The 72,089-nt window shown below is 50.5% G+C and overlaps 1 protein-coding gene across 6 annotated transcripts; it reads right to left on the reverse strand.

Annotated features, from left to right (window-relative positions):
• Positions 1 to 30,267: 30,267 nt before the first annotated feature.
• Positions 30,268 to 44,686, reverse strand: BCKDK (branched chain keto acid dehydrogenase kinase). 6 transcript variants are annotated; one of them, XM_073648843.1, is made up of 14 exons: positions 44,509 to 44,676; positions 37,975 to 38,030; positions 37,734 to 37,780; positions 37,430 to 37,641; positions 34,077 to 34,145; positions 33,881 to 33,991; positions 33,759 to 33,806; positions 33,567 to 33,686; positions 33,384 to 33,482; positions 33,007 to 33,080; positions 32,805 to 32,933; positions 32,264 to 32,353; positions 32,030 to 32,191; positions 30,268 to 31,612 (listed from the first exon to the last, which is right to left on the reverse strand). In XM_073648843.1, the coding sequence occupies exons 4-14, from the start codon at positions 37,619 to 37,621 to the stop codon at positions 31,468 to 31,470; spliced, it is 1,239 nt and encodes a 412-aa protein (XP_073504944.1). In that variant the 5' UTR covers positions 37,622 to 37,641; positions 37,734 to 37,780; positions 37,975 to 38,030; positions 44,509 to 44,676; the 3' UTR covers positions 30,268 to 31,467. The 6 variants fall into 6 exon arrangements, with proteins under 6 accessions (XP_073504944.1, XP_073504945.1, XP_073504946.1 ...); XM_073648844.1 differs by having other exon boundaries at positions 44,546 to 44,649; XM_073648845.1 differs by lacking the exon at positions 44,509 to 44,676 and adding an exon at positions 38,817 to 39,051.
• Positions 44,687 to 72,089: the final 27,403 nt, after the last annotated feature.

A 72,089-nucleotide genomic window follows, 5' to 3' on the forward strand; every position in this document is an offset into this window, starting at 1 on the left:
GAAGAACTTCCCCTATATAAACCCGGGGCTGAAGCAGGGTTAGGAGTCAAGGAGAGTAGAGACAAGAGACAGTCATAGGAAGAAACAGCTGGAGCTCAGTGGGAGCAATACTACTACGAGTCAGGGGCTGGCAGGTGCAGAGCTCGCCCTGACTGAGAAGCTTTCTTACCGGACCCGGAGTCCGAGGCTGTGGGGACTAACTCTTACCCAGCAGCAGAAGCCGACCGGCAGGGGATTTCAGGTCCTCAGGCCCAGAAACCCGAAGGCACGGTCACACGAGTGGGACCAGCACCGCCATCGTGGAGCGGAAGCCAATAGAAGGCCCCGAGTCACCGGCCATACGGGTGAGCACCACACGGTACACTCAGGGACGTGGGCTACTTATATCCGCTTCTAGCAAGGTAGCCAGAAGAGTACAGTCAGTTTGGGAGGCCTACAACTCCGCCTGGCCAGGGGAGATCCCATCTGCTCAAGGACTGACCAGGCCCCGTTCGCTAGCAAGTACTCCGGGAGGGTCTATCGTTGTTACCAGTAAAGACCCTGAATTACACCGCACCGTCTCTGAGTGGTTCCTGCTACCCCCATCTTCCACGTCGGCTGCCCTGAGGCCATACCCCTCCCGTTGGGGGTTATACTATCACGCTGCACAATTCTACACCGGCCTCAGCGGTCTGCCCTGCAGCGGCAGCTCCATAGCTGCAAATCAACGGGTGGCGTAGTCGACACTCAAATAACATCTATCAAGACTGCCACACACTGAGTCTGACCCCCTGGGCACGGACCGGGTCCCCGCCACTCGGAGACTACAACCCTCATCTGATCCGGTTCCGGGTAAGCCCCCGTGCGCGAGACGCTGCGCAACACAGCAGGCCCAGGGGCGCGTCAACTTTGGCGTAGTCGGCAGGATTTCGTGCCCGCAACCACCGGGTACTGCGTGCCTGAAAAGCAAAGACTGTTCAAACTTACCAGTGGTGAGGTTTCCCGCCATCCGGCGCCATCTTCTGCCTTCTTCCCGCCATCCGCGAAGTTTTCCCGCCATCCGGCGCCATCTTCGGCCTTCTTCCCGCCATCCGTGGAGTTTTCCCGCCGTTGGACGCCATCTTGAGGACGCCGCGTGGGAAGAAGAGGGGCGTGGACTTCGAAAGCGCGCGAGAACTGAAGCCCCGCCTCACGTCCGGACGTTGCGTAAGGTCCTGGAAGGAGCCCAGCAGACGCCGACGTCACCGGAGCGCGACGGAAGGTCCTCAACCCTGACGATCTACTGCGGAGCCGCGGCCTACGGAACAGGATCATCGCAAGGTAGGCCACGGTCCACTAGGGGGGAGGAAGATGTCGGATACGGAAGAGAGCTTCACTGCCTCAACCCCCGCCAGCGCCACCGCTGCTGCAGTTATGCCCTTCACCATGCCCTATATCCCGGGAGCAGCTTGGCTACCCCAGTACTCAGGGGAGTCACATACCCTGCATGACTTTAGAGAAAAGCTGGATAGCCTCTTCCAGGTGTACCCCCTCACAGAAGAGCAAAAAGTGAGCATCCTGGTGGCCCAACTAACCGGGGCAGCCCAAAGGGAGGTAAAGTCCTGGCCACCTGGGAGGAAGACTGTCGCAGGGATACTAACCCGGCTGAAGGATACCTTTGATACCCGCACCTCAGCCGAGATTAAGCTTAGATTCTACGGGTGCAAGCAGCGAGCGCATGAGAGTATATGGGCTATGCACTAAACCTACAAGAGGCCCTGAGGGCCATTAAGCAGACCGACCCTGATGGAGTGGGAAACGAGGACAGGCTGTTGACTGAACAATTTATAGAGGGACTGTATTGTAATGCCCACCGAACCCAGTTGCGGGCGATGGCCTTACAGGATCCCCATCTGGGCTTTGCACAGTTCAAGGACAGAGCCATCCGGGTGCTCCGAGAACCGGCACCGGGTGGCGTTATGACCCACAGGCGCCCAGCTATTACTTACCACCAGGAGGCGGTGCCCTTGTCGGCAGGGCCTGTGGGAGCTGATGCGCAGGCTTTGGACAATGACCCGGCTCCAGACCTACACCATCAGGTCCAAGAGCTAGCTAAGAGCGTTGCTGCGCTAACCCGAACTGTGCAGTCTTTACAGGTTTCCACCCCAGGGAAGATCCAGCTGGCATCCGGACCGGAGGACATCCCGTGGCGTCGACCAAGGAGGACCCCACCGGCCAGAGGAAGACCCAGTGACCGATACAGCGAGGACGGACGACCCATCTGCCGCCGCTGCAATCAACCCGGACATATGGCAAGGTACTGTTCTTTAAACGGGCACAACCTGGGGTAGAGGGCCAACCCCCAGGAAAAAGATCACCAGGCCCATCGAACTGGCGCGACAGATATGTGGGAGGACGTCCAGTCTTGCCGGTGGTACTGGATGGCATTCCCATGAGTGCCCTACTGGACACCGGGTCGCAGGTCACCACCATCCCGTACGTGCTCTTTAAGCAGTACTGGAATGACTCGGATATTACCCGCTACCCTGACGACGACTTGAGTATCATCGCCAGCAATGGCCAGCCCGTGCCACAGATCGGATTTAAAGAGGTGACCATCAAAATCGGTAGAGTCGAACTGGCAGCACAGGGACTGATCATTGTAGATATTGACAAACATGAGAGTCACCCAAAAATAACTCTAGGAACTAATGTAATTGAAAATTGTCTTGCAGAGGTGATTTTCCTTTTACAGCAGGTTGCCAAGAACGCCAGCTCCGGCGAGCAGCGGGTGCTCCAGAAAGAGATCCGGGCACTGATGCGACGGCAACAGGTGGAACTCTCCGGCGGTGAGATTGGTAGCGTAAGAATGTGTGACCCTTTTCCTATTGCCATGCCCCCAAAAAGTGAAATGATGATTTGGTGCCGGGCAGCTATTGGTCTGAGAGGTAGGGATTACCAGGCAATGGTAGAACCAGTTTACTCAGACAGTAGGCCCACCATTTTGACAGCACGGGGGGTGGTTGATGTACGCCATGGGAGGGTGCCCGTTCGCATAATAAATATCGGGGAGAGGGAAGTGTACCTGCCCCGGTATGCCACGCTAGCCAAATTATATACCATTAACCAAAATTCTATACAATCTGTGGAACCCTTGCCTCCATCTCACCCGGAGGAAGGTAACGGCTCTAAGAAAAACATGGAGGACTGGTGTCAGCAACTACATCTGGGTACTGACTCCACTCCCTCACACCAGAAACAAGGAGTCTATCGGGTGGTTCAGGAGTACGAGAGAGTGTTCAGTAAACACCCGTTAGACTTCGGGCGAGTCAAGGGGGTAGAACACCACATCCCCACGGGAGACCATCCTCCTATAAAAGAGAGGTATCGACCCGTACCCCCTGCCCACTACCAACACGCCAAGGGGATGCTTAGAGACATGAAGGAGGCTGGGGTGATCAGGGATAGCTGTAGCCCCTGGGCAGCTCCACTAGTCTTAGTCAGAAAAATAGACAACACCATGAGGATGTGTGTAGATTACCGGAAAATCAACCGTATCACACACAAGGATGCGTACCCCTTACCAAGGATAGAGGAGTCATTGACTGCTTTAAGATCTGCTAACTTCTTCTCTACCTTGGATCTCACTAGCGGGTACTGGCAGGTTCCTGTAGCAGAGGCGGACCGGGAGAAGACCGCATTCACCACCCCGATGGGACTTAGCGAGTTCACCTGCATGCCGTTCGGACTCTGCAACGCACCAGGAACCTTCCAACGACTAATGGAGTGTTGTCTGGGCCACAGAAACTTCGAGACGGTCTTGTTGTACCTGGACGATGTCATCGTATATTCCAAGACGTATGAGGACCACCTGAAACACCTGGCAGAAGTGTTCGAAGCTCTGGCGAGTTACGGCCTAAAGGTGAAACCCTCCAAGTGTCTCCTCCTGAAACCAAAGGTGCAGTACCTGGGACACGTGGTGAGCGCTGACGGAGTGGCTCCCGACCCTGATAAGATCACCGCAATTAAGGAATGGCCAAGCCCCTCCAGCGTAAAAGAAGTGCGGCAGTTCCTCGGGTTGGTAGGCTACTACCGAAGGTTTATTCCCGGTTTCACCAAAAAGGCAGCACCTATGCAGGACCTCCTGATAGGCCAGTCCCGGAAGGCCAAGAACCAGAAGCCGCCCTTCAAATGGGAGGAGTTGGAAGAAGAGTCCTTCCGCCAGCTGAAGATGGCCCTCACGGGGGACGAAATCCTGGCGTACCCAGATTATAGCCAGCCCTTTATCCTCTACACCGACGCCAGTAACATCGGGCTAGGAGCCGTACTGTCCCAGATCCAGCAGGGGAAGGAACGAGTAATCGCCTACGCCAGCCGAAAACTGCGACCCACCGAAAGGAACCCCGAGAATTACAGCTCATTTAAGCTAGAGTTCCTGGCCGTAGTATGGGCAGTCACCGAGCGCTTTAAGCATTACCTCGCTTCTTCCCGGTTCACCGTGTACACGGATAACAACCCGTTGACACACCTGGACACGGCAAGACTCGGTGCCCTGGAGCAGAGGTGGATGGCCCGTCTGTCCAACTACGAGTTCACAATCAAATACCGGGCTGGACGCTCCAATACCAACGCGGATGCCCTGTCCAGGATGCCCAACCTGCCGGACGAAGGAGAAGATCCGGAGGGACTGGAAGAAGTTGAACTCCCTGCGTTCCACCGTCATGGGACTATCCAGTATTCCCACCGGGTAAGGAGTAAGCAGGCTGCTACGTTGAACCCCTTACCTCACTACAACTGGGCGGAAACGCAAGACAGCGACCCTGCCGTCCGACTGGTGAAGGAGATGCTGACTCGCCCGGAGGCTTGCCTTGAACCAGACGCTCCGGAGGAAGCCAAACAACTATGGGCAGAGAAGAGTCGACTGTTCCTTTACAAGGGGAAGTTGTGCCGCAGAATGGTTAACTCCCGGACGCATGAACTACTCTGGCAAGTAGTGGTGCCACGAAGAGACGCAGCCATGGTGATGGAGGCATACCACGACGGAGCTGGACACTTCGGGTGGAAGAAGCTGGAGTTCCTGCTGCGCGAGCGATTCCACTGGGTAGGCATGAGGGGAACCATTGAGAAGTGGTGCAGAGACTGTGGCCCGTGCAACCTGAGAAGGAAGGACCGTGCCAGCCAGAAGACTCCCCTGCAGTCCATCGTCACCCGGCAACCGTTGGAACTGGTAGCCTTGGATCATGTAAAACTGACCCCAAGCAGAAGTGGCTACGTCTACGCGTTAACCATCGTGGATCATTACTCCCGGTTCTTGGTTGTCGTCCCCGTCAAGGACTTAACGGCTCAAACAGCAGCTAGAGCCTTCCAGCAGCACTTTTGCCGTCCACACGGGTACCCGGACCAAGTGCTGACGGACCAGGGACCTGCCTTTGAAGAGGAGGTCTTCCAGGAATTCTGCAATCTGTATGGCTGCCGGAAGATAAGGACGACACCCTACCATCCGCAAACTAATGGACTTTGTGAGAAAATGAACCAGGTGGTAATGGATCTTTTAAAAACGTTGCCCCTGGAAGAACGCAGTCTGTGGCCTGAGAAGTTGCCCGATCTGGTGGACCTATACAACCACATCCCGGTAGGTTCCACCAACTGTACCCCGGCTTACCTAATGAGGGCAAGACCTGGTAAGTTACCTGTTGACCTGGAAATGGGAGTCCTGACACCCGAGGACACTTCACCAGAAACAGACTGGGACACGGAGAGGCAGCAGCAGTACCGGAGAGTACAGGAGAGCGTGGAGCGAAGTCTCTGTCAGGCTAGGGAAAGACAAGAGAAAACTTACAACCAGTATGCTCCCGCTGTTCCCCTGGTACCCGGAGAGCAGGTCTTGAAGAGGAAGAGACGGCTCCACAAGTTGGACGACCAGTGGGAAAAGGACCCGTACACCGTACTGCCCTCAAGCCACGAGAACCCGAAGGTTTGTACCATCAGTAAAGACGGAGGGGAAACCACAGCTATTGTATCCCGGGACCACCTGAAGAAGTGTCCCGAACAACTGAGGAACCCTGAAGAGGAACAAGAAGACCATCGACCCGTAGAGGAAAGGGAAGATATGGTTAGTACTGTGCTCGGGGACTTCCCTCGGTCTTGGACTCAAGTCAATGGTGCAGTTGTGGTACCCGTACTCACCTTCCTCCAACCAGCATCCCAAGCACCTACGGAGCAACAGGTAGAGCTGGAAGAACAGCCGGTCCAGGAGGCAGAAGACCCCACACCCGCAGACCAGGAGGATCAACCCTCTGCTTGCAGTGAGCCTGCCATATCCCTAGTGAGCCAAAGAGCCGGTAGACAGCTGCCCAGTTTACCCTTGACAGCTCCTACACCCTGTAGTTCAGGGCTAGGCAGTCAGCTCCGTAGGTCCACTAGGGCCACTAGAGGCCAGTTACCCGCACGGTGGAGGATTTGAAGTGTATAAATTGTTTTATTTATGTTTACCTGTGTATTGTTGCTTGTGTATAATTTTGTGTTTCTAGTTATTTGTAGGAGTCCTTGGTGGATTTACCGGGAATCCTTGTACATAGTTGGAGCGTAACCCAGGACGGACTAAAGACTGTTAAGGACTCGGGGTAGGACAAACCCCTACCTGGTTACGTCTCCCTGTTTTGGTGAAATGGACACCTTGCTTTTCTTCAAAGACTGCACCCGGTTACGGACATGCCGTAACCATCTTTATATGTTTTTCTTATTGTATTATTATTGTTTTTATCTTGTTATGTTTTTCTAAAATATGTTTAGTCCCGGAGTACTAAATTTCACTAGGGGGGAATGTGACACCCCAGGGGTCTGGTTGCCACAGTGATAGAGATGTTATGTCTGAGAGCAGGTGGGAGGTCCTTTGGTCAGGGATCCTGTGCATGCCACACCTCCTGCCCAGTCTTGGGAGGGGAAGAACTTCCCCTATATAAACCCGGGGCTGAAGCAGGGTTAGGAGTCAAGGAGAGTAGAGACAAGAGACAGTCATAGGAAGAAACAGCTGGAGCTCAGTGGGAGCAATACTACTACGAGTCAGGGGCTGGCAGCTGCAGAGCTCGCCCTGACTGAGAAGCTTTCTTACCGGACCCGGCGTCCGAGGCTGTGGGGACTAACTCTTACCCAGCAGCAGAAGCCGACCGGCAGGGGATTTCAGGTCCTCAGGCCCAGAAACCCGAAGGCACGGTCACACGTGTGGGACCAGCACCGCCATCGTGGAGCGGAAGCCAATAGAAGGCCCCGAGTCACCGGCCATACGGGTGAGCACCACACGGTACACTCAGGGACCTGGGCTACTTATATCCGCTTCTAGCAAGGTAGCCAGAAGAGTACAGTCAGTTTGGGAGGCCTACAACTCCGCCTGGCCAGGGGAGATCCCATCTGCTCAAGGACTGACCAGGCCCTGTTCGCTAGCAAGTACTCCGGGAGGGTCTATCGTTGTTACCAGTAAAGACCCTGAATTACACCGCACCGTCTCTGAGTGGTTCCTGCTACCCCCATCTTCCACGTCGGCTGCCCTGAGGCCATACCCCTCCCGTTGGGGGTTATACTATCACGCTGCACAATTCTACACCGGCCTCAGCGGTCTGCCCTGCAGCGGCAGCTCCATAGCTGCAAATCAACGGGTGGCGTAGTCGACACTCAAATAACATCTATCAAGACTGCCACACACTGAGTCTGACCCCCTGGGCACGGACCGGGTCCCCGCCACTCGGAGACTACAACCCTCATCTGATCCGGTTCCGGGTAAGCCCCCGTGCGCGAGACGCTGCGCGACACAGCAGGCCCAGGGGCGCGTCACACACTTAGTATGCACTTGCACTTCATAGAAAGTTCAGCACTTATTTTAGTTCAAGAACGTGCACCCACCATAAGATTCTCATACACAAAAGAATGTGTCCATCCAGAAATCCTATAATGAAGTTACCTAGAAGAATTGATGAAGGGGGAGAATTAGGAGTCCTGCAGAACCAAAGCTACACACTTAGTATGCACTTGCACTTCATAGAAAGTTCAGCACTTATTTTAGTTCAAGAACGTGCACCAACCATAAGATTCTCATACACAAAGAATTATGTGTCCATCCAGAAATCCTATAATGAAGTTACCTAGCAGAATTAATGAGAAGGGGGAGAATTAGGAGTCCTGCAGAACCAAAGCTACACACTTAGTATGCACTTGCACTTCATAGAAAGTTCAGCACTTATTTTAGTTCAAGAACGTGCACCAACCATAAGATTCTCATACACAAAAGAATTATGTGTCCATCCAAAAATCCTATAATGAAGTTACTTAGCAGAATTGATGAGAAGGGGGAGAATTAGGAGTCCTGCAGAACCAAAGCTACACACTTAGTATGCACTTGCACTTCATAGAAAGTTCAGCACTTATTTTAGTTCAAGAACGTGCACCCACCATAAGATTCTCATACACAAAGAATTAATGTGTCCATCCAGAAATCCTATAATGAAGTTACCTAGCAGAATTGATGAGAAGGGGGAGAATTAGGAGTCCTGAAGAACCAAAGCTACACACTTAGGATGCAAAGATTCAGGACCTCCAGGTTCCAGGGAATTTCCATCCCTGGGTCATCAGCACCTGACCTGGCCAAGCTATGTCATATACTAGCTATGTGTAATCAGATGCGATGGTGTTGAAGGGATGGGGGGGGACAGTCCTGCGAACTGCAGACCCCTGGTCATGAAATCCAAAAAATGTAGCCATTTCTTTTATTGTTCATGTTCATGATTCTTCACTTCCTCCTCTGTCTCCTTTCATCATAACGATTCTTCCCATCCTCCTTTGATCCATTCGTCAGAAGAATTATTCTTCACATACTCTTCCGATCCCTTTCGCTAGAGTACTTCTTTGCATCCTCCTTCGACCCATTCATCAAGGTTTCTTCACATCCTTCTCCAGGATCCATTCGTCAGAAGTATTTTTTTTTTTTCACATCCTCCTCCGATCCCTTTTATTAGAGCGCTTCTTCGCATCCTCTTGACCCTTTCCTTAGAACGCTTCATCACACCCTCTACAGATCCTTCCATCAGAGTGTTTATTCCTATCCTCCTCTGATCTCTTTCATCAGATTGATTCCTCACATCCTCCTCTGACCCCTTTCATTGGAACATCTGTTCACAACAGCGCTTTTATTTCTTTTTCTAATTAAATTTTATTTTATACCGCGCCAACATTTCCCGCAGCACTTTACAATCTTTTAAACAGACAGATAATTCACATCTTCCTCCAGTCCTTTCATCTGATAGAGGAGGCTGTGAAGAATCTTTATGAGGAGGATCGATTATTCCTGACACTTTTATTAGATTGTTTGTTCACATCCATTTCATCAAAATAATAATTTCCATCCTCCTCCGAGCCGTTTAATTGGAATATTTGTTCAGCCCTCCTCAGATTTCTTTCATCAGATTGATTCCTCACGTCCTCCTTCGATACTTTAAATTTGACCAGTTATATCCATTCTCTACTAATTTCTTTCACTGGAACGAGTCATCCCCATCCTTTTATCAGAACAATTCCAGGCATCCTCCTCTGACCCCCTTTCTTAGGAACAATTCCTCACATTTTCCGCTGTCCCGTTTCACTGGAACGTTTGTTCACACCCTCCTCCGATTTCCTTCATCCGTTCGATTCTTCACATCCTCCTCTTATTCTCTGTTAAATAAGTTGTTTCTGTTACTTTTTCTGGATATTTTTTTCTCGATCACCATTCTTATATACTCTCCACACCGCAGCACCAAAAAAAACCACAAAACCCCACAAGGCCTCGTTACTCAGCTCGATTCTGCTATTCCAATGGATCAATGGAAAACTCCTCTCCGCCCATCAAATCTGATATAAAAACGTGAAAAAGACAATGTCTCTAATAAAAGGAGCCAGGTATGTATGTGTATATACACACACACGGTACTGCCGCACTTTTTATGTTTCCCTGTATTGTGCTGCTCTATGGCAATCCCATTATTATGAAACTTTTTGAACTTGCTACCGCCCCCTACAGATATATTATGTAACGGCGGCAGTGTCTCATAGTTTCCGTTTAATGCACCAGATCTTCAGTCTCTTGTTCCCGATTGGCTCCAGTCCAACGATAATACAGAAACCGCAGCTAAATATAGAGGCGATACTGGAGAGGACCTCACCGCAGCCACTCACACCCGTAACGCTAAAAGGGACTGAAGAATATTTTCCATGGTTGCCAAGCTGACATGAAACCGGCAAGGGCGTAAGGATTATTACATCACGCCCCCCCCCCCCCATAGTGCATTTTATCATAAATAATATCCTGCTGGCTTTAGAAGCCGCTGATTGGCATTGAGCTGTTATTTTAGTCTAATGTAAAATTACACCCAGATCCTTCTCTACAAGGGACTCTCCTAGTTTTTACTGCACATTCAACCTGATCCGCCAAAGTGTAGGACCCCCAATACTCAGCTTGTCCAAGTCCTCTTATAAACAGAGAAATAGAATATAAACTTAGAAATAGAGAATAAACCCGACCAGCACAGAATAGAATATGAACAAGTGTAAACCTATACACCAAGAGGTTGTCAAACATTCAACCGCGAAAGCAGAAAAATCCCGCTCACAGAAAGTCCAAAAAAGTGCATTTTATTTTCCAAGGTACATGAAGCAAAGATTAAAACTGCGTGTTCACAAAAAAAAAAAAAAAAGAGAATGCAGGCATCTTTTAACGCATTTCGAGCGGCAAGCGCTCATCAAGCAATGCTGTTAAACAATCGCCTATGAAGTGTAAACTCCTACACTGCTCACAACAATAAAGGAACAGTAAAATCCCCCCTCCTAGATCTGAATGGATGAAATCTTCTCATTGAATACTTTGTTCTGTACAAAGCTGAATGTGCTGACAACAAAATCACACAAAAATCATCAGTGGAAATCACATTTATTAACCAATGGAGGCCTGGATTTGGAGTCACCCCCAAAATTAAAGTGGAAAAACACACTACAGGCTGATCCAACTTTGATGTAATGTCCTTAAAACAAGTCACAATGAGGCTGAGTATTGTGTGCGGCCTCCACGTGCCTGTATGACCTCCCTACAATGCCTGGGCATGCTCCTGATGAGGCTGAGTATTGTGTGTGGCCTCCACGTGCCTGTATGACCTCCCTACAACGCCTGGGCATGCTCCTGATGAGGCTGAGTATTGTGTGTGGCCTCCACGTGCCTGTATGACCTCCCTACAACGCCTGGGCATGCTCCTGATGAGGCTGAGTATTGTGTGTGGCCTCCACGTGCCTGTATGACCTCCCTACAACGCCTCGGCATGCTCCTGATGAGGCTGAGTATTGTGTGTGGCCTCCACGTGCCTGTATGACCTCCCTACAACGCCTGGGCATGCTCCTGATGAGGCTGAGTATTGTGTGTGGCCTCCACGTGCCTGTATGACCTCCTTACAACGCCTGGGCATGCTCCTGATGAGGCTGAGTATTGTGTGTGGCCTCCACGTGCCTGTATGACCTCCCTACAACGCCTGGGCATGCTCCCGATGAGGCTGAGTATTGTGTGTGGCCTTCACGTGCCTGTATGACCTCCCTACAACGCCTGGGCATGCTCCAGATGAGGCTGAGTATTGTGTGTGGCCTCCACGTGCCTGTATAACCTCTCTACAACGCCTGGGCATGCTCCTGATGAGGCTGAGTATTGTGTGTGGCCTCCACGTGCCTGTATGACCTCCCTACAACGCCTGGGCATGCTCCCGATGAGGCTGAGTATTGTGTGTGGCCTCCACGTGCCTGTATGACCTCCCTACAACGCCTGGGCATGCTCCTGATGAGGCTGAGTATGGTGTGTGGCCTCCACGTGCCTGTATGACCTCCCTACAACGCCTGGGCATGCTCCTGATGAGGCTGAGTATTGTGTGTGGCCTCCACGTGCCTGTATGACCTCCCTACAACGCCTGGGCATGCTCCTGATGAGGCTGAGTATTGTGTGTGGCCTCCACGTGCCTGTATGACCTCCCTACAACACCTGGGCATGCTCCTGATGAGGCTCAGTATTGTGTGTGGCCTCCACGTGCCTGTATGATCTCCCTACAACGCCTGGGCATGCTACTGATGAGGCTCAGTATTGTGTGTGACCTCCACGTGCCTGTATGACCTCCCTACAACGCCTGGGCATTCTCCTGATGAGGCTGAGTATTGTGTGTGGCCTCCACGTGCCTGTATGACCTCCCTACAACGCCTGGGCATGCTCCTGATGAGGCTGAGTATTGTGTGTGGCCTCCACGTGCCTGTATGACCTCCCTACAACGCCTCGGCATGCTCCTGATGAGGCTGAGTATTGTGTGTGGCCTCCACGTGCCTGTATGACCTCCCTACAACGCCTGGGCATGCTCCTGATGAGGCTGAGTATTGTGTGTGGCCTCCACGTGCCTGTATGACCTCCTTACAACGCCTGGGCATGCTCCTGATGAGGCTGAGTATTGTGTGTGGCCTCCACGTGCCTGTATGACCTCCCTACAACGCCTGGGCATGCTCCCGATGAGGCTGAGTATTGTGTGTGGCCTCCACGTGCCTGTATGACCTCCCTACAACGCCTGGGCATGCTCCTGATGAGGCTGAGTATTGTGTGTGGCCTCCACGTGCCTGTATGACCTCCCTACAACACCTGGGCATGCTCCTGATGAGGCTCAGTATTGTGTGTGGCCTCCACGTGCCTGTATGATCTCCCTACAACGCCTGGGCATGCTACTGATGAGGCTCAGTATTGTGTGTGACCTCCACGTGCCTGTATGACCTCCCTACAACGCCTGGGCATTCTCCTGATGAGGCTGAGTATTGTGTGTGGCCTCCACGTGCCTGTATGACCTCCCTACAACGCCTGGGCATGCTCCTGATGAGGCTGAGTATTGTGTGTGGCCTCCACGTGCCTGTATGACCTCCCTACAACGCCTGGGCATGCTACTGATGAGGCTCAGTATTGTGTGTGACCTCCACGTGCCTGTATGACCTCCCTACAACGCCTGGGCATGCTCCTGATGAGGCTGAGTATTGTGTGTGGCCTCCACGTACCTGTATGACCTCCCTACAACGCCTGGGCATGCTCCTGATGAGGCTGATTATTGTGTGTGGCCTCCACGTGCCAGTATGACCTCCCTACAATGCCTGGACATGCTCCTGATGAGGCTGAGTATTGTGTGTGGCCTCCACGTGCCTGTATGACCTCCCTACAACGCCTGGGCATGCTCCTGATGAGGCTGAGTATTGTGTGTGGCCTCCACGTGCCTGTTTGACCTCCCTACAACGCCTGGCCATGCTCCTGATGAGGCTGAGTATTGTGTGTGGCCTCCACGTTCCTGTATGACCTCCCTACAACGCCTGGGCATGCTCCTGATGAGGCTGAGTATTGTGTGTGGCCTCCACGTGCCTGTATGACCTCCCTACAACGCCAGGGCATGCTCCTGATGAGGCTGAGTATTGTGTGTGGCCTCCACGTGCCTGTATGACCTCCCTACAACGCCTGGGCATGCTCCTGATGAGGCTGAGTATTGTGTGTCGCCTCCACGTGCCTGTATGACCTCCCTACAATGCCAGGGCATGCTCCTGATGAGGCTGAGTATTGTGTGCGGCCTCCACGTGCCTGTATGACCTCCCCACAACGCCTGGGCATGCTCCTGATGACGCTGAGTATTGTGTGTGGCCTCCACGTGCCTGTATGACCTCCCTACAACGCCTGGGCATGCTCCTGATGAGGCTGAGTATTGTGTGTGACCTCCACGTGCCTGTATGACCTCCCTAAAACGCCTGGGCATGCTCCTGATCAGGCTCAGTATTGTGTGTGGCCTCCACATGCCTGTATGACCTCCCTACAACGCCTGGGCATGCTACTGATGAGGCTGAGTATTGTGTGTGGCCTCCACGTGCCTGTATGACCTCCCTACAACGCCTGGGCATGCTCCTGATGACGCTGAGTATTGTGTGTGGCCTCCACGTGCCTGTATGACCTCCCTACAACGCCTGGGCATGCTCCTGATGAGGCTGAGTATTGTGTGTGACCTCCACGTGCCTGTATGACCTCCCTACAACGCCTGGGCATGCTCCTGATCAGGCTCAGTATTGTGTGTGGCCTCCACGTGCCTGTATGACCTCCCTACAACGCCTGGGCATGCTCCTGATGAGGCTGAGTATTGTGTGTGGCCTCCACGTGCCTGTATGACCTCCCTACAACGCCTGGGCATGATCCTGATGAGGCTGAGTATTGTGTGCGGCCTCCACGTGCCTGTATGACCTCGCTACAACGCCTGGGCATGCTCCTGATGAGGCTGAGTATTGTGTATGACCTCCCTACTACGCCTGGACATGCTCCTGATGAGGCTGAGTATTGTGTGTGGCCTTCACGTGCCTGTATGACCTCCCTACAATGCCTGGGCATGCTCCTGATGAGGCTGAGTATTGTGTGTGGCCTCCACGTGCCTGTATGACCTCCCTACAATGCCTGGGCATGCTCCTGATGAGGCTGAGTATTGTGTATGACCTCCCTACTACGCCTGGACATGCTCCTGATGAGGCTCAGTATTGTGTGTGGCCTCCACGTGTCTGTATGACCTACCTACAACGTCTGGGCATGCTCCTGATGAGGCTGAGTATTGTGTGCGGCCTCCACGTGCCTGTATGACCTCCCTACAACGCCTGGGCATGCTCCTGATGAGGCTGAGTATTGTGTGTGGCCTCCACGTGTCTGTATGACCTCCCTACAATGCCTGGGCATGCTCCTGATGAGGCTGAGTATTGTGTGTGGCCTCCACGTGCCTGTATGACCTACCTACAACGTCTGGGCATGCTCCTGATGAGGCTGAGTATTGTGTGTGGCCTCCACGCGCCTGTATGACCTCCCTACAATGCCTGGGCATGCTCCAGATGAGGCTGAGTATTGTGTATGACCTCCCTACAACGCCTGGGCATGCTCCTGATGAGGCTGAGTATTGTGTGTGGCCTCCACGTGCCTGTATGACCTCCCTACAACGCCTGGGCATGCTCCTGATGAGGTTGAGTATTGTGTGTGGCCTCCAAGTGCCTGTATGACCTCCCTACAACGCCTGGGCATGCTCCTGATGAGGCTGAGTATAGTGTGTGGCCTCCACGTACCTGTATGACCTCCCTACAACGCCTGGGCATGCTCCTGATGAGGCTGAGTATTGTGTGTGGCCTCCACGTGCCTGTATGACCTCCCTACAACGCCTGGGCATGCTCCTGATGAGGCTGAGTATTGTGTGTGGCCTCCACGTGCCTGTATGACCTCCCCACAACGCCTGGGCATGCTCCTGATGAGGCTGAGTATTGTGTGCGGCCTCCACGTGTCTTTATGACCTCCCTGCAACGCCTGGGCATGCTCCTGATGAGGCTGAGTATTGTGTGCGGCCTCCACGTGCCTGTTTGACCTCCCTACAACGCCTGGGCATGCTCCTGATGAGGCTGAGTATTGTGTGCGGCCTCCACGTGCCTGTATGACCTCTCTACAACGCCTGGGCATGCTCCTGATGAGGCTGAGTATTGTGTGCGGCCTCCACGTGCCTGTATGACCTCCCCACAACGCCTGGGCATGCTCCTGATGAGGCTGAGTATTGTGTGTGGCCTCCACGTGCCTGCATGACCTCCCCACAACGCCTGGGCATGCTCCTGATGAGGCTGAGTATTGTGTGTGGCCTCCACGTGCCTGTATGACCTCCCTACAATGCCTGGGCATGCTCCTGATGAGGCTCAGTATTGTGTGTGGCCTCCACGTGCCTGTATGACCTCCATACAACACCTGGGCATGCTCCTGATGAGGCTGAGTATTGTGTGTGGCCTCCACGTGCCTGTATGACCTCCCTACAACGCCTGGGCATGCTCCTGATGAGGCTGAGTATTGTGTGTGGCCTTCACGTGCCTGTATGACCTCCCTACAAAGCTTGGGCATGCTCCTGATGAGGCTGAGTATTGTGTGTGGCCTCCACGTGCCTGTATGACCTCCCTACAACGCCTGGGCATGCTCCTGATGAGGCTGAGTATTGTGTGCGGCCTCCACGTGTCTTTATGACATCCCTACAACGCCTGGGCATGCTCCTGATGAGGCTGAGTATTGTGTGCGGCCTCCACGTGCCTGTATGACCTCCCCACAACGCCTGGGCATGCTCCTGATGAGGCTGAGTATTGTGTGTGGCCTCCACGTGCCTGTATGACCTCCCTACAACACCTGGGCATCCTCCTGATGAGGCTGAGTATTGTGTGTGGCCTCCACGTGCCTGTATGACCTCCCCACAACGCCTGGGCATGCTCCTGATGAGGCTGAGTATTGTGTGTGGCCTCCACGTGCCTGTATGACCTCCCTACAATGCCTGGGCATGCTCCTGATGAGGCTGAGTATTGTGTGTGGCCTTCACGTGCCTGTATGACCTCCCTACAAAGCTTGGCCATGCTCCTGATGAGGCTGAGTATTGTGTGTGGCCTCCACGTGCCTGTATGACATCCCTACAATGCCTGGGCATGCTCCTGATGAGCCTGAGTATTGTGTGCGGCCTCCACGTGTCTTTATGACCTCCCTACAACGCCTGGGCATGCTCCTGATGAGGCTGAGTATTGTGTGTGGCCTCCACGTGCCTGTATGACCTCCCTACAACGCCTGGGCATGTGACGCACCCCCTGGGCCATATTCTTTAGGGGAATACCCGGAGCCGGATCAGATGGGGGTTGTAGTCTCCGAGTGGCTGTGACCCGGTCCGTGCCCAGGGTGTCAAGCTCAGAGTATGTGGCAGTCCTACAGATGTTACAAAGTTCTTTATGTCGACTACGCCACCCGTTGGATTGCGGTCACTACGGCCGCCGCTGCAGCAGGGTCCGCTGAGGCTGATGGTGTTGGTGCAGCTTTAGATAGTATAACCCCCAACGGGAGGGGTATGGCCTCAGGGGGTCAGGTGCAGAGGATGGGGGTTGTGGTGGTGCAGCGTAGATGATAATTAAAGACAGAGTCGGGTTGTGCAGTTCAGGGTGTTTACTTACTGCAGATATTCCGGTCACTCCGGCCTTGAGTGACCACCCGAGCCGTGCTGCGTCCACCAGGTCCTGGATTCAGCCAACCCCCAAGCAAGTCCGGAGCGTGTCCCTGAGCCCTCCTTCTTGTCCTTTCTTCTGGCCGTCCCCACCAGGGATCCACCTAGGTCCAGCTCCCTCGGGCCTTCTGTTGGGAGACCCTTGGCCTTGGGTTCCCTGACCCTACACGTGGTTTGCCTTCAGGGTGGATGTGGTGGGTGGCCGTGGCAGATCCTGCCCACGGCCTCCGGTCTCTGGCTGAGGTATGCTTTAGCCCCCACCAGTTTGGGATCCGGTACCCTGTTGCCAACTCTTCACCCTAGGGTTGTACTTGGGTTCTCAGAGTTCCTTCTGTCTCCCCCTCTGGGTCTTTCTTGCTCTCCTCTCTCACTCTTGCTCTGGGGCTGCTCTGCTCTTCTGCTCTCCTCCTCTGGCTTCTCACAGACTGACTGACCCTGATCTTAGATGGTGCCCACCTTAAATACTCCCTCTATGTGTGAGCTCAGGTGACCAGCACCCAATGAGCTCCTAACTTTACCCAGGCTGCTCCCCCTATCTGCCCCTACACTACTGGGATGATCCACCCCCCTCCCACTCCAGCCAGGAACAGACTCGGTCGTACCTGCACATTTCTAAGTGGGAGTACCGTTGGTCTATTCCTCGGAAATGGGATGTGTGTAGTGCATGCAGCTGACTGAGCTCAGTTCCACACTCCATCCTTACCCGGGAGTGGAATATCACACTTCTGGGTTGAGGTGCAATACCCCTGTAGCAGCCGAATCCTCAGGGTGCTACACATGCTCCTGATGAGGCTGAGTATTGTGTGTGGCCTTCACGTGCCTGTATGACCTCCCTACAACGCCTGGGCATGCTCCTGATGAGGCTGAGTATTGTGTGTGGCCTCCACGTGCCTGTATGACCTCCCCACAACGCCTGGGCATGCTCCTGATGAGGCTGAGTATTGTGTGCGGCCTCCACGTGTCTTTATGACCTCCCTGCAACGCCTGGGCATGCTCCTGATGAGGCTGAGTATTGTGTGTGGCCTCCACGTGCCTGTATGACCTCCCTGCAACGCCTGGGCATGCTCCTGATGAGGCTGAGTATTGTGTGCGGCCTCCACGTGCCTGTTTGACCTCCCTACAACGCCTGGGCATGCTCCTGATGAGGCTGAGTATTGTGTGCGGCCTCCACGTGCCTGTATGACCTCCCCACAACGCCTGGGCATGCTCCTGATGAGGCTGAGTATTTTGTGCGGACTCCACGTGCCTGTATGACCTCCCTACAACGCCTGGGCATGCTCCTGATGAGGCTGAGTATTGTGTGCGGCCTCCACGTGCCTGTATGACCTCCCCACAACGCCTGGGCATGCTCCTGATGAGGCTGAGTATTGTGTGTGGCCTCCACGTGCCTGTATGACCTCCCTACAACGCCTGGGCATGCTCCTGATGAGGCTGAGTATTTTGTGCGGACTCCACGTGCCTGTATGACCTCCCTACAACTCCTGGGCATGCTCCTGATGAGGCTGAGTATTGTGTGCGGCCTCCACGTGCCTGTATGATCTCCCCACAACGCCTGTGCATGCTCCTGATGAGGCTGAGTATTGTGTGTGGCCTCCACGTGCCTGTATGACCTCCCCACAACGCCTGGGCATGCTCCTGATGAGGCTGAGTATTGTGTGTGGCCTCCACGTGCCTGTATGACCTCCCTACAACGCCTGGGCATGCTCCTGATGAGGCTGAGTATTGTGTGCGGCCTCCACGTGCCTGTATGACCTCCCCACAACGCCTGGGCATGCTCCTGATGAGGCTGAGTATTGTGTGTGGCCTCCACGTGCCTGTATGACCTCCCTACAACGCCTGGGCATGCTCCTGATGAGGCTGAGTATTGTGTGTGGCCTCCACGTGCCTGTATGACCTCCCTACAACGCCTGGGCATGCTCCTGATGAGGCTGAGTATTGTGTGTGGCCTCCAGGTGCCTGTATGACCTCCCTACAACGCCTGGGCATGCTCCTGATGAGGCTGAGTATTGTGTGTGGCCTCCACGTGCCTGTATGACCTCCCTACAACGCCTGGGCATGCTCCTGATGAGGCTGAGTATTGTGTGTGGCCTCCACGTGCCTGTATGACCTCCCTACAACGCCTGGGCATGCTCCTGATGAGGCTGAGTATTGTGTGTGGCCTCCACGTGCCTGTATGACCTCCCTACAACGCCTGGGCATGCTCCTGATGAGGCTGAGTATTGTGTGTGGCCTCCACGTGCCTGTGTAACCTCCCTACAATGCCTGGGCATGCTCCTGATGAGGCTGAGTATTGTGTGTGGCCTCCACGTGCCTGTATGACCTCCCTACAACACCTGGGCATGCTCCTGATGAGGCTGAGTATTGTGTGTGGCCTCCACGTGCCTGTATGACCTCCCTACAACGCCTGGGCATGCTCCTGATGAGGCTGAGTATTGTGTGTGGCCTCCACGTGCCTGTATGACCTCCCTACAACGCCTGGGCATGCTCCTGATGAGGCTGAGTATTGTGTGTGGCCTCCACGTGCCTGTATGACCTCCTTACAACGCCTGGGCATGCTCCTGATGAGGCTGAGTATTGTGTGTGGCCTCCACGTGCCTGTGTAACCTCCCTACAACGCCTGGGCATGCTCCTGATGAGGCTGAGTATTGTGTGTGGCCTCCACGTGCCTGTATGACCTCCCTACAACGCCTGGGCATGCTCCTGATGAGGCTGAGTATTGTGTGTGGCCTCCACGTGCCTGTATGACCTCCTTACAACGCCTGGGCATGCTCCTGATGAGGCTGAGTATTGTGTGTGGCCTCCACGTGCCTGTATGACCTCCCTACACTGCCTGTGCATGCTCCTGATGAGGCTGAGTATTGTGTGTGGCCTCCACGTGCCTGTATAACCTCCCTACAATGCCTGGGCATGCTCCTGATGAGGCTGAGTATTGTGTGTGGCCTCCACGTGCCTGTATAACCTCCCTGCAATGCCTGGGCATGCTCCTGATGAGGCTGAGTATTGTGGGCGGCCTCCACGTGTCTTTATGACCTCCCTGCAACGCCTGGGCATGCTCCTGATGAGGCTGAGTATTGTGTGTGGCCTCCACGTGCCTGTGTGACCTCCCTACAACGCCTGGGCATGGTCCTGATGAGGCTGAGTATTGTGTGTGGCCTCCACGTGCCTGTATGACCTCCCTACAACGCCTGGGCATGCTCCTGATGAGGCTGAGCATTGTGTGCGGCCTCCACGTAGCCTGTATGACCTCCCCACAACGCCTGGGCATGCTCCTGATGAGGCTGAGTATTGTGTGTGGCCTCCACGTGCCCGTATGACCTCCCTACAACGCCTGGGCTTGCTCCTGATGAGGCTGAGTATTGTGTGTGGCCTCCACGTGCCTGTATGACCTCCCCACAACACCTGGGCATGCTCCTGATGAGGCTGAGTATTGTGTGTGGCCTCCACGTGCCCGTATGACCTCCCTACAACACCTGGGCATGCTCCTGATGAGGCTGAGTATTGTGTGTGGCCTCCACGTGCCCGTATGACCTCCCTACAACGCCTGGGCATGCTCCTGATGAGGCTGAGTATTGTGTGTGGCCTCCACGTGCCTGTATGAACTCCCTACAACGCCTGGGCATGCTCCTGATGAGGCTGAGTATTGTGTGCGGCCTCCACGTTCCTGTATGACCTCCCTACAACGCCTGGGCATGCTCCTGATGAGGCTGAGTATTGTGTGTGGCCTCCACATGCCTGTATGACCTCCCTACAACGCCTGGGCATGCTCCTGATGAGGCTGAGTATTGTGTGTGGCCTCCACGTGCCTGTATGACCTCCCCACAACGCCTGGGCATGCTCCTGTTGAGGCTGAGCATTGTGTGCGGCCTCCACGTGCCTGTATGACCTCCCCACAACGCCTGGGCATGCTCCTGATGAGGCTGAGTATTGTGTGTGGCCTCCACGTGCCCGTATGACCTCCCTACAACGCCTGGGCTTGCTCCTGATGAGGCTGAGTATTGTGTGTGGCCTCCACGTGCCCATATGACCTCCCTACAACGCCTGGGCATGCTCCTGATGAGGCTGAGTATTGTGTGTGGCCTCCACCTGCCTGTATGACCTCCCTACAATGACTGGGCATGCTCCTGATGAGGCTGAGTATTGTGTGCGGCCTCCACCTGCCTGTATGACCTCCCTACAATGACTGGGCATGCTCCTGATGAGGCTGAGTATTGTGTGCGGCCTCCACGTTCCTGTATGACCTCCCTACAACGCCTGGGCATGCTCCTGATGAGGCTGAGTATTGTGTGTGGCCTCCACGTGCCTGTATGACCTCCCTACAACGCCTGGGCATGCTCCTGATGAGGTTGAGTATTGTGTGTGGCCTCCAAGTGCCTGTATGACCTCCCTACAACGCCTGGGCATGCTCCTGATGAGGCTGAGTATAGTGTGTGGCCTCCACGTACCTGTATGACCTCCCTACAACGCCTGGGCATGCTCCTGATGAGGCTGAGTATTGTGTGTGGCCTCCACGTGCCTGTATGACCTCCCTGCAACGCCTGGGCATGCTCCTGATGAGGCTGAGTATTGTGTGTGGCTTCCACGTGCCTGTATGACCTCCCTACAACGCCTGGGCATGCTCCTGATGAGGCTGAGTATAGTGTGTGGCCTCCACGTACCTGTATGACCTCCCTACAACGCCTGGGCATGCTCCTGATGAGGCTGAGTATTGTGTGTGGCCTCCACGTGCCTGTATGACCTCCCCACAACGCCTGGGCATGCTCCTGATGAGGCTGAGTATTGTGTGCGGCCTCCACGTGTCTTTATGACCTCCCTACAACGCCTGGGCATGCTCCTGATGAGGCTCAGTATTGTGTGTGGCCTTCACGTGCCTGTATGACCTCCGTACAACGCCTGGGCATGCTCCTGATGAGGCTGAGTATTGTGTGTGGCCTCCACGTGCCTGTATGACCTCCCTACAACGCCTGGGCATGCTCCTGATGAGGCTGAGTATTGTGTGTGGCCTCCACGTGCCTGTTTGACCTCCCTACAACGCCTGGGCATGCTCCTGATGAGGCTGAGTATTGTGTCCGGCCTCCACGTGTCTTTATGACCTCCCTGCAATGCCTGGGCATGCTCCTGATGAGGCTGAGTATTGTGTGCGGCCTCCACGTGTCTTTATGACCTCCCTGCAACGCCTGGGCATGCTCCTGATGAGGCTGAGTATTGTGTGGGGCCTCCACGTGCCTGTATGACCTCCCTACAACGCCTGGGCATGCTCCTGATGAGGCTGAGTATTGTGTGCGGCCTCCACGTGTCTTTATGACCTCCCTGCAACGCCTGGGCATGCTACTGATGAGGCTGAGTATTGTGTGTGGCCTCCACGTGCCTGTATGACCTCCCTGCAACGCCTGGGCATGCTCCTGATGAGGCTGAGTATTGTGTGCGGCCTCCACGTGCCTGTTTGACCTCCCTACAACGCCTGGGCATGCTCCTGATGAGGCTGAGTATTGTGTGCGGCCTCCACATGCCTGTATGACCTCCCCACAACGCCTGGGCATGCTCCTGATGAGGCTGAGTATTGTGTCCGGCCTCCACGTGTCTTTATGACCTCCCTGCAATGCCTGGGCATGCTCCTGATGAGGCTGAGTATTGTGTGCGGCCTCCACGTGTCTTTATGACCTCCCTGCAACGCCTGGGCATGCTCCTGATGAGGCTGAGTATTGTGTGGGGCCTCCACGTGCCTGTATGACCTCCCTACAACGCCTGGGCATGCTCCTGATGAGGCTGAGTATTGTGTGCGGCCTCCACGTGCCTGTATGACCTCCCCACAACGCCTGGGCATGCTCCTGATGAGGCTGAGTATTGTGTGTGGCCTCCACGTGCCTGTATGACCTCCCTACAACGCCTGGGCATGCTCCTGATGAGGCTGAGTATTGTGTGTGGCCTCCACGTGCCTGTATGACCTCCCCACAACGCCTGGGCATGCTCCTGATGAGGCTGAGTATTGTGTGTGGCCTCCACGTGCCTGTATGACCTCCCTACAATGCCTGGGCATGCTCCTGATGAGGCTGAGTATTGTGTGCGGCCTCCACGTGTCTTTATGACCTCCCTACAACGCCTGGGCATGCTCCTGATGAGGCTGAGTATTGTGTGCGGCCTCCACGTGTCTTTATGACCTCCCTACAACGCCTGGGCATGCTCCTGATGAGGCTGAGTATTGTGTGTGGCCTCCACGTGTCTTTATGACCTCCCTGCAATGCCTGGGCATGCTCCTGATGAAGCTGAGTATTGTGTGTGGCCTCCACGAGCCTGTATGACCTCCCTACAACGCCTGGGCATGCTCCTGATGAGGCTGAGTATTGTGTGTGGCCTCCACGTGTCTTTATGACCTCCCTGCAACGCCTGGGCATGCTCCTGATGAGGCTGAGTATTGTGTGTGGCCTCCACCTGCCTGTATGACCTCCCTACAATGACTGGGCATGCTCCTGATGAGGCTGAGTATTGTGTGCGGCCTCCACCTGCCTGTATGACCTCCCTACAATGACTGGGCATGCTCCTGATGAGGCTGAGTATTGTGTGCGGCCTCCACGTTCCTGTATGACCTCCCTACAACGCCTGGGCATGCTCCTGATGAGGCTGAGTATTGTGTGTGGCCTCCACGTGCCTGTATGACCTCCCTACAACGCCTGGGCATGCTCCTGATGAGGCTGAGTATTGTGTGTGGCCTCCACGTGCCTGTATGACCTCACTACAACGCCTGGGCATGCTCCTGATGAGGCTGAGTATTGTGTGTGGCCTCCACGTGCCTGTATGACCTCCCTGCAACGCCTGGGCATGCTCCTGATGAGGCTGAGTATTGTGTGTGGCTTCCACGTGCCTGTATGACCTCCCTACAACGCCTGGGCATGCTCCTGATGAGGCTGAGTATAGTGTGTGGCCTCCACGTACCTGTATGACCTCCCTACAACGCCTGGGCATGCTCCTGATGAGGCTGAGTATTGTGTGTGGCCTCCACGTGCCTGTATGACCTCCCCACAACGCCTGGGCATGCTCCTGATGAGGCTGAGTATTGTGTGCGGCCTCCACGTGTCTTTATGACCTCCCTACAACGCCTGGGCATGCTCCTGATGAGGCTCAGTATTGTGTGTGGCCTTCACGTGCCTGTATGACCTCCGTACAACGCCTGGGCATGCTCCTGATGAGGCTGAGTATTGTGTGTGGCCTCCACGTGCCTGTATGACCTCCCTACAACGCCTGGGCATGCTCCTGATGAGGCTGAGTATTGTGTGTGGCCTCCACGTGCCTGTTTGACCTCCCTACAACGCCTGGGCATGCTCCTGATGAGGCTGAGTATTGTGTCCGGCCTCCACGTGTCTTTATGACCTCCCTGCAATGCCTGGGCATGCTCCTGATGAGGCTGAGTATTGTGTGCGGCCTCCACGTGTCTTTATGACCTCCCTGCAACGCCTGGGCATGCTCCTGATGAGGCTGAGTATTGTGTGGGGCCTCCACGTGCCTGTATGACCTCCCTACAACGCCTGGGCATGCTCCTGATGAGGCTGAGTATTGTGTGCGGCCTCCACGTGTCTTTATGACCTCCCTGCAACGCCTGGGCATGCTACTGATGAGGCTGAGTATTGTGTGTGGCCTCCACGTGCCTGTATGACCTCCCTGCAACGCCTGGGCATGCTCCTGATGAGGCTGAGTATTGTGTGCGGCCTCCACGTGCCTGTTTGACCTCCCTACAACGCCTGGGCATGCTCCTGATGAGGCTGAGTATTGTGTGCGGCCTCCACATGCCTGTATGACCTCCCCACAACGCCTGGGCATGCTCCTGATGAGGCTGAGTATTGTGTCCGGCCTCCACGTGTCTTTATGACCTCCCTGCAATGCCTGGGCATGCTCCTGATGAGGCTGAGTATTGTGTGCGGCCTCCACGTGTCTTTATGACCTCCCTGCAACGCCTGGGCATGCTCCTGATGAGGCTGAGTATTGTGTGGGGCCTCCACGTGCCTGTATGACCTCCCTACAACGCCTGGGCATGCTCCTGATGAGGCTGAGTATTGTGTGCGGCCTCCACGTGCCTGTATGACCTCCCCACAACGCCTGGGCATGCTCCTGATGAGGCTGAGTATTGTGTGTGGCCTCCACGTGCCTGTATGACCTCCCTACAACGCCTGGGCATGCTCCTGATGAGGCTGAGTATTGTGTGTGGCCTCCACGTGCCTGTATGACCTCCCCACAACGCCTGGGCATGCTCCTGATGAGGCTGAGTATTGTGTGTGGCCTCCACGTGCCTGTATGACCTCCCTACAATGCCTGGGCATGCTCCTGATGAGGCTGAGTATTGTGTGCGGCCTCCACGTGTCTTTATGACCTCCCTACAACGCCTGGGCATGCTCCTGATGAGGCTGAGTATTGTGTGCGGCCTCCACGTGTCTTTATGACCTCCCTACAACGCCTGGGCATGCTCCTGATGAGGCTGAGTATTGTGTGTGGCCTCCACGTGTCTTTATGACCTCCCTGCAATGCCTGGGCATGCTCCTGATGAGGCTGAGTATTGTGTGTGGCCTCCACGTGCCTGTATGACCTCCCTACAACGCCTGGGCATGCTCCTGATGAAGCTGAGTATTGTGTGTGGCCTCCACGAGCCTGTATGACCTCCCTACAACGCCTGGGCATGCTCCTGATGAGGGTGAGTATTGTGTGTGGCCTCCACGTGTCTTTATGACCTCCCTGCAACGCCTGGGCATGCTCCTGATGAGGCTGAGTATTGTGTGTGGCCTCCACGTGCCTGTATGACCTCCCTACAACGCCTGGGCATGCTCCTGATGAGGCTGAGTATTGTGTGCGGCCTCCACGTGCCTGTATGACCTCCCCACAACGCCTGGGCATGGTCCTGATGAGGCTGAGTATTGTGTTCGGCCTCCACGTGCCTGTATGACCTCCCCACAACGCCTGGGCATGCTCCAGATGAGGCTGAGTATTGTGTGTGGCCTCCAAGTGCCTGTATGACCTCCCTACAACGCCTGGGCATGCTCCTGATGAGGCTGAGTATTGTGTGCTGCCTTCACGTGTCTTTATGACCTCCCTACAACGCCTGGGCATGCTCCTGATGAGGCTGAGTATTGTGTGTGGCCTCCACGTGCCTGTATGACCTCCCTGCAATGCCTGGGCATGCTCCTGATGAGGCTGAGTATTGTGTGTGGCCTCCACGTGCCTGTATGACCTCCCTACAACGCCTGGGCATGCTCCTGATGAGGCTGAGTATTGTGTGTGGCCTCCACGTGCCTGTATGACATCCCTACAACACCTGGGCATGCTCCTGATGAGGCTGAGTATTGTGTGCTGCCTTCACGTGTCTTTATGACCTCCCTACAACGCCTGGGCATGCTCCTGATGAGGTTGAGTATTGTGTGTGGCCTCCACGTGCCTGTATGACCTCCCTACAATGCCTGGGCATGCTCCTGATGAGGCTCAGTATTGTGTGTGGCCTCCACGTGCCTGTATGACCTCCCTACAACGCCTGGGCATGCTCCTGATGAGGTTGCGGATGGTCTCCTGTTGGGATCTCCTCCCAGACCTGGACTAAAGCATCCGCCAACTCCTGGACAGTCTGTGGTGCAACGTGACGTTGGTGGATGGAGCGAGACATGATGTCGCAGATGTGCTCAATCGGATTCAGGTCTGGGGAACGGGCGGCCAGTCCATAGCTTCAATGCCTTCATCTTGCAGGAACTGCTGACACGCTCCAGCCACATGAGGTCTGGCATTGTCCTGCATTAGGAGGAACCCAGGGCCCACCGCACCAGCATATGGTCTCACAAGGGGTCTGAGGATCTCATCTTGGTACCTAATGGCAGTCAAGCTACCTCTGGCGAGCACATGGAGGGCTGTGCGGCCCTCCAAAGAAATGCCACCTCACACCATTACTGCCCCACTGCCAAACCGGTCATGCTGAAGGATGTTGCAGGCAGCAGATCGCTCTCCACGGTGTCTCCAGACTCTGTCACATGTGCTCCGTGTGAACCTGCTTTCATCTGTGAAGAGCACAGGATGCCAGTGGCGACTTTGCCAATCCTGGTGTTCTGTGGCAAATGGCAAGCGTCCTGCACGGTGTTGGGCTGTGAGCACAACCCCCATCTGTGGGCGTCGGGCCCTCATACCACCGTCATGGTGTCGGTTTCTAACCGTTTGTGCAGACACATGCACATTTGAGGCCTGCTGGAGGTCATTTTGCAGGGCTCTGGCAGTGCTGCTCCTGTTCCTCCTTGCACAAAGGCAGTGGTAGCGGTCCTGCTGCTGGGTTGTTGCCCTCCTACGGCCCCTCCACGTCTCCTGGTGTACTGGCCTGTCTCCTGGTAGCGCCTCCAGCCTCTGGACACTACGCTGACAGACACAGCAAACCTTCTTGCCACATCTCGCATTGATGTGCCATCCTGGATGAGCTGCACTACCTGAGCAACTTCTGTGGGTTGTAGACACCACCTCATGCTACTGTACCTCTAGGGGTGAGAGCAATGGCAAAATGAAAAAGTGACCAAAACATCAGCCAAAAAGGATGAGAACAGAGAAATGGTCTATGGTCTCCACCTGCAGAACCGCTCCTTTATAGGGGGTATCTTGGTAATTGCCGATCATTTCTACCAGTTGTCTGTTCCATTTGCAGAACAGCAGGAGACATTGATTGTCAATCAGTCGCTTCATAACTGGACAGGTAGATTTCACAGAAGGTTTACTTGGAGTTACATTGTGTTGTTTAAGTGATCCCTGTATTGTTTTGAGCAGTATACATTGAATATACTTATAAAATGGAGATACTTTGTGCACAAATTGGCCAATTCATGAACGGCCACCAGCCCCAGCAAGGCGTACTTTCTTATGCAGCATCACAACCTTAATAATATTTATCACACATGCCTCTCTGAAATAAATGCTACAACTGTAAACAGCATGGAGGGTCCAGCACTGATTAAACGGCCCCCTGTCAATCCAATATGGACGCAATATTTAGCTGAACTGTTCATCCTGGAAAAAAAAAACCAGAAGAAATTCCCCTGCAGTGAAGCATTATTCCTAATGTAAAGGCCGGAGATCGGAATGAGACATCACAGAGGGAATGTGCGATTACAGCACCACCAAGTGGCAGCTTCCTACACTACACCTGTATGCAGTAGAGAATTGCTGATAAATGGTGACAGCATTATTTACTGAAAGTTATGGAAAATCCTTTTTTTCGGAATCTTAATCTCAAAAGCAAGGACAAAAGATCTTTCACACTTCTGCCCCCTGTGTACAAGAATATAACTACTATAATACTGCCCCCTATGTACAAGAATATAACTACTATAATACTGCCCCCTATGTACAAGAATATAACTACTATAATACTGCCCCCTATGTACAAGAATCTAACTGCTATAATACTGCCCCTATATACAAGAATCTAACTACTATAATACTGCTCCTATGTACATGAATATATCTACTATAATACTGCCCCCTATGTACAAGACTATAACTACTATAATACTGCTCCTATGTACAAGACTATAACTACTATAATACTGCCCCCTATGTACAAGAATCTAACTACTATAATACTGCCCCCTATGTACAAGAATCTAACTGCTATAATACTGCCCCCTATGTACAAGAATCTAACTACTATAATACTGCTGCTATGTACATGAATCTAACTACTATAATACTGCTGCTATGTACATGAATATAACTACTATAATACTGCTCCTATGTACAAGAATATAACTACTATAATACTGCTGCTATGTACATGAATATATCTACTATAATACTGCCCCCTATGTACAAGACTATAACTACTATAATACTGCCCCTATATACAAGAATCTAACTACTATAATACTGCTCCTATGTACAAGAATCTAACTACTATAATACTGCCCCCTATGTACAAGAATCTAACTACTATAATACTGCCCCCTATGTACAAGAATCTAACTACTATAATACTGCCCCCTATGTACAAGAATATAACTACTATAATACTGCTGCTATGTACATGAATCTAACTACTATAATACTGCTGCTATGTACATGAATATATCTACTATAATACTGCCCCCTATGTACAAGAATCTAACTACTATAATACTGCCCCTATATACAAGAATCTAACTACTATAATACTGCCCCTATATACTAGAATATAACTACTATAATACTGCCCCCTATGTACAAGAATATAACTACTATAATACTGCCCCCTATGTACAAGAATATAACTACTATAATACTGCTCCCTATGTACAAGAATATAACTACTATAATACTGCTCCCTATGTACAAGAATATAACTACTATAATACTGCTCCTATGTACAAGAATATAACTATAATACTGCTCCCTATGTACAAGAATCTAACTACTATAATACTGCTCCTATGTACAAGAATATAACTACTATAATACTGCCCCCTATGTACAAGACTATAACTACTATAATACTGCCCCTATGTACAAGAATATAACTACTATAATACTGCTCCTATGTACAAGAATCTAACTACTATAATACTGCTGCTATGTACATGAATATAACTACTATAATACTGCTGCTATGTACATGAATATAACTACTATAATACTGCCCCCTATGTACAAGAATCTAACTACTATAATACTGCTCCTATGTACAAGAATCTAACTACTATAATACTGCCCCCTATATACAAGAATCTAACTACTATAATACTGCCCCCTATATACAAGAATCTAACTGCTATAATACTGCCCCCTATGTACAAGAATCTAACTACTATAATACTGCCCCTATATACAAGAATCTAACTACTATAATACTGCCCCCTATGTACAAGAATATATCTACTATAATACTGCTCCTATGTACAAGAATATAACTACTAGAATACTGCCCCCTATGTACAAGAATATAACTACTATAATACTGCCCCCTATGTACAAGAATATAACTACTATAATACTGCTCCTATGTACAAGAATATAACTACTATAATACTGCTCCTATGTACAAGAATATAACTACTATAATACTGCCCCCTATGTACAAGAATATAACTACTATAATACTGCTCCCTATGTACAAGAATATAACTACTATAATACTGCCCCTATGTGCAAGAATATAACTACTATAATACTGCCCCCTCATGTATAATATAGTTGTGCGAGTATTCTAGTAGGAAAAAAATGACACATTGAGAAGCCCCTGGGATTATTTGGTTTGTGCCTGAGCATTTTTTTATTTAATGAAACAGACATTTTTCCACTGAAAAAAAAAATAATCTCCAGCATTACTGCGGGGGGCGGTGAGGAGCAGGAGCGGCCTCTGAGGAGAGTGCAGACGTTTAACACTGACCGCACTCGGAGCTCGTACCCCCATCATCCCCCAAACAAGTGCATTTCTTCCAGGTGATTCTAGTCCGGCCGTTTCCCATCAATATACAATATGATTGTCGCAGGAGACCCTGCTCAGATGTCCCTGTAAAGTTGGTAAGGATGACATTCAGGTGGCAAGACGGTCTGAGCGTGGTGTATCCGGGGGTCTCGGCAGGTTGACGCCAGGTGGTGCAAGTTCTTACCTACCCTGAAGCGCAATAACCTCCCAACATCGCACGCACGGCCCAGTGAGACGTGGTCACAGAGGACAAATCCCACAGGATACAAAGAAAAACAGAATAAACCCACCCATCACTAAACATACTTTGCGATTTTCTTCCCCCATAAAATATGAAAGACAAAAATTGCAGAGATTGGTGACAGGTTCTGGTTACTGCAAAAACAGATACCTGGACAATTGGCATAAGTGCTATACGTTACTCTATACGTTGGTGGACCACATCATAGGACACGCAACGTTCACTGCAGAAGACCACAAGCAACTGTGCGGCCCAAGGACCACGGAGGTGGACGAGAGGAAGTGGTCATTTACTGGTCATTAGCAGCAATGACCTTTGATAAAGCTCCAGGAGAATCCACAGAGGATCCCAATCATATAGATCTCAAGCTAGCAGGAGATCCACTCCATGTCTTGGACACTCAGGGTGAAATCTCAAAAGTCTGTAGTCCCTTAATTGTAAAACTGAATCTTAAAACCCCAGAATCCTTAAGCTTTACCAAATAACATCCCACGGATCAGCCAGATGGATGCGATGCCAGCACTGAAGGTCCATTCAGGCGTAATCGGCAACCATCGGCACAACTCCATGTACAGGACATCAGTCAACCTCAGAGGAAAAGGCTTTTTTTTGGCTTGGGCGCTTCCAGACAGCCATGAGGTCAGGGAATTCTTGGCTGAGGGTCTTCATGAAGATTTTAGTCAGGGCGATTATAAAAAAAAGGTAAGAGTCCCAGACAGCACATGAGTAACCCAGTCTGCTGAGGCAAGGCCTGGCCCCGCTGAGTATCCCACCCGTTATATACGGAAGCTCTCCTCCTTCCCGTCAATGTGTCTGATGCGCAGGTACACATCCGTGCCAATGCCCTGAAGAGACTGAATGCAGAGCGAGCCACCAAGGTACTCTGCATAAGCGCGGGACGTGGGGAGACCAAAGCCAAACCTGGAACAAGAGAGGAGACCTTATTAAGTCTGGACCAGACTACCCCACAGACTAGATTAGTTAACCCTTCCTAAGCATTATTCCCCCCCCCCCCACCACCACCTCTTTTAAAAAAAAAGGGGCAACAATGTTATCCCAGATACATGAATGCTGTTTTGTAAGATAACTTCAATGGTGCCAGCTGTAGCCCTTCCCTGTGCAGGCAGACAGCCAAATTTCACCCTCTTAACTCTTGGTACTTGGGCAGGATCCTAGCAAAATTGTATTTGCAGGATAAAACATTTGTGACAGATCACCATTTCCTCACCCCCCTTTTTTTTTTTTTACTAGGACAGGAAGACAGATTTCTCTTGTTCTAGGGCTGGATCCCACAAGCACCATACCAGCATTATTCTACACACCCAGAGCTCCTCTTACCCATGCATAGGTACAGAATGGCCGCTGTTCACCATTTCAAGCATGTTTCCAAAAATGGGGTTAATCCTGGGATCCTGGTTGCTGGCTTCTGCGGTGGTGAAGTGGTAATTCATAACCTTCTCCAAGTGCTCGTGAGAAATGCCACCACCTCTGTCAGAGATCCTGCGGGAACAGACCGGCTGTAAGCTTTACAGAGACCTCAAGTAGAAACCCTCAAGGACGCTCATAACTCACCGGATGATCAGGTCGATGTCGTTATTCGCGATGGTGATTGAGATGTCCGGGACGTTGTAGGGAGTCTCAATGTGACACTCCATGGTGGCCCTGACAGTAAAGAGGAACATTGACCGTTAAAGATCGCATAATAACCCCCTTTTATATATCTTGTGACAATTACCATGCAGGATACATCATTGTATTTGGTATCGCCTGTAAGAGGTTACCTGTCCGGCATTAACTCAGATGGGATCTCAAAAGGTTTTAGGGCCATTCATACAAATCCTCTAGGATCCCACGGTCGCACTGCATGGCTCCCAGTGGGCTTACAGCACAAGCGCTCTTCCTCTGAGAAACGCCATGCGTCACCATTGATCCTAGTGGATACAGCAGGAGCCCGGATATGTATTGATCAGTCTCCATCCGATTGCACTGGCTTCTGTACAGACTATATCAGCACAATAAAAAGCTGCAGCATGGAGCACAAAGTGACCTGTGCTTATGGCTGTCCTAGTGTTAAGGATTACACAACCTCGGCCTACAGCGCCAGACTACCTACCGCATAGAGTTCTTCAGCAGTTCTGGGAGGATATAATCCAAGGGCATTGGAATAAAGGGGAAGCGGGCGGCCACGTGACCGTTAATTCGCACCCGTGGGGCATTCCCGTACTTGTGTTCACAGAGGCGTCTGGAAGGAGCAGAGCAAGAGTTGTAAAAAAAAAAATAAAAAAAAAAAAAAAGGGCAAAAAAAGAAATCTTACCGAGCAAAATCCACCCATTTCTCGATTATTTTCTTGGGTGACAAACGGGTGCAAATTATACCAACGAAATCTGGCTGAAGTATTAAAAAAAAAAAAATAAAACAGACATTGAACAAACTTTTCAATCAAAACAAGTCGAAGGAATAGACATCTACTCCACCAATAGAGTAGTGAGTGCAGCTCCGGAGTATATGCAGGATGTAGCTTGGGATCAGTGATGTATTGTATAGTTACCTTCTGTATTATACTCCAGAGCTGAACTCGCTATTCTGCTGCTTCTGAGAAAGTCTCACGACATTCCTGTTTCCACCCCTCCCGTTGTCTCCAGGGTCAGCACAGAGTTTAATCTTTATTACATGATGTATAAGTGTACCTACCCGCTCCTCGTGCAGGGACAGGTGGTGGGTCGCCAGCATTCTTATACCCAGTCGTGACGTTAGTGTTTTATCCAGGAAGTTTCGGATGATGTGCTCATCCTGCGGGAAACCATGTGGCCATTTTTATCCTTTTCTATACTCTAGTTTTCAGTTTCGCGAGGCTGAACATTATACAATCTGTACCTGAATATGTCTCCGGCTTTCCCTCATGCCCTCAGCCAGATGAGTGACTATGTCCTTGTGGTCGTCGAGCAGCTGTCGGAGAAGTTTACAGTACCGAACCTCCATCTCGTGGTCTGTGATCTGCAAGACATAGGAAGAGTGAGACACGGCCCAAGAAGTGTGGCCTGATGTGGCAGGTGGCTTGAAACCTACCGCAGGGAACTCGCTCAGCTTCTGGAAGGCACGGATGTAAAGCTCATGCTGAAAGACAGAAAGACGGTCATTAGACATTGAGCCCAGAGATGATGGACGACGATTACTGATCGGGTACGCACCACATGGAGAATGATGGGGTTACAGCCGATGATGAATGGGAGGTTGCGGAAACCCTTGATCCGGTGAGCGATGCGGACGGGTAGCTCCTTGTGGAGATATCTGGCACTTTTCTATTAAGGATGGTAAAGAGGCAATGATTATATTTGTACAAGACACCTGCCGACCTGTGCAAGGATCGCCCAACGGGATTATTACCAGGATATGGCTGCCGTCCTGCGATCGTCCCGAGTACAGCATAGTCGTTGGGGTGAGACGCACCGAGGGCTGCAGACAGTGGGGTAAAGAACAAGTCAGTCCTATAGAACAGTGCCTCTAGTGGCCACACAACTTCAGAAATAGTCGTGGACAGCCCTATTCAGCTAAACTACAAAACAGGACAGGCGCAGCCATGTCCAAATATCACACAATCCCTTTAACCACTTCACACCAGAGCCTGTTTTTGCCTTCGTGACCGGGCCAATTTTTTCAATTCTGACCACTGTCACTTTATGAGGTAATTACTCTGGAACGCTTCAACGGACCCCCCTGATTCTGAGACTGTTTTTTTGTGACATTTTGTACTTCATGATTGTGGTAAAATTTCTTAGATACCATTTGCGTTTATTTGTGAAAAAAAAAAAATCGGAAATTTAGTTAAAATTTTGAAAAATTTTGCATTTTTCAAACTTTGAATTTCCATACCCTTAAATCAGAGCGATATGTCACACAAAAGTTAATAAACAACATTTCCCACATGTCTACTTTACATCAGCACAATTTTGGAACCAAAATTTTTTTTTTTTTTGTTAGGGAGCTATAAGGGTTAAAAGTTGACCAGCGATTTCTCATTTTTACAACACCATTTTTTTTTAGGGACCACATCACATTTGAAGTCACTTTGAGAGGCCTTTATGACAGAAAATACCCAAAAGTGACACCATTCTAAAAACTGCACCCGTGAAGGTGCTCAAAACCACATTCAAAAAGTTTATTAACCCTTCAGGTGCTTCACAGGAAGTTTTGGAATGTGGAAGAAAATTAACATTTAACTTTTTTCACAAAAATGTTACTTTAGACCCAATTTTTTTTTATTTTCGCAGGGGTAACAGGAAAAAATGGACCCCAAAAGTTTGTGCAATTTCTCTTGAGCACGCCGATACCCCATATGTGAGGGAAAACCACTGTTTGGGCACACGGCAGGGCTCAGAAGGGAAGGAGCGCCATTAGACTTTGAATGTAAAATTTGTTTGAATAATTAGCAGACGCCATGTTGCGTTTGGGGAGTCCCTGATGTGCCTAAACAGTGGAAACCCCCCACAAGTGACACTATTTTGGAAACTAGACCCCACAGGGAACTTATCTAGATGTGTGGTGAGCACCCTGAACCCCCAGGTGCTTCACAGAAGTTTATAATATCGAGCTGTAAAAATTAAATTTTCACATTTTTCCCACAAAAAATGTTTTTCATCCCCTAATTTTGCATTATCATAAGAGTAACAGGAGAAATTGCACCATGAAATTTGTTGTGCAATTTCTCCTGAGTACGCCGATACCCCATATGTGGAGGAAAACCACTGTTTGGGTACACAGCAGGGCTCGGAAGGGAAGGAGCGCCATTTGACTTTTTGATTGTAAAATTTGCTTGAATAATTAGCGGACACCTTGTTGCGTTTTGGAAGCCCCTGATGTGCCTAAACAGTGGAAACCCACCACAAGTGACACCATTTTGTAAACTAGACCCCTCAGGGAACTTATCTAGATGTGTGGTGAGCACATTGTGAGACATAATAAACAAATCAGTAGCAGGTGAAGAATTGGTTTTATTTATTTTTTACGCCGTTCCTCGTGCGGTATAAGTGATGAGATTACTTTATTCTTCGGGTCGGTGTGATTACAGAGATACCAGATTTATATCGGGTTTTTATGATTGACAGCTGTCACACACTAAAAGACGCTTTTTTTTTGCAAAATCTAGTTTTTGCATCGCCATATTTTGAGAGCTATAATTTTTCCAGATTTTGGCCGACAGTCATGTGACTGCTCGTTTTTTTGCGGGATGAGTTGACATTTTTATTGATACCATTTTTGGGTACGTGACATTTTTTGATCGCTTTCTATTCCGTTTTTTGGGAGGTAAAATTAACAAAAAACAACAATTCAGGAATTGTTTTGAGTTTTTTTTAATGCTATTCTGCGTGTGGTAAAAGTGATAAGGCAGCATTATTCTTCGGGTCAGTACTTTTACAGCGATACTACACTTACTGTATATTTTTTTATGTTTTGGCGCTTTTACACAATAAAACAATTTTATAGAAAAATTATTTTTTTTGCATCGCTTTATTCTGAGCGCTATAACTTTTATTTTTCGGCTGATGGAGCTGTATGGCAGCTTGTTTTTTGCAGAACAAGATGACGTTTTCAGCTGTACCATTTTTATTTCCATTTTGCTTTTTGATCGCATTTTTTTCCACTTTTTGTTTAGCGATATGAGGAAAAAAGCATAGTTTTTTGCTCCATTTTTATTTATTTTTATTACAGTGTGCACAGAAGTAGTTAGTGTGACAGTTTTATAGATCGGGTTGTTCCGGACGCAGCGATACCAAATGTGTACTTTTGGTTTTGCATAAATATACAGATTTATTGGTTTAATATTTTATTTATTTTTATTTATTTTGTGATTTTTTTTAGTAGTTTGAAAACATTTTTTTTTTTTTTTACATTTTTACTTAGTCCCTGTATGGGACATTAATTTTTATTTTTCTGATCACTGATCTCATGTAATGTAATGTAATGTAATAGGCATGTATTACATTACATGAGATCTTTGCTGACTGTTTCACAGTCCGTGTGTCCTGCCAGGCTTCAGCTGCAGGCTGAGCCTAGCAGGACACCATATATGGCAGATCTGGAGGCGGTCATGTGACCTCCAGCTGCCATAGCAAAGCCAGGTCCTGGAAGGTATCAGGGGTAGTCGGAGAGGTAAGTAGACGACCCCCTCTCCTCCTGCTGTCTTCTATATGCAGCGATCACTATAGATCGCGGCATATAGAAGACAGCAAAGGGTTAACATCACTGGGACCTGATCCAATCAGGTCCCGATGATGTTCCCTGTCAGAGCAATCGCTCTGCACCGCACCCACAGCACTTGCAGGACCCTGGGGGTCCTGAGCGCTGCGGGACCACCCACCGTTTTTAAACGTCGGCGCTGCACAGAGCCCAGGCAGCGCGGACGTTTATCTACAGTGGGCGGTCGGGAAGCGGTTAAGGCTGATTTAGTCAACCAGGGAGTAACAAATCATGGAGGACATGTATTAAAGGGATTGTCCACTTTATTAACCATTCTAATGATGCAGATATTCATAGCTCCGGGTGCCGTGAAACCAAACAGCATCAGAGTGAACCAAGGTCCTTCAGTACAAGAGGGGAACCATTAGCTTCATAATGAATTGAGTAAAGGCTACCAGAGCATTGCAGCCATTCTTACTACAGAGGTTTCAGGACCCATCCCGTGACTCTCACAGAGTAATAAGTCATCCACACAGTCAGGGAGCAGGCGCTGGTCTCCTCACCTTCTCTGACGCCATGTCGATGCTGGCCTGATTGTAGAAGGAGGTAACGGTCTTGGAGCGCTCTCTCGCCTGCTCCATATGGTTCTGATCTGTGGCAGAGGTGGAACCGGATCGCAGCAACATGGAGGACGGACGTAGAGGGGGGTTCAGCGCTCCCCTGGCCAATACCTCAGACACAGTCTTACGCAGCATCTCGACTGCTTTTGATGTTCCTGCGGCAAAGACAAGAGTCAGAGGAAAAAAAAAAAAAAAAAAAAAGAGAAAAATCCAAGTAATCTGGAGAAAGTCAGAAACAAAAACTCACTGGGATCTGGAGACTTTGCCGTCCAAGCAGCAGATAAGCGTCACAACCTGAAGAACAAGGAGAGGCAAGGTCTTCTACTCCAGTCACAACCCAATCTGCATCTTGCAGCAATGCACTGAGCTCTGCGATATTCTAGTACATCTACAGCAGCAAGTTTGTGAATGCTGCTCTGGATGTGACTGGAGGAATGTACAGTGACATTAAGGGGCATATTGTGACTAACGTACAAGAAAAGCCTTACCTGAATAATAAAGGAAGCCGCTCAGGTCACGGGAAGGACACATGACCACCAGCCATCTACAGGGAGGAAGGGAGATGAGAAGTGGTAAGCGATGCAGATACAGAGCTGGACCATGGATGTACAGCCCACCCATCCACGACCACCAATCCTGAGTAACGGGGTCACCAGTGGTCAAGTCAATGAATAATTATAACCATAATGGAAGAAAGCCACAATCACTCGTGTATCATCGGCAAAACTCAAATGGTGCAGGAAACTACCGAATCCTCACTATAATCGTAGAATGAATATCCAGAGCATCGAGGCTTGATTAGTCGTGTCTGGCCCGTGGCTCGCATGGGACATCCGTCCATATGGGACAGATGCAACCAATCCACCTCGGCAGACTCGAGCCTTTCTTTAGGAATCCTACAACTTCAAAGCTGCCATGGTCTGCAGTGACATTATCGTAGAGATGGCGGACATCGGCATCTAATAGCTGCTGGGTGACAGATGTCTTTTGGAGGAACCTGATCTCTCCCGTCAGATCTATGGGAGCAATATATGTACGTGGAAGGCGGGAGGAGCGGCCGAAGCAGTTTCCGCAGCTGACTAGTAAATATTCTACCCCCGTATAACGCTGGACTGTCTCTGCCACTCTGACCATGGTGGAGTTAGTCTGCCCGCGGGGGTCACAGCTGTCACACAAGGAGAAAGCAGTCTCAAGGTTACACAGGCAACTAAACCAATGAGACTCATTCCTGCCCTGGCAGAGGGGGCACAAAGCAAACAGCAGGGTCTCCATATACATAGATATGTGCATAATCCCTAAGGTCCCACATAAGCCCCCTATAGTCACTCACCCCTGAGCTGTAGAACCCCGCTCTAGAGGGGAGCGCGTCGTACCGCCTGCAGCAGAGTGAAAACAGCAGCACAGGAGGGGTTAATGAGCCGACAATCCCAGCAAGTTATTACAGTACTCCGACTAACTGAGAGGAAGAGGATGGGGGTAAGGTCTGAAACATATAGTCCCCAGGTGACCTGTGAGGCAGTACGGGGGCGGGTGCAGACGCCCAGGAGACAACAACCCGCCCCGGCCCAAACATTGCAACACATCCAGCCAAAAATCACAGTAAACATCACTGCCCCCTGTCACAGACTCCAGAGACAGGAAAGGGTTACACTCCAGGGAATGCTGGGTATGTGTAAACCGTCAGCATGTGACCTGGCGGCTCATGGAAAATGCAGCCTGCAAGGAGTGTTCAGGAGCTGCATGTCCCCCCCCCCCCACACACACCTTCATGCACCAACCTCCTCACTGACCCCCACAGCCAAAGAAGTCCACCCCCCACCCACCTCTACCCCCCAGCTCTGAGGCTGGAGAGTCTCACCAACCCAGCTGCGTTAGTGGTAATGAAGTTGTACTCTGTGCAGCTTTGGATGTGATTGGAGTAGAAGACTTAATGCATCAAGAACATAAGGAAGCAAGTACAGACACAATAAGAAAAATATGTGCCCCCTCCACAGCCTTCTCTGATCCCCAGAAACATTAATATGGAGTCAGCCCCTGCCCAGAAGAGCAGGAACAGTACAAGATACTGGAGGAGTCTGTGGGAAATTTTTACTATCCAGGAAAAACGCAGAACCAGAATGCTGGACCAAGTTCTGCACTCTGCAGCTACATGACCCAATCATCTACAGAGCAGCGCTTACAAGCTCCACACACACACACACGTCCCCCCCACCATGCACAGCTGCCCTCCTCTGCCCCCCCTATGCGCGCGCGCACACACACACACACACACACACACACAACCGCCCCCCCCATGCACACACAGCCGTCCTCCTCTCCCCCCCCCTGTATACACACACAGCAGTCCTCCCCTCCCTATGCACACACAGCCATCCTCCTCTCCCCCCCTATATACACACCGCCGTCCTCCTCTCCCCCCCTATATACACACACACACACACACAGCAGTCCTCCTCTCCCCCCCTATATACACACAGCCGTCCTCCTCTCCCCCCCTATATACACACACACAGCCGTCCTCCTCTACCCCCCTATATACACACACACAGCCGTCCTCCTCTCCCCCCCTATACACACACACAGCCGTCCTCCTCTCCCCCCCTATATACACACACAGCCGTCCTCCTCTCCCCCCCTGTATACACACACACAGCCGTCCTCCTCTCCCCCCCTGTATACACACACACACAGCCTTCCTCCTCTCCCCCCCTATATACACACAGCCGTCCTCCTCTCCCCCCCTGTATACACACACACAGCCGTCCTCCTCTCCCCCCCTATATACACACACACAGCCGTCCTCCTCTCCCCCCCTATATACACACAGCCGTCCTCCTCTCCCCCCTATACACACACACAGCCGTCCTCCTCTCCCCCCCTGTATACACACACACACAGCCTTCCTCCTCTCCCCCCCTGTATACACAAACACACACAGCCTTCCTCCTCTCCCCCCCTGTATACACACACACAGCCTTCCTCCTCTCCCCCCCTGTATACACACACACACAGCCTTCCTCCTCTCCCCCCCTGTATACACACACACAGCCTTCCTCCTCTCCCCCCTGTATACACACACACAGCCTTCCTCCTCTCCCCCCCTGTATACACACACACACAGCCTTCCTCCTCTCCCCCCCTGTATACACACACAGCCTTCCTCCTCCCCCCCCCTGTATACACACACAGCCTTCCTCCTCCCCCCCCCTGTATACACACACAGCCTTCCTCCTCCCCCCCCCTGTATATACACACACACACACAGCCTTCCTCCTCTCCCCCCCTGTATACACACACACACAGCCTTCCTCCTCTCCCCCCCTGTATACACACACACAGCCTTCCTCCTCTCCCCCCCTGTATACACACACACAGCCTTCCTCCTCTCCCCCCCTGTATACACACACAGCCTTCCTCCTCTCCCCCCCCGTATACACACACAGCCTTCCTCCTCTCCCCCCCCGTATACACACACAGCCTTCCTCCTCTCCCCCCCCGTATACACACACAGCCTTCCTCCTCTCCCCCCCCGTATACACACACAGCCTTCCTCCTCTCCCCCCCCCGTATACACACACAGCCTTCCTCCTCTCCCCCCCCGTATACACACACAGCCTTCCTCCTCTCCCCCCCCGTATACACACACAGCCTTCCTCCTCTCCCCCCCCCGTATACACACACAGCCTTCCTCCTCTCCCCCCCCCGTATACACACACAGCCGTCCTCCTCTCCCCCCCTGTATACACACACACAGCCGTCCTCCTCTCCCCCCCTGTATACACACACACACACAGCCGTCCTCCTCTCCCCCCCTGTATACACACACAGCCGTCCTCCTCTCCCCCCCTGTATACACACACACACACAGCCGTCCTCCTCTCCCCCCCTGTATACACACACACACAGCCGTCCTCCTCTCCCCCCTGTATACACACACACACAGCCGTCCTCCTCTCCCCCCCTGTATACACACACAGCCGTCCTCCTCTCCCCCCCTGTATACACACACAGCCGTCCTCCTCTCCCCCCCTGTATACACACACAGCCGTCCTCCTCTCCCCCCCTGTATACACACACAGCCGTCCTCCTCTCCCCCCCTGTATACACACACAGCCGTCCTCCTCTCCCCCCCTGTATACACACACAGCCGTCCTCCTCTCCCCCCCTGTATACACACACAGCCGTCCTCCTCTCCCCCCCTGTATACACACACAGCCGTCCTCCTCTCCCCCCCTGTATACACACACAGCCGTCCTCCTCTCCCCCCCTGTATACACACACAGCCGTCCTCCTCTCCCCCCCTGTGTACACACACACACAGCCGTCCTCCTCTCCCCCCCTGTGTACACACACACACAGCCGTCCTCCTCTCCCCCCCTGTGTACACACACACACAGCCGTCCTCCTCTCCCCCCCTGTGTACACACACACAGCCGTCCTCCTCTCCCCCCCTGTGTACACACACACACAGCCGTCCTCCTCTCCCCCCCTGTACACACACACACAGCCGTCCTCCTCTCCCCCCCTGTACACACACACACAGCCGTCCTCCTCTCCCCCCCTGTACACACACACACAGCCGTCCTCCTCTCCCCCCCTGTACACACACACACAGCCGTCCTCCTCTCCCCCCCTGTACACACACACACAGCCGTCCTCCTCTCCCCCCCTGTACACACACACACAGCCGTCCTCCTCTCCCCCCCTGTACACACACACACAGCCGTCCTCCTCTCCCCCCCTGTACACACACACACAGCCGTCCTCCTCTCCCCCCCTGTACACACACACACAGCCGTCCTCCTCTCCCCCCCTGTACACACACACACACAGCCGTCCTCCTCTCCCCCCCTGTACACACACACACAGCCGTCCTCCTCTCCCCCCCTGTACACACACACACACAGCCGTCCTCCTCTCCCCCCCTGTACACACACACACAGCCGTCCTCCTCTCCCCCCCTGTACACACACACACAGCCGTCCTCCTCTCCCCCCCTGTACACACACACACAGCCGTCCTCCTCTCCCCCCCTGTACACACACACACACAGCCGTCCTCCTCTCCCCCCCTGTACACACACACACACAGCCGTCCTCCTCTCCCCCCCTGTACACACACACACACAGCCGTCCTCCTCTCCCCCCCTGTACACACACACACACAGCCGTCCTCCTCTCCCCCCCTGTACACACACACACACAGCCGTCCTCCTCTCCCCCCCTGTACACACACACACAGCCATCCTCCTCTCCCCCCCTGTATACACACACACAGCCGTCCTCCTCTCCCCCCCTGTATACACACACAGCCTTCCTCCTCTCCCCCCCTGTATACACACACAGCCTTCCTCCTCTCCCCCCCTGTATACACACACACAGCCGTCCTCCTCTCCCCCCCTGTATACACACACACAGCCGTCCTCCTCTCCCCCCCTGTATACACACACAGCCGTCCTCCTCTCCCCCCCTGTATACACACACAGCCGTCCTCCTCTCCCCCCCTGTATACACACACAGCCTTCCTCCTCTCCCCCCCTGTATACACACACAGCCGTCCTCCTCTCCCCCCCTGTATACACACACAGCCGTCCTCCTCTCCCCCCCTGTGTACACACACACACAGCCGTCCTCCTCTCCCCCCCTGTGTACACACACACACAGCCGTCCTCCTCTCCCCCCCTGTGTACACACACACACAGCCGTCCTCCTCTCCCCCCCTGTGTACACACACACAGCCGTCCTCCTCTCCCCCCCTGTGTACACACACACACAGCCGTCCTCCTCTCCCCCCCTGTGTACACACACACACAGCCGTCCTCCTCTCCCCCCCTGTACACACACACACAGCCGTCCTCCTCTCCCCCCCTGTACACACACACACAGCCGTCCTCCTCTCCCCCCTGTACACACACACACAGCCGTCCTCCTCTCCCCCCCTGTACACACACACAGCCGTCCTCCTCTCCCCCCCTGTACACACACACACAGCCGTCCTCCTCTCCCCCCCTGTACACACACACACAGCCGTCCTCCTCTCCCCCCCTGTACACACACACACAGCCGTCCTCCTCTCCCCCCCTGTACACACACACACAGCCGTCCTCCTCTCCCCCCCTGTACACACACACACAGCCGTCCTCCTCTCCCCCCCTGTACACACACACACACAGCCGTCCTCCTCTCCCCCCCTGTACACACACACACAGCCGTCCTCCTCTCCCCCCCTGTACACACACACACACAGCCGTCCTCCTCTCCCCCCCTGTACACACACACACAGCCGTCCTCCTCTCCCCCCCTGTACACACACACACAGCCGTCCTCCTCTCCCCCCCTGTACACACACACACACAGCCGTCCTCCTCTCCCCCCCTGTACACACACACACACAGCCGTCCTCCTCTCCCCCCCTGTACACACACACACACAGCCGTCCTCCTCTCCCCCCCTGTACACACACACACACAGCCGTCCTCCTCTCCCCCCCTGTACACACACACACAGCCATCCTCCTCTCCCCCCCTGTATACACACACACAGCCGTCCTCCTCTCCCCCCCTGTATACACACACAGCCTTCCTCCTCTCCCCCCCTGTATACACACACAGCCTTCCTCCTCTCCCCCCCTGTATACACACACACAGCCGTCCTCCTCTCCCCCCCTGTATACACACACACAGCCGTCCTCCTCTCCCCCCCTGTATACACACACAGCCGTCCTCCTCTCCCCCCCTGTATACACACACAGCCGTCCTCCTCTCCCCCCCTGTATACACACACAGCCTTCCTCCTCTCCCCCCCTGTATACACACACAGCCGTCCTCCTCTCCCCCCCTGTATACACACACAGCCGTCCTCCTCTCCCCCCCTGTATACACACACAGCCGTCCTCCTCTCCCCCCCTGTATACACACACAGCCGTCCTCCTCTCCCCCCCTGTACACACACAGCCTTCCTCCTCTCCCCCCCTGTATATACACACACACACAGCCGTCTTCCTTGTACACAGCGGCCCCTCACCTCCCCGGTCTCCTGCTCTCCGGTGTCCGCTCCTCACCTCCCCGGTCTGCTGCTCTCCGGTGTCCGCTCCTCACCTTCTCTGTTGTTCTCTCGCGGCCTCCTCTAGCAGCTCACTACAACTCCCGACGTGCTCCGCGGCTACGTCACCACTTGATGGAAAGGGGTTATACAGCAAAGAATCATGGGAGCCGCAGTCAGGTGAGCTGTTCATATACGAACGCGGCGCCATTTTGTTGGAGTCCAGACTGCAGAGCTCGGAGAGAATAGCCATGTAGGGTCGGAGCTGCAGCACCGTTTCCATGGAGATAGCTGTGGTCAGAGCGGAACTTTCAGTGAAAGCTGAAAAGCGCGGGAATGTCACAACACGTGACATCTGAGGCAATGAGGCGATGATGAGGTAAGGACGGCCGAGGCGATGATGAGGTAAGGACTGCCGAGGCGATGATGAGGTAAGGACGGCCGAGGCGATGATGATGATGAAGTTAGGACGGCCGGGGCGATGATGAGGCAGGGACGGCCGAGGAGACGATGAGGTAAGTACGGCCGAGGCGATGATGAGGTAAGGACTGCCGGGGCGATGATGAGGTAAGGACGGCCAGGGCGATGACGAGGTAAGGACGGCCGGGGCGATGACGAGGTAAGGACGGCCGGGGCGATGACGAGGTAATGACGGCCGGGGCGATGACGAGGTAAGGACGGCCGGGGCGATTACGAGGTAAGGACGGCCGAGGAGATGACGAGGTAAGGACGGCCGAGGAGATGACGAGGTAAGGACGGCCGAGGCGATGACGAGGTAAGGACGGCCAGGGCGATGACGAGGTAAGGACGGCCGGGGCGGTGACGAGGTAAGGACGGCCGGGGCGGTGACGAGGTAAGGACGGCCGAGGCGATGGTGAGGTAGGGACGGCCGAGGCGATGGTGAGGTAGGGACGGCCGAGGCGATGGTGAGGTAGGGACGGCCGAGGCGATGGTGAGGTAGGGACGGCCGAGGCGATGGTGAGGTAAGGACTGCCGAGGCGATGATGAGGTAAGGACTGCCGAGGCGATGATGAGGTAGGGACGGCCGAGGCGATGATGAGGTAGGGACGGCCGAGGCGATGATGAGGTAGGGACGGCCGAGGCGATGATGAGGTAGGGACGGCCGAGGCGATGATGAGGTAAGGACGGCCGAGGCGATGATGAGGTAAGGACGGCTGAGGAGATGATGAGGTAAGGACGGCCGAGGAGATGATGAGGTAAGGACGGCCGAGGAGATGATGAGGTAAGGACGGCCGAGGAGATGATGAGGTAAGGACGTCCGAGGAGATGATGAGGTAAGGACGGCAGAGGAGATGATGAGGTAAGGACGGCCGGGGCGATGATGAGGTAAGGACGGCCGGGGCGATGATGAGGTAAGGACGGCCGGGGCGATGATGAGGTAAGGACGGCCGGGGCGATGATGAGGTAAGGATGGCCGAGGCGATGAGATAGGGACGGCCGAGGCGATGATGAGGTAAGGACGGCCGAGGCGATGATGATAATTTTAATATCAGTTGACAATAAAGATATGGGCCTATATGAGTTGGATTAAAGGGTCTTTACCTGGCTTAGGTATGACTACTATCACCGCCTCTTGCATTAAATGGGGTAGGGCCCCCCCCCCCCAATCACCGCTTCCTCTAAGGTAGCCAGTAAGTCCGGAAGTAGAATATTTCCAAATTTCTTATATATTTCTGCGGGAAGCCCATCTAGTCCTGGCAATTTGTTGCTACTAGTGATGAGCGAGCATGCTCGTTACTGCTCAGTACTCGCCCGAGCTTCTCACTGCTCGAGATGCTCGGCGCACGCCGAGTATTTCCGGGTGGTTGCTCGGCGGTAGCTCGGGTCCCCTCCTTGCATGTTTGGCGTTCTTTACAGACCCAATGAACATGCAGGAATTGCCTGTCACTCACTGTAATGCCGTAGCCATGTTGGTTGTGGCATTACAGTGATTGGCTGGCCGCACAGCATCATCAGGTCTATATCAGACCTGGCACCGCCATGCTCGTCACAGTCACTCCGGATCACACAGCGTAGGGAGAGGTGCTGCTGCTGTGTCAGGGAAAGATTTGCTTGTGTATTAGGTAGTGTAGGGAGAAAAACTGTACATTACACATATCCATCTTAACAAAGAGTCCTTCTGAGGACTAATCTGCAGAGATATCAGGCAGGCAGTGTATATAGGCAGGCAGGCAGTGTATATAGCAGACTGCAGTGCATATAGCACAAGAGACTCCATTCCAATTCTGCCTTTTGCTGCTGTTCGCTATTTCTATACATAGGCCCAGGTCTCAGGGGCCAGGAATACTTTCTTTGGATCTTAATCCTCATTATTTGCTTAAAAAGCAATCCAGAGAACACCTTTTTTCTGCGCCATTTGCTTGTTGGCACTGCAGAATACAGCCAGGTCCTTTCCTTATTACAGCGCTAGAAATCCAGCTATTCAAAACTGTGTTTTCTCCGTCAAATGGATCACATATACGTTGTCAGAAAATACTGCCATATCTGGCCTCCATTAAAAATTTCCTTTAGTGTGTCAGTGAAGCAATTCACAGCAGTTTGTTGTTCAAACTACTTACCTACAGGCCAGGTATTTAAAACTCTGTTTTCTCCATCACACGGATCACATACAGTACAGACCAAAAGTTTGGACACACCTCATTTAAAGATTTTTCTGTATTTTCATGACTATGAAAATTGTACATTCAACTAAAGGCATCAAAACTATGAATTAACACATGTGGAATTATATACTTAACAAAAAAGTGTGAAACAACTGAAAATATGTCTTATATTCTAGGTTCTTCAAAGTAGCCACCTTTTGCTTTGATGACTGCTTTGCACACTCTTGGCTTTCTCTTGATGAGCTTCAAGAGGTAGTCACCGGAAATGGTTTTCACTTCACAGGTGTGCCCTGTCAGGTTTAATAAGTGGGATTTCCTGCCTTATAAATGGGGTTGGGACCATCAGTTGTGTTGTGCAGAAGTCTGGTGGATACACAGATGATAGTCCTACTGAATAGACTGTTAGCTGCTTTTTTCTTTCCATAATACAAATTCTAAGTAAAGAAAAATGAGTGGCCATCATTACTTTAAAAAATGAAGGTCACTCAGTCCGAAAAATTGGGAAAACTTTGAAAGTGTCCCCAAGTGCAGTTGCAAAAACCATCAAGCGCTACAAAGAAACTGGCTCACATGAGGACCGCCCCAGGAAAGGAAGACCAAGAATCACCTGTGCTTTTGAGGATAAGTTTATCCGAGTGACCAGCGTCAGAAATCGCATGTTAACAGCAACTCAGATTAGAGACCAGGTCATTACCATACAGAGTTCTAGCAGCAGACACACCTCTACAACAACTGTTAAGAGGAGACTTTGTGCAGCAGGCCTTCATGGTAAAATAGTACAAATTTGAGATCTTTGGTTCCAACCACTGTGTCTTTGTGCGACGCAGAAAAGGTGAACGGATGGACTCTACATGCCTGGTTCCCACCGTGAAGCATGGAGGAGGAAGTGTGATGGTGTGGGGGTACTTTGCTGGTGACACTGTTGGGGATTTATTCAAAATTGAAGGCATACTGAACCAGCATGGCTACCACAACATCTTGCAGCGGCATGCTATTCCATCCGGTTTGCGTTTAGTTGGACCATCATTTATTTTTCAACAGGACAATGACCCCAAACACACCTCCAGGCTGTGTAAGGGCTATTTGACCAAGAAGGAGATTGATGGGGGCTACGCCAGATGACCTGGCCTCCACAGTCACCAGACCTGAACCCAATCGAGATGGATTGGGGTGAGCTGGACCGCAGAGTGAAGGCAAAAGGGCCAACAAGTGCTAAGCATCTCTGGGAACTCCTTCAAGATTGTTGGAAGACCATTTCCGGTGACTTCCTCTTGAATCTCATCAAGAGAATGCCAAGAGTGTGCAAAGCAGTCATCAAAGCAAAAGGTGGCTACTTTGAAGAACCTAAAATATAAGACATATTTTCAGTTGTTTCGCACTTTTTTGTTAAGTATATAATTCCACATGTGTTAATTCATAGTTTTGATGCCTTCAGTGTGAATGTACAATTTTCATACTCAGGAAAATACAGAATCTTTAAATGAGAAGGTGTGTCCAAACTTTTGGTCTGTACTATATAAGTTCGCTCCAAACTCAGTCATTTGTAGTGAGCGTGAAAGATACTGTCCTCCATTTAAAATGGGCAAGGCATGTGGCAAGGGACGGGGAACTGGACGTGATGGTAATGGTGCATGCAGAGGCCGAGGACAAGGCCGTGGGCAAGCTGAAATTGTGCCCCAACAAACACCCACATCTTCTCGCTCGACCTTCCTGTCCCAATTTCTAGGGGAACGCAGCACACCACTATTGAACCCAGAGCAGTGTCAAAAGGTTGTTTGTTGCATAGCGGATAATGCTTCCAGTCACTTAGCCACCACCACCACCACCCTGTCTTCAGCATGGTCAAGTCTCAGTAGACGTGAGTCTGGACTGCATATTCCTCACCTTGATCCTCCTTCCTCCCACCATGCCGAGTGCCCAGAGACAACTGATCCCACACTTGGACACTCTGAAGAGCTGTTTACTTTTCCATTCATAGATTCGGGCCTCTCGCCCGGTCCACTCGAAGCCAGTCAAGAGGAGATTGCGTGTAGCGATGCCCAAATATTTGAGCAGCCACGGTCACACGAAGGCGACTGTGGGAAAGTGTCACAAGAGGTGGACGATGATGAGACACAATTGCCAGAAAGTCAGGAGGAGGACCAGGGTGCGGAAGTGGAAGACGAGGTGGTGGATGATATAGTAACTGACCCAACCTGGCAGGAGGACATGCAGAGCGAGGACAGCAGCACACAGGGGAAGGGAGGCAGAGCACACCAACAGGTAGGAAGAAGCAGTGTGGTGGCCGCAGACAGAAGGCAGGCAACCGTTCCCCGTAACACCAACACGAAGGAAGTTACCAGTACAACTGTCGCGTCTTCCTGAGTCTGGTTGTTTTTTAAAGATTCCCGATAACCCCAAAAAGGCCATTTGCACCACCTGCCAGGCCCGCATCAGCAGGGGTGGCAAAACGACCAGCCTGACCACCACCAGCATTATCAGGCACATGGCAGCAAAGCACCCGACTTTGTGAGCCGAACCCCAGGATTCAGGAACAGTGTCTGCGGGTGGCAACATCTTCCGCTGTTGTGCATGCAAGCCAATCCCCTGTCCATGGTGCATGCGAAGATGCCTCCTGCCCTGCACCTGTCGTTGCACACTCTAAAGTAGCAGCATCAGGAAGCACGTCCCTGTCCTTGTCCCAGCGCAGCGTTCAGTTTTCCATACCCCAGTCCTTGGAACGCAAGCGCAAATATGCAGCCAACGCCCCACAGGCCACACTACTAAATTCTCACATTTCACGACTGCTTGCGCTCGAAATGTTGCCTTTTAGGCTCTTGGAGATGGAAGCATTCTGCAATCTGATGGCGGCGTCTCTCGGCACTCGGTCCCCAGCCGCCACTATTTCTCCCGGTGTGCCGTCCCCGCATTACACAAGCACGTGTCCCAAAACATTAGTCGTGCCCTCAACAACGCAGTTACCGAGAAAGTCCACCTAACCACGGACACGTGGACAAGTGCTTGTGGGCAGGGACGGTACATCTCGCTGATGGCACAATGGGTTAACATAGTGGAAGCAGGGACCCAGTCGGACCTTGGGACGGAACACATCCTCCCGACGCCAAGGATTGCGGGCCCTAGGTCAATCAGGGTTGCCCCCACGGTCTACAGCTCCTGCACCTCAGCCTCCTCCTCTTCAGCCTCCATCTCCAAAATGACCACATCAGTCACAAGCTGGAAGCACTGCCTCGGCCAAGCGGCAACAGGCTGTGCTGAAGGTAATATGCTTAGGTGACAAACCGCACAATGCTAAAGAGTTGTGGACAGCTCTGAAAGAGCAGTTAGATCTGTGGCTCACACTGCTGAACCTACAGCTAGGCATGGTCGTGTGTGACAATGGCCGGAACCTGGTGGCGGCTTTGAGGCGAGGTGAGCTCATAGCCTTACCATGCCTGGCCCATGTGCTTAACCTCGTGGTTCAGTGGTTTCTCAAATCCTATCCAGAGCTGCTGGATCTGCTTGTTAAAGTACGCCGCCTGTGTGCCCATTTTAGAAAGTCAGCTACAGCTTCCGCCGCCCTTGCAGTGTTTCAGCAGCATTTGCAGCTTCCGGCTCACAGACTGGTGTGTGATGTCTCCACGCGTTGGAACTCTACACTGCAGATGTTGGGAAGGATTTGTGAGCAGAAGAGGGCAGTTGTTGAGTACCAGCATCAACAAAGCCGTCGGTATTCAGTTCAGACTCCACACATAAGACCTCAGGAGTGGACATGGATGTCAGACATATGTACCATCCTCCAAAACTTTGAGGACTCCACCAAGATGGTGAGCGGCGATGACGCCATAATTAGCGTCACCATCCCGCTTCTCTGTCTTCTGAAACGCTCTCTGCTCACAATCAAAGAGGATGCATTGCAGGCGGAGCATGATGAGATGGAGCAAGGAACCATACAGGGTGATTACAGCCAAGCCTCATCTCATCCCAACGTGGATTGTGTGACAATGAGGAAGAGGAGGAGGAAGGACAGGAGCTAGTTTCATGCACTATAGACGGTACCACCTGCACGGCTGTCATACCGTCTGTTCAGCGTGGATGGCCAGAGGACAGGGAGGAGGAGGAGAGCATGGTCAGTCATCCTCTTGGTGAGGACACGGAAGTCTTGCCTGTTAGTAGTCTGGCACGCATAGCTGAGTTTATGTTACGCTGCCTTTCCCATGACCCTCGCGTTCTCAAAATTTTGGGTGACAGTCATTACTGGTCGGTGACACTTCTAGACCCACGCTACAAGGAGAACTTTATATCTCTTATTCCTGAGGCGGACAGGTCTACAGAAATGGGGCAGTACCAGAAGGCCCTTGTTGCGGAACTATTAAAAACATTCCCATCTGAAAACAGATGGCACACTTCGTTGGACAACCAAGGAGTACAGGCAAGAGAGACACAACTTCAATCCAGCAGAGGCAGGGGAACACTGTCAAAGTTCTGGGAGAGTTTTCTCAGACCCTCCCATCACACAGGCCCTGAGGCGCTGGGTACTCTCACAAGGAGTGCAAAGTTTTGGAAGATGCTGAGGGAGTACCTTGCCGACCGTACCAGCGTCCTCCGTGATTCCTCTGTGCCTTATAATTATTGGGTATCCAAGCTGGATACGTGGAATGAACTGGCTCTCTATGCCTTGGAGGTCCTGGCCTACCCTGCCGCCAGCGTTTTATCAGAGCGGGTTTTTAGTGCCGCTGGTGGAATTATAACTGATAAGCGCATCCGCCTGTTAACTGAAAATGCTGACAGGCTGACTCTTATAAAAATGAACAAGAGCTGGATTGGGCCAGACTTCTCAAAACCACCGAATGATAGCAGCGTAACATAAACTCAAAACCAGTGTCTTTCCTTGGGAGGTATATTCCCATGCACCTCTTCACACCCAGACATGGGTATACGCTTCCTGATTTTGGCTATTTGCTCTTGTCCTCCTCCTTCTCCTCATCCTCCACCACCATATCAGCAGAGTGACCGTGGTCCATGATGCAACACCCACATCATTTTTTTAAAGGGTGTTTATGATGCCCGTAAAAAAAATTTTTTATACAGTATGTTCATGTATACCCCCAGGGGTAAATGTTTGTCAGCCTATACACTTGTGTATGAGCATTACAAGTATAGGAGGCCCGCTCCTTTCTAAAGGGAACATTTTTTATGAGGCCCTCCTCCACGTCTCTTCCAAGGGGCATTGAAGTGCCTCCAAATTTTTGGCAGCCCTTGCATTCACTGCATAGGCCAACACTATGGATGACCCTCTCCTTTCTAATGGGAATTTGTCGTTACTGCGGCCCTGCTCTATGTGTCTTTAAATTCTTAGTGGGGTTTTTCCTAAAATTGGTCAGCCGTTGGACTTACTGCATACCCTATAACTATATAGCAGACTCTCTCCTTTCTAATGGGAATTTGTCGTTACTGTGGCCCTGCTCTATGTGTCTTTAAATTCTTAGTGGGGTTTTTCCCAAATTTTGGCAGCCCTTGCAGTCACAGCATGGTCATTACCACTATAGGAGACCCGCTCCTTCATAATGGGAATTTTTTTTTTTTACTGAGACCCTCCTTTATGTCTCTTCAAAGGGTTATTGGGTTGCGTCCAAATTTTTGGCAGCCCTTGCAGTCACTGGATATGTGGCGCCCCTGAGGGTTCGACCGCCACAGGGATGCTGCACCTCTCTAATGGGGTGTAGTATCCCTCCTTCGAGGTAAGAACGGTGCAATGATCAGGACCTCATCTCCACATCCAACACCACACTTCTCCCACCAGAGGGGGCTAGTAAGCACTACTGTGCTGCCCCTACTGGGAATTGGGAGACTGGGGAACCAAAAGTTAGGGGGAACCATGTAGTGGGTGAGGGTGGAGGACTCACATTTAGTTTACACTTAATATTTCATATTTAATACACTGCCATCTTGGCTCATGGTTCTTTGATTGTGATCTCCATCCCTGACCGTGGCTTCTGGGTGAACCTGCAGCGGATGGAGACACGGCCCTCGTACCCTGGCCTTGGGTCGAGGGGCAGGTTCGAGTTAACATATGTCTCAACCCGGTCAAGGACCATGACCAAGAAGGCCCGGAGCTTAGGAGAGTAGCTCCACCGCAAAAGGATCCCAGGGGGATGCAGACGGAGCGGTATACGCCACCTGTCCCCGCTATTCTGATCTAGTCAGAGGGATTCCGGCTGCAAGGGGGGTACCGGCCCCCGACACCTGACTTTGCTACTCCACGTCCTGGTCAGGGAAGCCCGGCAAGCCCTGAGGATCCCACCGGGTAACGAACAGAGCGGAGTTGCCACCCGTACCCTGTTTCTGAGCTTAGTCCAGAGGGAGACCCGGCCTATCTACACACACAGACAGGAGAGGACTCAGTCTGAAGTCTAGGAACACTCTGGTGCGGGGTCCTGATTAAGCACTTGAATTACTCAGAGTTTGTCGGACCCCCGTCTCTGGTGACCGCAGAACTCCATGAGGAGAAACCTTGCAGCTGCACTCTCCATCATGAGTAAAAACCCTGGAAGTCAACCCCTATGGCCTCCGGACTCTTTATTTCTGCACCGCACCGCACCAGACATCCTACACTACAACTCCCTCCATCCTCGTCTTCTGCCCTGAGGCCCTGCTCCGCCTGTGGGGAGTAGTATCAATGTCGGCTGCCACAACATCCCGCCTCAGAGGACTGCAGCAGCGCTGGTGGCCTTCACCAGGTACCACAGGTGGCGCAGTCGATAGCAACCACTCAACCCTGATAGCCCTTACATCCTTTTTAATGTGACGGCCCTGGGCACGGAACGGGTCCAGGCCACGGCTGCACCCCACCAAAACATCTGACCCGGCTCCGAGTAACCCCCATCTTCCCAGGGCAGTGCTGCGAGCATCACAGATACGCAATAACAGTATAGGAGACCCACTTGTTAATAATGATAACAACAAAGCATAGCCAGCTGATGGCTCTCTAACAATAGCGAGGGCCGACTGCTGGCCTTTTAAGAATAGTAAGGGCCATCTGATGGCCCTATAAAAATAGGCTTTATGACTTTCAGAGTCCCTCCATCATAAATAGAACAGGATATGTCTGATGATGTGTCACACACCACATTGCCAGATAAGGTTGTAAAATGTTAAAATGACTTTCCCGGTGAATTTACTAAAAAATAACGTAAAAAAAACAAAACAATATGATCTTTCTTTAGTATAAAAAACAGCTTCACCAATTTAACCTCAATGTAATCACATTGTTCAGCTCCTGCACCTCCTCCTCCTCCGAAATGACCACATCAGTCACATGCTGACAGCACTGCAGCACTGCCTTGGCCAAGCGGCAACAGGCTGTGCTGAAGATAACATGCTTAATTGACAAACCGCCCAGCGCTGCAGAGTTGTTGAAAGCTGTAACACAGCAGCCTGATCTGTGGCTCTCACCGCTGAACATACAGCCAGGTATGGTCGTATGTGACAGTGGGCGGAACCTGGTGACAGACAAATGACAGCCGGGGTAGATACGGTTTCCCTCTATGCCAGTCCTTTCATCGAGCTAAATACAACTCTTATCAAAAAAAGCTGTGGACTGGCTCCGTACCGTCCCTGGCCACATTCACCTGTCTACGTGTTTGTGGTTAGGTGGTCCTTCTCAGTAAGTGCACTGGGGAGGGCATGGGTAATGTTGTGGGACCCGTGCTTGTGGAAGACAGAGACGACACCGGGAGAAACAGTGGCGGCTGGGGACCGAGTATGGACACCCAGCCGCCGCCGGCATGAGGTTGTGAATGTTAGAACCTTGCTCTTAGGTTTTTTCTATTGCTGGTCACATGACCTTGTTTGGCCTATTTAGTCCTGCTCCGCCCTTCTGGCTTTGCTGGACTTCATTGTATTACTACACTTTAGCTAGCCTGTGCTCAGTATCTAACTCTGTTAGTTTGCTTGGTCTCCGGACCTCTGTGTTCTTTATATATTGTTTGTTCGTCTGTCTGCTACTATTTCTGTTAGGAGGTGTCCATTTTGCTCCCAGTCCCTAGTACTTGTAGGGATTCCTTCCCCACATCTATAGGTCTCCGTACAGACTAGCTGAGGACTTTAGCAGGTCTGATCGCAGGATCAGGTCCCCTGTTACATCGTAGGGATCAAGCTGAGTTCTATCGTAGGGACAGATCTCCTCTCTTTCCTTAGCTCTGGTAGCAGAACATAACAGTAAGTCCAGCCTGCAAATTCTCTTAGGAAACGACAGGAGGTTTTGTTCGCTGTTGGTGACATGGTTTGGTTGTCCTCTAGGAATCTGCGGTTGAGGATTCCTTCTAAGAAATTGGGTCCCAAGTTTGTAGGGCCCTTTAAGGTGCTTCAGGTTGTCAACCAATCTGCTGTTAGGTTGGAGGTTCCTACCTCCTGGAGAATTAATCCGGTGTTTCATGTCTCTCTGTTAAAAAAAGCTGTTGTGTCGGATGGTGACGCCTCTGCCTCTGTTCCTCTGGTGGTGGAGGACGGGGAATATGAAATTTCTCGCATCCTTAATTCTAGACGGTATAGAGGTAGTTTGCAGTATCTCGTGGCCTGGAAAGGTTTCGGACCCGAGGATAACTCATGGGTGAGGTCGGATGATGTTTCCGCGTCCAGACTTATCAGAGCGTTTCACAGGAGATTTCCTGATAAGCCTGGTCCTAGGGGATCCGGAGGATCCTCTTAGAAGAGGGGGTACTGTTAGAACCTTGCTCTTAGGTTTTTTCTATTGCTGGTCATATGACCTTGTTTGGCCTATTTAGTCCTGCTCCGCCCTTCTGGCTTTGCTGGACTTCATTGTATTACTACACTTTAGCTAGCCTGTGCTCAGTATCTAACTCTGTTAGTTTGCTTGGTCTCCGGACCTCTGTGTTCTTTATATATTGTTTGTTCGTCTGTCTGCTACTATTTCTGTTAGGAGGTGTCCATTTTGCTCCCAGTCCCTAGTACTTGTAGGGATTCCTTCCCCACATCTATAGGTCTCCGTACAGACTAGCTGAGGACTTTAGCAGGTCTGATCGCAGGATCAGGTCCCCTGTTACATCGTAGGGATCAAGCTGAGTTCTATCGTAGGGACAGATCTCCTCTCTTTCCTTAGCTCTGGTAGCAGAACATAACAGTGAACAGCTTCCGCCTCCATGAGCCTAAAAGGCCATATTTCAAGCACAAGCAGCTGCCCAGAAATCTGGCAGTTTAGTGTTGCGGCCTGTGGGTGGGTGGCTGGCTGCATACTTGCACTTGCATTCCAAGTAACAGAAAACTAAGCAGATGGTGGCCTCTATCATCATCATGGCCTCACCTCGGAGTCAGCACTTTGAACTCTCCTGAAGGAGAGGGCCCACCAGAGGAGTCTCCGGTTCTCTGGTGGGCCCGTCCAACCCTGCCGATAAGCAGCCCTGGCTAAGAAAAGTGTGGGGGAAGGTTCCCGGACACTCTATGACTGCTTTTTTAATGTGGATCAGACATGCTTATGCATGTTATTTCTTAAACCGCATTGCAGATCAGGCCATTGTCCAACTCTGTATTCATGAAATTAAATGTGCAAAGAAAGATGTTTGTGTGTCAAAGCACCACCGACAAGTGCGAGTTGATGTTGGACTGGCTGCCATTGCTTCTGCAGCAAGCTGCATTAGAGGACTTCCTGGGAGAAATGACACCAGGGTAGATCCGGTTCCCTCTATGCCAGTCCTTTCACCGAGCTAAATACAACTCTCATCAAAAAAAGCTGTGGACTGGCTCTGTACCGTCCCTGGCCACATTGACCTGTCCACGTGTTTGTGGTTAGGCCGTCCTTCCCAGTAAGTGCACTGGGGAGGGCACGGGTAATGTTGTGGGACCGGTGCTTGTGGAAGGCGTAGACGACACCGGGAGAAACAGTGGCGGCTGGGGACCAAGTATGGACACCCTGCCGCCGCCGGCGTGAGGTTATGAACAGCTTCCGCCTCCACGAGCCTAAAAGACCACATTTCAAGTACAAGCAGCTGTCAAAAAATTGGCAGAATAGTATTGCAGCCTGTGGGTGGGTGGGTGGCTGGCTGCATACTTGCACTTGCATTCCAAGGAATGGGGTAGGGAGAACTGAACGCTGCACTTGGTCAAGGACGTTGACGGTGATTGTTGCAAGTCTGCAACGACAGGTGCATGGCGGGAGGCATCTTCGCATGCGCCAAGGATCACTTATGATGGGCACACTTTTAGGCAGTGACCTGGGAGCCAGAGATGCTTCCAGGAGTTTTCCCCATGCTGTTCCCATGTCTTTTCAGCACTGTATGCATGTGTCTGATGATGTGTCACACAGCACATGGCCAGATAAGGTTGTAAAATGTTAAAATTACATTTCCCAGTGAATACATTTGTCTCTGTTGAAAGCAATGCAAAAACGCATCAAAAATGCTACATGTGAAAATAGCCCAAGGTGTAGAGGAGTATTTTTGTTTTTGGTTATTTATTTTGCCTTATATACAAGTCATTACCCTGGAAAGGAAGTTCCTTAATATATTTCCCAGGAAAATCCATTTTGGTTTCGTTTTTGTATGTTTTATTGTGAGTCCGTAAGAGTGTAATACTCTGACAACGTTGTTGACAGCAGTGATCTAGGAGTCAGAAATGCTTCCAGGGGTCTTCCCCATGCTGTTCTCATGTCATTTGAGCACTGTTTCCATCGATTTGGGCAATTTTTAGGCCCTCTGCAGACCTCCGGGGGGAGCCGCCTGAAAAATGGTCGAGTTTCCCATAGACTTACATTGGGCTCGTTGCTCGGGTCGAGCACCCGAATATTCCAATTTGCTCGAACTGAGCAACGAGTACCCGAGCAATTTAGTGCTCGCTCATCACTAGTTATTACCCATAGAGGCTACTGCCATTTGTAACTCTTCCAGCTGTAGTGGTCTATTTAATAATTCTTGATCTTTACCGCTGAATGTCAGTAGTTCGATTTCCCTCAAGTAAGATAAGATCTGTTCTCTATTAAATTTCAGTTTGAAAGTATATAGATCTTTATAAAATTCTAGCAGAGTGTTTGAGATGTGGTCAGTCTGGTTTACTACCACTTCTTCCTTGTACTTCAAAGCACCAATAAAACAACTCCCCATCTGGGCTCTTGCTATCATGGCCAGTAAGTGTCCTGCCTTCTCCCCTTCCTCAAAGAAGTGTGTCTGGGCAAGCATGCCTTTATTTTTAGCTTTTTCCTTGATATATGTGGTGTACGTATCTTGTACCTCTCCCCACTCCATCAGGTCTTCTTTTACACCGGTTAATAGAAATTTCTCTTCTGTAGATCTAACTCTATCCTGTAAAAACTCCTCTAACTGCTTTCTCTTAGTTTTGGATCTGTTAATGGCCTGTATTAAGACTCCTCGTAAGCATACTTTCATGACATCCCATAATGTGTTTTGTGACACTCTTTTCTCGTTTTCCTTAAAACAGTGTTCTAAGGTAGATGTGATCAGTGTAATATCTATAATTTGAAGCCAAAAGGGATTCATGGTGTTACGGATCCGGGTGGTGGAACCTCTGTGATGCGGTGCAAGGAGGGATCAGAGGGGCGTAACTAGGTATCAACTCAGACTGACCAAGGTCGCACGGCGGCTCAATCGACTCCGTGAACCAGGGAAGGGCCGAGCAGAGGGACCAGGTGCTACCTGGACCAGTCCTTGTATGAGAGCCGGTGACTACCACAGGTCAGAAGGCAGGGACTGACCGGTATAGCGGATGAGCATGGCAGGCAGGCTGACGGGTGATCCGGGAAGACACCACGGGTAGCTGGCAGGAGCCTCCAGGTAGGTTGGCTGGTAGGCACGGCAGGTAACTGGTACGTTCTCCGAGTAGACAGGCAAGCCTGGCCCATAGACAGACTGGCGGGTTAGGACCGTAGGCAGACCGCCGGGCTGGAGAGTGTACTTGGCAGGCGGACACGGGTAGTCAGGCTGGCGGACTGGACTGGTAGTCAGGCTGGCGGACTGGACGGGTAGTCAGGCTAGCGGACTGGACTGGTAGTCAGGCTAGCAGCGGGACCTGAGGGCTGAAGCAGAGTTTAGTGCACAGAGCTACAACCTTGCATGGGAGCCTCCATTTAGGAGGAGGTGCCTTTATATGAGAGGTCCTCTGGCCATTGGCCGGCGACTCCTTAGGACGGCGCGGCCCCTTTAAGAGGGAGGGAGCTCGCGCCCTAAGCACAGTGCCCGGGAAGCTGCACGCGCTGGCAGCAGCAGGAGAGCCGGAAGACGCCGGGCCGGAAGCGTGGCGGTAAGGGGGACGGCGTCTCTGCCTGTTAGGAGGCAGAGACGCCGTTACTACACATGGCCCACATAGTCAGAGAATCTATCGGCCTGGGTAAAAAACAAAGAGTAGTCAGCAAGGGTGAATGATCTGATATTGCTCTGGGCAAATATTCCACTGTTCTTACCAAGGGGGAAATATGCCCAATGCCATATCAATACGAGATAATGTTTTATGTGTCTTCGAATAGCAAGAAAATTGTCTCGTGTTAGGATATTTGAAACGCCATCTGTCCACTAATGATAGTTCTGATATTATTTCTCCAAAGTTAGTTATGGAAGCAGTTTTTGTAGCAGTGTCTGATTTATATCTATCCCAAAATGGATGAACAACATTATTGAAATCTCCCATGCAAAGGACTGGAACTCCCGGTATCTTATTCATTAGTAAAGCAAAATTTTTCAAAATAATGTTGTTATATGGTGGAGGAACATAGACTGCCACAAGTAGAATTTCGTTTGTAACTACAGTACTGACCAAAAGTTTGGACACACCTTCTCATTTAAAGACTTTTCTGTATTTTCATGACTATGAAAATTGTACATTCACACTGAAGGCATCAAAACTATGAATTAACACATGTGGAATTATATACGTATCAAAAAAGTGTGAAACAACTGAAAATATGTCTTATATTCTAGGTTCTTCAAAGTAGCCACCTTTTTGCTTTGATGACTGCTTTGCACACTCTTGGCATTCTCTTGATGAGCTTCAAGAGCTAATCACCGGAAATGGTCTTCCAACAATCTTGAAGGAGTTCCCAGAGATACTTAGCACTTGTTGGCCCTTTTGCCTTCACTCTGTGGTCCAGCTCACCCCAAACCATCTCGATTGGGTTAAGGTCTGGTGACTGTGGAGGCCAGGTCATCTGGCGTAGCACCCCATCAGTCTCCTTCTTGGTCAAATAGCCCTTACACAGCCTGGAGGTGTGTTTGGGGTCATTTTCCTGTTGAAAAATAAATGATGGTCCAACTAAACGCAAACCGGATGGAATAGCATGCCGCTGCAAGATGCTGTGGTAGCCATTCTGGTTCAGTATGCCTTCAATTTTGAATAAATCCCCAACAGTGTCACCAGCAAAGCACCCCCACACCATCACACCTCTGGGGAAACGCTTAAAAACGCATAGTGGGGACACAGCCTAAAGCAGATCCATACTGTGTTACAGCCATAAACACATCTTTTATCGTGGGCTCATTAATGTGCTGATCTGTATTATGGTGGGAATCAGTGATTTCTGGCTGAGGGTTCGGGGCACGGAAACTTTCAGAGTCATTTCTCAAATATGCCTTCCACGACAGCATTGAAGGATGTCGTCCACGCCCTATTGGGGGACAGGAACACAGGTTAAAAGCCCCTCCCCACCGCCAACCACCAGTGTTTTCCTGTCCCCTTGGGGCATGGAGAGATCTTTTAGTGCTGTTAGGCCGGCATGGCCGCATTGATAGAAATTTTCCTTACTTGCCGGGCAGTGGTTGGTTGTGGGTGCTCCCCTCCTCCTACCTTGTCTGCTCCCGATGTGGGACCATCCCAGTCTTCCTGCGCCCCATAGAGGGTAAAGTTGGCCGAGTATTGTGCATGCCGGAGGCCTGCTTCAGCTCTCCGGCATCTCCCCCTTCCTATTGGCGTCTCTGGGAGGCACGCTCCCGTAAGTGACGTCATATTAAGGCCACGAGTCACTTCCGGGTTCGCGATTATGCGTTCCACGCAGCAACGCACATGGTTTACGCGCACTCCCGGGGACTGGACGCCGTGTTTGCATGCCTAACAGCCCGCAGGTGACCGGAAGGGGGATGGAACAGGAAGTTCCTTGCTGGGGGCACATTTTTTTTTGCTTCAGAAACCCGCCAGAAGACGGCATGAGGTAAGGCTATCTCTGTCATGGAGAGTGACAGATCTTCTATCCCTGCATCTGCAGAACCCAGCACGCCCCCGGCTACAGTGAGTAGTACAAGGGTCCAGTCACTGGGGGGTTAATTTAGTCTCTCTCTTGTGATGACTCTTGTTACCCCCCCCACCCCCCCTTCTAGTTACTCTGGGTATCCCTTCTCTTCCCCTCTCTTAGGAAGACAAGGCCCCCCTAAGAAGGATAAGAACCCATCCCGCAGGTGTGGTGTCTGGTGTCCAAAAAACTGCCCTCATCATATGGGAAGAAACTATGCCAGCCCTGCACAGACAACATAATTAACCCCTTAACAACATTCAACGTACTAATACGCATTTGTGCCCTGGGACTTAAGAGCCAGACCCGTATTAGTACGTCATCGCGATCGCACGCGTACACAGGCTGCGCGGGCGCGATCGCCGCCGGGTGTCAGCTGATTGTAACAGCTGACACCCTGTACTATGTGCAGGGAGCGGTCCCGCACCGCTCCCAGCACATTAACCCCCGCAATGCTGCGATCGAAGTCGATCGCAGCATTGCGGTGGCAAGGGGAGGTGATCGCAGATGCTCACCTCCTCTTCCGGCCTCCAGCGCTGTCTGCCGTGGCTTCCAGGATGTTGCCATGACGACCCAATGTCGTCATGACAACATCCGGGTCACCAGACAGCAGAAGATTTTTTGGACATGCGCAGTGCATCTCCAAACTATCTTCTCCCTGTCCAGCGCTGACAGCCTGCATGGCACAGGGATGGTGCTGCATTCCTGCGCCATGCAGGCGATCAGAATAAAAAAAGTGAAAGTCCCATAGTGGGACAAAGTAAAAAAAGTATAAAAACTGTCAGAAAGTGAAAAAAAAAAAATTGTAAAAATATAAAAAAAAAATAAAAAAAATAATCCACCAAAAATAAAAATATAATGTACCCATCAATAAATATTATAAAAAAAAAACAATAAAAGTACACATATTTGGTATCGCCACGTCCGGAACGACCTGACCTATAAAACTGTCCCACTAGTTAACCCCTTCAGTGAACACGGTAAAAAAAAAAAAAAAAAACTATTCAAAAAACAATGCTTTATCACCATACCGCCAAACAAAAAATGGAATAACACGCGATCAAAAAGACGAATATAAATAAAAATGGTACCGCTGAAAACGGCATCTTGTCCCGCAAAAAACAAGCCGCCATACAGCTCCATCAGCCGAAAAATAAAAAAGTTATAGCTCTCAGAATAAAGCTATGCTAAAAAATAATTTTTTCTATAAAATTGCTTTTATTTTGTAAAAGTGCAAAACATAGAAAAACTATATAAATGTGGTACCGCTGTAAACGTACTGACCTGAAGAATAAAGATGCCTTATCAATTTTACCACACGCGGAACAGAATAAAAAAGAACAAAAAAAACAATTCCTGAATTGTTGGTTTTTGTTTATTCTGCCTCCCAAAAATCGGAATAGAAAGCGATCAAAAAATGTCACTTGCCTGAAAATGGCACCAATAACAACATCAACTCATCCCGCAAAAAACAAGCCGTCACATGACTCTGTCTGCCAAAATCTGGAAAAATTATAGTTCTCAAAATATGGCGATGCAAAAACTAGATTTTACAAAAAATGCGTCTTTTAGTGTGTGACAGCTGTCAGTCATAAAAACCCCATATGATTCTGGTATCGCTGTAGTCTCACCGACCCGAAGAATAAGGTCATCTAATCACTTATACCGCACGAGGAACGGCGTAAAAAATAAACTCTCGGGTTAGGGTTGGGCTAGGGTTAGGGCTAGGGCTAGGGTTGGGGTTAGGGCTGGGTTTGGGGTTAGGGTTGTGATGGGGTTGGAATTTTTTTCAAAAGTAAGAAAAAAAGATGACGATATGGCGACTAGTGCTCGCTACTTGAGTTTGCATCGGGTGCTCTGGTATGCATTGAGTATCGTGGGTATTTGAGCGACATGCTCGAGTCTCTGCCCCATATGCTTCGCGGCCAAAAAAACTTTGCGGGGATTGCCTGCCATGCACGAGTGATCCCCGCATGTTTTTTTTTGGGGGTGTCTGATAACCGTGAAACATGCGGGGCAGGGACTCGAGCATGTCACTCAAGCACACGCAGTACATGGTGCATACCTGAGTAGCGAGCAAACTCAAGTAGCGAGCACTTGCGCTCAAGACTAATGACAACTTATTCAATATGATGACCTAATGTTATCAAATTCTGTGTCGTACTTCTGGATACAAAATGTTTACTATACCCCTTAATAAAATCCTTGAGGGGTATAGTTTCCAAAATGGGGTCACTTGTGGGGGGAGCTCCACTGTTCAGGCACATCAGGGGCTCTCCAAACGCGACATGGTGTCCGCTAACAAATTAGAACCATGTCGCGTTTGGAGAGCCCCTGTGTGCCTAAACATTGGAGCTCCCCCACAAGTGACCCCATTTTGGAAACTAGGCCACCCAAGGCACCTATCTAGATGCATAGTGAGCACACAGGGGCTCTCTAAACGCAACATGGCATCCGCTAACAATTTGAGCCGATTTTCCATTCAATTTGTTAGCGGACACCATGTTGCATTTGGAGAGTCCCTGTGTGCCTAAACATTGGAGCTCCCCCACAAGTGACCCCATTTTGGAAACTAGACCCCCAAAGGCACCTATCTAGATGCGTAGTGAGCACTTGGAACCCCCCAGGTGCTTCACAAATTGATTCTTAAAAATGAAAAAGTGAAAAAAAAAACACTTTTTCAATTTGTGAAGCACCTGGGGGTTCCAAGTGCTCACTACGCATCTAGATAGGTGCCTTGGGGGGTCTAGTTTCCAAAATGGGGTCACTTGTGGGGGAGCTCCAATGTTTAGGCACATCAGGGGCTCTCCAAACACAACATGACGTCCGCTAATTATTCAAGCAAATTTTACAATCAAAAAGTCAAATGGCGCTCCTTCCCTTCCGAGCCCTGCCGTGCGCCCAAACAGTGTTTTTTCCCCACATATGGGGTATCTGCGTGCCCAGGGGAAATTGCACAACAAATTTTGGGGTCCATTTTTTCTTGTTACTCCTGTGAAAATAAAAAAATGTGGGTCTAAGGTAACATTTTTGTGAAAAAAGTTAAATGTTCATTTTTTTCTTCCACATTCAAAAAATTCCTGTGAAGCACCTGAAGGGTTAATAAAGTTCTTAAATGTGGTTTTGAGCACCTTGAGGGGTGTAGTTTTTAGAATGGTGTCACTTTGGGGTATTTTCTGTCATAAAGACCTCTCAAAGTGACTTCAAATGTGATGTGGTCCCTAAAAAAAATGGTTTTGTAAATTTTGTTGGAAAAATGAGAAATCGCTGGTCAACTTTTAACCCTTATAGCTCCCTAACAAAAAAAAATTTTGGTTCCAAAATTGTGCTGATGTAAAGCACACATGTGGGAAATGTTATTTATTAAGTATTTTGTGTGACATATCTCTCTGATTTAAGGGCATAAAAATTAAAATTTTGAAAATTGCAAAATTTTCAAAATTTTCACCAAATTTCCATTTTTTCACAAATAAACGCAAGTGATATCGAAGAAATTTTACCAAAATCATGAAGTACAATATGTCACGAAAAAAACAATCTCAGAATCAGGGGGATCCGTTGAAGCGTTCCAGAGTAATTACCTCATAAAGTGACAGTGGTCAGAATTGTAAAAATTGGCCTGTTCATTAACGTGCAAACCACCCTCGGGGGTTAAGGGGTTAAGGAAGAAAATCCCTCGCTGCTAGATGAGCTGAGATCGCTGGTCAGACAGCAGGTCCAAGTGGTCAGGCAGGAGGTCCAGGTGTCTATCGCTGCTCTGCCTCACTACACCTCATCCTCCAGGTCCTCTCCCCCTAAAAAGAGGAGGATTCAGGAAGATAATTCGGATGTTTTTTCTAACGGGGCCCGTAACTCTGCCTCAGATGAATTTGGGGAAAGAGAATCCTTAACCTCCATCAAAAAATCGGAGACTGGGAGATATTATTTCTCCTCAGATAATATGGAGGAGTTGCTTGATTCTGTCAGAGGCACTATGGGGCTAGAAGAGGTTAAGGTCCCCTGTTCTGTTCAGGGTGAAATGTTCAAGGGTCTTAAGTCAAAAAAGCGAGCTGGAATTCCAGTACATGAGATCATCCGAGATCTCATTCATCAGGAGTGGGAAGCCCCGGAATGCCGTCTCACCACCCCTTCGGAGTTGAAGCATAGATTTCCCCTGGAGGGTGAAGAGTTTGATTGGGACATTCCTAAAGTTGATATCCAGGTGGCAAGGATAGTAAAAAAGACCTTGCTCCCCTTTGAGGACTCATCCCAGTTAAAGGATCCCCTGGACAGGAAAATGGAAAGTGTCCTTAGGAAATCATGGGAAACCTCTTCTGCCTCCCTCAAGGTTAATATATCCTCGACTTGTGTGGCCAGATCTCTCTTCAAGTGGTTAGCCCAACTAGAAGAACATCTGTCTCAGGGCATATCTAGGCTAGGGAGGAGTTGCTGGATTCCAATCCCCTCCTGCAAAAAGCCACAGGCTGATGCCTCGGCTGAATCAGTCCGTATCGCGGCTAGAGTTGCTGCATTATCCAATACTGCTCGCCGTACACTATGGCTTAAAATGTGGAGTGGAGACATAACCTCTAAGGTGAAACTTTGCTGCATACCATTTCAGGGGAAATATGTATTTGGGCCAGCTCTGGATGATATTCTTGAAAAGGCCGCGGACAAAAAGAAAACCCTTCCTGAATCAGCCCTCCCAATATAAAGTGAAGGGAATATCAGAGCGCTGGAACTACCCCAAAGGAGGCAAAGCCCGTAACATCATGGTACTTCAACAACACCAGCAGTCAGAGAAGCAATAACTCCATCCTTGTGGGGGGGCATCTCTCGGGCTCTTTTCCCCAGTGGCAGGCAATATCTTCCTGTCAGTGGATCCTCAATACCATCTAAGAGGGTCTTCTCTTGGAGTTCCAGTCTCGCCTCCACCCGAGGTCTAAAGGTCACTTCCCTTTCTTTTCGGGGAGCCCAAGACCTACTGGATTCTAGGGTAATATCGCCAGCCCTCCTGGCGAGGAAGGGACAGGTCATTACTCAAGACTATTTCTCATACGGAAGCCTTCAGGGGCCCGTCGCATCATAATCAACCTGAAGTCCCTGAACCATCACATAAAATACAGACATTTCAAGATGGAGTCACATCAGGTCAATTATCCCATTGATTGAAAAAGATTATGTGATGGCAACAGTGGACTTAAAGGATGCATATTACCATACACCCATCCATCCGTCCCACAAGACATTCCTACGCTTTGCAATCTCCCGGAACAGTGTGACAAAACATTACCAGTACAACGTACTGCCATTCGGCATCTTGTCAGCACCTCTGGTGTTTACAAAGATTATGGCAGAAGTTATTGCGCTTATCAGAAAACAGGGTACTTGTATAGTTCCATATCTAGACGACATGTTGATTATCGCCCCTTCAGTAGTGACCCTCAACCTTCATGTCTCCAAAACCCTAGAGATCCTTCGCTCTCTGGATTGGATTCCAAACCTCAGAAAATCATAACTCCTTCCCTCATCAAGGAGATGATTCATGGGTGTCCTGCTAGATTCCAACAGACAAACTTTGTTTCTTCCACAGGAACATCAAGCAGCACTCAGATCTAAGATTTCGATTTTCAGGGATCAGAAAAAGCCAACCTTGAGAGTGGCCATGTCGTTACTCGGATCAATGACGGCCTGTATCCAGTCAGTAGCATGGGCTCAGGCTCACTCAAGACTCCTTCAGGAACATATCCTAAATTCCTGGAACAGACGACAAGATTCGCTAAACAAAAGAATCAAGACCCTCCCAGTCTGATAAAGGCTTCACTCACCTGGTGACTGAACTCCAAAAATCTTCAGAGGGGAATCGCTTGGATTCAAGATCCTCTAATTATGATCACCACCGATGCCAGCCTTCGAGGTTGGGGGGCTATGGTGGCACAGAATCCATTCCAGGGCAGATGGAGTAGAAAGATGAGTATCAGATCCTCCAACTTCAGGGAGCTAAAGGCAGTGGAAGAGACACTCAAAGCTGCAGTCAACCTGATTCAGGGGGCACACATCAGAGTGTTCTCGGACAATATGACCACAATTGCCTTCCTACGACATCAAGGAGGCACGAAGGTGGACAGCCTGAAATTAGTCGCTGGCAGAATATTCTCCTGGGCAGAACAACATCTTTAGTCTCTATCTGCAATTCACCTGTGAGGTTCAGACAACACCCAAGCAGACTTCCTGAGCAGGAAAGATGTCCATTCTGGAGAATGGAGCCTAAATCAACATGTGTTTCAGTCCCTAGTATCAAAATGGGGTCTCCCGGAGGTAGATCTCTTTGCCAGTCGCCTAAATGCAAAAGTGCCTTTGTTCTTCTCACTAGACCGAAGCGACAATGCCCTTGAATTAGATGCATTCACACATCTATGACACTTCAGACTGGCATATGCATTCCCTCCCAATTCCCCTTCTGGCAAGAACCATCCAGAAGATTCGGTTAGACAAAGTTGCTACAATACTGGTGGCCCCTCTGTGGCCCAAGAGGTCCTGGTTCGGAGCTATCTCAGAACTCTGCCTAGAGGGCCCAATGATACTTCCACAGGTCAATGACCTTCTCTCCCAGGGTCTTCTCTTCCACCCAGAACCTCAGTGGCTAAACCTTGCAGCCTGGTTACTGAGGCCGAGATCCTAAAATCCAGGTGTCTGTGTAAAACTGTGCCAAGCTTACCTTATGTGCCGCCCAGGGGATGCGGAACGTCACAATGGTGCAAAGTGAGGAGACCGTATCACGTGATCCTTTTGACGTAATAGTGACGTCAGGGAGGGGTAGCGGGGTGCAGATCCTTCACATGTGGTGGGATACTGCATGATCTCTCTGGTGCCATCCTTCACAAAAGGAAATGCCAGAATTGCTGTTTTTTGGTTGCGGAATGTCCCCTAACAAATACTATAAAGTGGACAAAATGTATGGGACCCAAAATGGTACCAATAAAAAAGCAGCTTGAAACATAGCAAAAAAGTTATGGGTCTCAGAAAATGGTGAGATAGATATATGTATGTATGTATATATACAGTACAGACCAAAAGTTTGGACACACCTCATTTAAAGATTTTTCTGTATTTTCATGACTATGAAAATTGTACATTCACACTGAAGGCATCAAAACTATGAATTACCACATGTGGAATTATATACTTAACAAAAAAGTGTGAAACAACTGAAAATATGTCTTATATTCTAGGTTCTTCAAAGTAGCCACCTTTTGCTTTGATGACTGCTTTGCACATTCTTGGCATTCTCTTGATGAGCTTCAAGAGGTAGTCACCGGAAATGGTTTTCACTTCACAGGTGTGCCCTGTCAGGTTTAATAAGTGGGATTTCTTGCCTTATAAATTGGGTTGGAACCATCAGTTGTGTTGTGCAGAAGTCTGGTGGATACACAGCTGATAGTCCTACTGAATAGACTGTTATTGATATTGATCATTTAATGAACACAGAATGGTCAGATTTTGGCAAGACAAAAGTTTTGTCGCCCACAGAAAGTAATGTGATATTCAAACAAATAATTATCTTAAAATACAAATATATGTTGCATAACATTGGTGAATGAAGTTGTGGTGCTATTAGAGTCATATTTAATATTTTGTGTGACTTCCATAAGCTTGAAGGACTGCATCCATGCGGTTAAACTATGATTCATACAATTTATTAATGAAGTCATCAGGAATAGCAGAGAATGCCGTCTTACATGCCTCCCAGAGTTCATCTAGATTCTGTTGTTTTGTCTTCCAAGCTTCCTCTTTCATCCTACCCCAAACATGCTCAATGATGTTCATGTCTGGTGACTGGGCTGCCAGTCCTTGAGCACCTTGATCTTTTTTGCCTGGAGGAACTTTGTTGTTGTAGAGATGGATGTATGAGATGGAGCACCATCCTGTTGCAGAATTTGACCCCTTTTAAGATTTGGAATGTAAGAGGTAGCTAATACTTCTTGATATTTTAGGCTATTGATATTGCCTTCCACCTTGCAAATGTTTCGCACACCCCCATACTGAATGTAACCCCAGACCATGTTCTTTCCACCACCAAATTTAACTGTTTTCTGGGTGTATTTTGGATCCATACGGGCTCCAGTAGGTCTCCTGCAGTATTTGCGGCGGCTGTGGTGCAATTCTACTGAAGATTCATCAGAGAAATCCACCTTCTGCCACTTTTCCAGCGTCCACCTGTTTAGCAGGCTGTGGGACTTTGCAAATGCCATAGTATTTTTATTTGCCTTTTGTTTAGTGCTGGCTTCTGGGCACTGATTCGACCATGGAGGCCATTTCGAGACAGAATCCTACAAACTGTTCTAGTTGACACAGGGACTTGAGGTGAAAAGGCCTGTTGGAGCTCTGCTGCAGTGGAAGAGGGGCTTGCTTTGGATTCTCTAACCAACAAACGTTCCTCCTGAGCAGTTGTCTTGTGGGGTCTGCTGGACCTGGGCTTGTCAAACACATCTCTAGTCTCTTCAAATCTTTTTTTAATTCTTTGTCCTTGACATTGAGACACATTAAAGGTGCCAGCCACCTCTGCAGTGGATCTGGTCTTCAGCCTCTTCATAATCAAGGCTTTGGTCGCAGGGTGGATTTTTGGCATGTTGTCAGAGCTCAAGTTGCAGTTCAAGTGAAGGTCTGGGGTGCTGGGTTTCTTTTTATACACACCCACTAATTAACCGATCATTTACTGAGCACTGGTGAGGATGTAAACTAGGATTGGGTGCATTATATGACCAGGCGACAAAACTTTTGTCTTGCCAAAATCTGACCATTCTGTGTTCATTAAATGATCAATATTTCAGCATTGATGCCCATTTATTTTCTTAACCTAAACCAAATTTAGGAGGGTTTCAGCTTTCAAAAGATTAATTTATAAAACCAATGGATGAATTTAACGTCAGATTATAAGCTTTTATTTACATAACATGGATAAGCAACATAACTTCTGTTAGGGAGTGTAGTACAGCCATGAATCTTCTTGAGAATGATGCAACAAGTTTTTCTCACCTGGATTTGGGGATCCTCTGCCATTCTTCCTTGCAGATCCTCTCCAGTTCCGTCAAGTTGAATGGTGAACATTGGTGGACAGCCATTTGCAGGTCTCTCCAGAGATGCTCAATTGGGTTTAGGTCAGGGCTCTGGCTGAGCCAGTCAAAAATGGTCACAGAGTTATTCTGAAGCCACTCCTTTGTTATTTTAGCTGTGTGCTTAGGGTCATTGTCTTGTTGGAAGGTGAACCTTTGGCCAAGTCTGAGGTCCAGAGCACTCTGGAAGAGGTTTTCATCCAAGATATCTCTGTAGTTGGCCGCATTCATGTTTCCTTCAATTGCATCCAGTCGTCCTGTCCCTGCAGCTGAAAAACACCCCCCATAGCATTATGCTGCCACCACCATGTTTCACTGTTGGGATTGCATTGGGCAGGTGATGAGCAGTGCCTGGTTTTCTCCACACATACTTCATAGATTTATCACCAAAAAGTTCTATCGTCGTCTCATCAGACCAGAGAATCTTATTTCTCATAGTCTGGGAGTCCTTCATGTGTTTTTGAGCAAACTCTATGCGGGCTTTCATATGTCTTTCACTGAGGAGAGGCTTCAGTAGGGCAACTCTGCTATAAAGGCCCGACTGGTGGAGGGCTGCAGTAATACTTGACTTTGTGGAACTTTCTCCCATCTCCCTACTGCATCTCTGGAGCTCAGCCACAGTGATCTTGGGGTTCTTCTTTACCTCTCTCACCAAGGCTCTTCTCCCACGATTGCTCAGTTTGGCTGGACGGCCAAGTCTAGGAAGAATTCTGGTAGTCCCAAACTTCATCCATTTAAGGATTATGGAGGCCACTGTGCTCTTAGGAATCTTGAGTAATGCAGAAATTCTTTTGTAACCTTGGCAAGATCTGTGCCTTGCCACAATTCTGTCTCTGAGCCCCTTGGGCAGTTCCTTTGAGCTGATGATTCTCATTTGGTCTGACATGCATTGTGAGCTGTGAGGTCTTATATAGACAGGTGTGTGCCTTTCCAAATCAAGTCCTATCAGTTTAATTAAACACAGCTGGACTCCAATGAAGGAGTAGAACCATCTCAAGGAGGATCACAAGGAAATAGACAGCATGTGACTTAAATATGAGTATCTGAGCAAAGGGTCTGAATACTTATGACCATGTGATATTTCAGTTTTTCTTTTTTAATAAATTTGCAAAAATTTCTACATTTCTGTTTTGTTTCAGTCAAGATGGGGTGCAGAGTGGACTTTAATGAGAAAAAAATTAACTTTTTAGAATTTACCAAATGGCTGCAATGAAACAAAGAGTGAAAAATTTAAAGGGGTCTGAATACTTTCCATACCCACTGTATGTATGTGTGTGTATATGTATGTATATATATATTACATAGTGGTGTGAAAAAGTGTTTGCCCCCTTCCTGATTTCTTATTCACTTGCATGTTTGTCACACTTCAGTGTTTCAAAAACAAATTTAAATATTAGACAAAGATGAGACAAGTAAACACAAAATGCAGTTTTTAAATTAAGGGGTCTTTATTATTAAGGGAAAAATAAATTCAAACCTACAGGGCCCTGTTTGAAATAGTGATTGCCCCCCCCCCACCTTAAAACCAGGGCTGTGGAGTCGGTAAGCCAAACCTCCGACTCCTCAATTTCTATGACACCGACTCCACGACTCCGACTCCCTCGTACATGGCTCATGTTTAAGTGATAA

Source organism: Phyllobates terribilis, unplaced genomic scaffold, assembly GCF_046119375.1.
Source record: "Phyllobates terribilis strain yellow unplaced genomic scaffold, ASM4611937v1 Scaffold_9__5_contigs__length_417890890, whole genome shotgun sequence".
Lineage (NCBI taxonomy): Eukaryota > Metazoa > Chordata > Amphibia > Anura > Dendrobatidae > Phyllobates > Phyllobates terribilis.

Bases quoted from the DNA above. Each gene is read 5' to 3' on its own strand.
- BCKDK (XM_073648842.1), bottom strand. From the start codon at position 38,017: ATGTGTCCTTCCCGTGACCTGAGCGGCTTCCTTTATTATTCAG. The intron at 33,992-34,076 runs GTAATAATCCCG...CATCCTTAATAG, and splicing joins AGGACGGCAGCCATATCCTG to AAAAGTGCCAGATATCTCCA. The intron at 33,687-33,758 runs GTAGGTTTCAAG...TATGTCTTGCAG, and splicing joins AGCTGAGCGAGTTCCCTGCG to ATCACAGACCACGAGATGGA.